The 72,089-nt window shown below is 36.1% G+C and overlaps 1 protein-coding gene across 1 annotated transcript in view; it reads left to right on the top strand.

The window, feature by feature from the left end:
* The first annotated feature begins 71,481 nt into the window (after window positions 1-71,481).
* The window catches only part of LOC149830136 (kinesin-like protein KIN-14J), an 8,909-nt gene continuing 8,301 nt past the window's right edge, over window positions 71,482-72,089 (top strand). Inside the window, exons 1-3 of the mRNA XM_090015389.1 lie at window positions 71,482-71,572; window positions 71,707-71,879; window positions 72,086-72,089. The exon at window positions 72,086-72,089 is cut by the window's right edge and continues 152 nt beyond it. Of these exons, the coding sequence (XP_089871515.1) occupies window positions 71,482-71,572; window positions 71,707-71,879; window positions 72,086-72,089 (268 nt within the window). The remainder of the gene's footprint in view (window positions 71,573-71,706; window positions 71,880-72,085) is intronic.

The following is a 72,089-nucleotide window of genomic DNA, read 5'->3' as shown; positions in this document are numbered from 1 at the left end:
AAATTTTGTCGCTAATCCGTCACTTATTAGCGATGGAATTACGAGAGAGATATTTCCATCACTAATTTTTCAAATATTTTGAATGTTAGCGACGGATAGTTTTCTCTCACTAATCCATCGCACATTTACGATGAAAAATTTTTGTCGCAAATGTCTATTGCTAATCCACGTTTTTCTTGTAGTGTTAGGTCCATTCTCAGGATATTAATGCACTCTTACATTACAAGTTATATAGGGAACATGCCCCAACTCGACCTTCCCCATGTATCATACACAAAAGCACCTTACGTGCATCAAACAAGTCCATGACTTGCATCAACAAGTCAATCATCTGATCATAAACATGTCTTTTTCATTCACATGTATAATTCATATGCAATGATATATGCAAACATTAACAATCTCTATATGTTCACATCTATATGTTTATGCATATGATAACAATGATTCTAAAAAAGTAATACATTGTTTCTCTTGATTATTTAGACCCGTTTGGTACAAAAGAGGGTATAAACTTCAAAAAATAATCATAAGAGTTTTTATTATTTTATATATTGTATTTGCCTTCCTATGACTTAACTGAGTTTTTTTTAGTGATTCAATCTCATAATGCAGTGAATGGGAGAATGGACTCGTGGTTTCAAGTTTTGGCCTACGCCAAACCAATATCGTCGGGTTAAAATGAAACATGCATCCCTAACTCAGCAGAGTTGTGGTACTATCACTTATGACTCATTGGTAAACCTATTTCCTAACCTCCGTGGGACGTGAACAAGAGACGCCTCCAGCCCTCAAAAACTCAATATATCCAACAAGGCTTGTATGACCCTTCCCTCTCCCTAGAATACAAAGAGATCGTGATGGACCCAATCATGTCATGAGATCAGGATGAGTCTGACTTTATCGATGCTTTAAATGGACCTTTGATCCTAGGGTTATCTTTATTATTAATCATAGGTAACCCTCTAGTGCCATTATTTCACAGAATAACCCTCTCATGCTCTCATGTATGATATCAATAGTCCATGCCATCATACATGACTAAACTGTCTATGCCATATGCATGACTTAATCTTATATGCTCTCGTGCATGTTATATGTCATCTTATAATTATGCGCTCATGTATAATACATGACATATTCATTTATTTTTTTATGCATCACCCTACCTGTTATTATTGCAAAATTTTACTTTTGTAAGTCAAACTGACCTTTGAAAAAGATTTTGAAAATAACTCACCTTCATTTTTAAAATGTGGGAAAATTTTGTAGAATGAGACTCGTCTGTCGGTATGAGGTTCAACCGTTCTTGGCGCCATAACCAGGGGTAATTGAACCAAGGATCAATCATGTGCTTTGTTTTGTTCAATTGTCTAAGTCATTACTCTATTCCTAAATGCACAAAGAATCAAGCATGTGCTATGAACTTTAAAAAAATGTAGATTGAAAATATGATGTATGCTTGGAATATTTTGAAAATACTTGGAAAAGAGATGCTTTGAAAATCGTGATTCACACTTGGAAAATACTTTTGAAGAAAGAAAACTTGAAAAAATCATGAATTGGACTTAGGAAATATTTGAAGAAGAGAAAACCTTGAAAATCAATTTTTAAAGAAAACCCGGGTAACTTTTAGAAAATTGATTTTTCTGAATTTAAACTCTGAAATAACTTAAAAGAGATGGGTGTGCGGCCCTATGAACTCTTTCATGATGCAATCTAAACCTAGATGATGCATGGATGCTATTTGTGAAAATATTTTCTAAAAAAATTGAGAAAATCATTTGTAAAAGGATTTATGTGCCTTATAAAATTTAAATAAGATAGATTTGTCACATATTTCTGACTATGACCATGAATATGTATTGAATATATCTCATTTGATTCTAAAAGAAAAATACTTGAAAAAGTTTTTTGAAAATATGTAATGATTTTTGAAGGTAGCCTAAGAGTGTAGGTTGTTTGTAACTTAAAAGAAGATGATAAATCTAAGCATCATTCGTATTATGACTATAGCCACAAATACAAAATCCACCGAGTTTATTAACTCCTTAGAAGCAGGTGCACGTGCCATTTGTGTTGACCATTATGAATTTGAAATATGCATATGAATGATAAACAATAACAGTTATATATCAAAATCAAACTATATGTGAATGCATCCTAAGCTAAGCAGAAAAGTAAAATGTTCTTATTCTGATATTATAATTACAATTTACATCAATAACTGAATAAAGAAAAAAGAAAAAAGAAAAATAAAAAAACTCTATTCTTGAGCTTTTCTGCAAAATTAGAAAATTTGTTAGTAGAAATATGTCAGCTTTTTTGGATTTATCCAACAATATCTGGAAATTGATGGACTTATTCGGATATGTCTTTTTTCATGTTTTCTTAAAATTAAATCAACTAAATAACATAATGGATGATGCATGACTAAATAAATAATAAAAATAAACAACTTAAAAATTCAAAATTGAGAGAAAAAGAACCAAAATACCCTTAAAAATTGTCATTTATTGCAAAATAGGGTTAAAAGCAGTTTTTTTCAAAAAAGATTTTTGTAATACACTTAATTCGGGGATCAAACAGATTCAAAACGATGCCAAATAGGGTGGAGAGAACTCTGATATAATTATAAACATGATCAAATCCTAAAAATATAAAAATAATATATGTAAATAATAAAATATGCAAAAAAGATAAAATTTGCCCGTGTTTCGGTTGAATCAGAACTTCGCGGGCATCCTGTTTTTATGAAATAACTAAATAAGATAGCAAATAAATTCTAAAAAACATAAAAATCAACATGAACACTTCTAATAGCCTTAAAAATAATATTCAATCGAAAAATAATTTTTTAGGATTATTTTGGATATAAATATTAAATAAAAAAGGAGAAAATATGCTATTTTACTTATTGTTTTGTACCTATCATGGTGTTAGACTAGAATCAAATATCAAACAATAATGAAAATTTATAAAATTTAAAAGAGAAAAACTAATAGATCAATTAAGATAACCCTTTTTACAGATCAGGAATACAATCTTTGGTTAGAGAGATATTATTTTGGCAAGTTGCGCTTGATTTTGGCCAACTTATAACGGTTCAAGAAAAGCAAGTTCTGATTTTAGGTTAAAGAAAAATAGCAGACAGACTTCAAAAATCACTAAAATTATACAGGAGAAACTAGACACTAAGATGAACATGACACTTTTTACGAATCAGAGAGATCATCTTCAGTTAGGGAGAAATCACTCTGGTAAAATGACCCAGAGCTTGAACAATGCTTAACGGTTCCAGAGAAACAGATTTTGATTTTAGATAAAGGAAAAATAGTAAACGACTATAAAAAATTCTAAAAATTTCATAGAATAAACTAGACACTCTGAAGAGCATGTCACTTTTTATGAATCTGAAATATAATATCTGATGAGGGAGATATGACCTCGAAAAGATGATCATGGATTTGCACAGTATTTTCCCGGTTCAGAAAACAGGTTCCGACTTTGATCTTTGAAAATAGGGTTACAGATCTCAAAAAAATCTGAGTTTTTTATTAAAAACCATAGACATATGCATGATTCTACAATAAAAAGTTTAGATTTAAATAATGAATATAAACTGGTAAAATAATAGCATAAACAGACGGCTAGAAATCAAGACAGTGAAACTAAAACCCTAGAACAAAAAGAAACCTAATTAAGCATGCTAAAAGTAATAACACGTGTAACTAAGGTTATGAATCATGATTAAATGCATAAAATAACTGAAAATAAACATAAAAATTATGAAATAAAAATAAAAACATAGGGAAGAATGATCAAGAACTTGATTTAACCATTAAAAGAGGGGTTTGATCCATAGAGGGGTCGAATCTCAATCTTTTTTTGGGCATCAATAAAATAAGTGTATCATAAACATTATTAATGGATGAAAAACATGTAAAGGACTTTAAACACTCAGCTGATCATGTTCTTGAATCATGAACATGGTTCTTGAATGAAAAAGAAAAGAAAAAGATTAACAAAAGGGGGGTGGCAATGGTAGGTTTAATAAAAAAAACAAATAAAAGAAAAGAAGAAGACGACCTTACCTTGGAGCTTCAATGGAGGAAGGAGCTGCTGGATTTGAGAAAGGGAGAGAGAAGGCAATGAGAAAGAGATGAGAGGCATGGGTTGGACATCCAGCCCATGTGGGTATTTATTAATTAAGCCCTAATTAAATAGGGTTTTTTTAAGAGGTAAAAAAAAAGAACACAAGGGGCATTTTTTCTTAATTAAGCCCTAATTAAATAGATTTTGACTTTTGGACTTTTTAAAAGCTAATTAGGACTCTAAAACAAAACCTAAATGAATCTGGAAAATTACAAATGTGGCGCCACCTAAGTAGGCCCCACATTTGGTTTTTTAAAGCAAATAAATAAAGGTTTTTTAAAAGAAGTTTAAAACAAAAGATAAAATCAAAGTCCTAATTTAATTCACATTTTTGGCTTTTGACTTTTCAAAACTCCAAACCTAATTAAAACTCTAACTAAACAAACTTGGAAATCCTCAAATGTGGCGCCACCTAAGTGGACCCCATTTGGTTTTCAAAAATGATTTTAAAAGGGTAAAAATAAAAGGGTTAAAAACAAGATTTACAAAAGCTTTTAAAAAAGACACCTAGATTTATAAATTTTTTTGTATTTTTGAAATAAGCAAAACATAGAAATGAGATGAAATTGAATAAAGATAGAAAAATTAGGCTTTGGCGCCCCCTGCAAGGTGGGCCCCACTTGAAGAAAATTGGTAAAAATTGAAAGTTGAATTAAAAATCAAGTTTAAAACGAATCCAGATCATTTTTCTAAGGAAAATACTTTGAAACAAGGAATATAAAGCCCTGGGGGTTGGCCAAATGAAAAAAATATCAATTTAAAACCCAAGTTTTTGAAATTGATTTTGAAAGAAAGGTTTTAAAATCGAGTCTGGATTTAATATTTTGAAAACAAGAGTGCTGGATCTCGAGAATGATATGCAATGACATGGAATGCGATGAAATGACATGCAATGATATGAAATGACATGCGAAATGCAAACCCTAGATGAGGAATTTGAAGTCCCAGACCCCTGACGGAGACAAGGAATTGACAATTCCTATCTGAGGACAAAAATTGATAATTGGATATCATATCCAATATCAAATCTGATCCAAATGTGAATTGGATCTCGGATATAGCTAAAATTTCAGAAAAGGAATTGATCTGAGCCCAGATTGGCAATTGTACCAGCTTAAAAAATGATAGAAATGATGTTTTGAATAAAAATGACCTAAGAAATGATTTTGCCCATGTAGGGCAAAGAGTGACACTAGAAAATGAGTTTTGAACTAGTTTAAACTGAATTGAACTGGATCCTAGGTTTTCTAAACTTAGATAAACTAAAAAGACACTGACTCAACTAAACTCTTAGACTAGATGATCAAGAAATGACATCATTCTCAGTGAAATGGTGAGAAATGAACACTAGAATGAAGTGAATCATGGGAATCTACTGAGTTTGAGCTAGTGTGAGGGTCAATTATACTGAGATGAACTAAATCTAAAGCTCAAACACTAGCTAGAATGACTGGACTTAGCTCAATTTCAGCTAAAATGAGCTGAAATAAACTCCAAGATTGTGGGAAATAAATCTGAACTGGAACTGGACCACTTGAACTCCTAGTGGGCTCAAGTTAGACTCAGGGAAATAGGGTTGACTGGAATTGACTGACTCGAGAACAATTGACTAGGATTTGAGTTGGAAATGAGCTCAATTCTCAAGAAATGAATTAGATTCAGCTGAAATGGTCAGAAATAAACATGATTCGCTTATTGTGAGCTCAGGGGAGCTAGAAATGACAGACATTCTCACTACTTTGAACTTAAAATGAGCTTGACTGGGTCTAACTGACGAGGATCTAGGGTTACCAAGGGGTAAAATAGTAATTTTACTGACAAAAAAAAGGTGAAATGACATCTAAACTGGAATGGACCTAGGGGTAGACTGACCTAAGGGGATTGGCATCTATTGAAAGGAGGCATTTGAAGATGAACGAGAAAAATTTGGGGTGTTTACACTATCATGTCATGATTCATCTATATATGATCTCAAGCATAATTCATTTATAACATGGTTTCATGCACAATTTATTCACACTATATGTTATGCATGATTCAACCATATATACTTCTATGCATAAAACATATCATATATAATTCAATTTTTCATGCATGATACATGTCACGTCATAAGACAACTCACAAACATGATATATGTTAGAACTCATTCATGTTCACATACATGATTCATTCATTTCAAAATATGCATTTATGATACATTTATTGTATACATGACATGCTTTATAAAAATATCATTTCATATGAGCATTCATAATAGTCATGCCATTACATCAATCATGCAATATTTATTTCACACAAATGCATGCTCAAACATATATCTGCAACAAACACACTTCATATTCTACTATCTAAAATCATGACAAGCATGATCTCTTAAACCATAACAAGAAAAGTATTTCTATTCTCAATCATTCAAATCATGCTCAACATGATCTACGAACTACAATCACAACAGTCCTAGATATCTACAACTAAGTGGTATGTGTGAATGAAGGTATTGCATACAATAAAAATAAACTCATTGTGTGATGCATTTGCATCACGTATACTTTCCACAGGTGTTTACCCAATTTGCATTTTCCATTACATTCAATGTGTGTGGTTTTTCTAGCTGTAAGCAATACTTAGCAATTGAATATAATTGTATTTCCTTTTTATATCTACAAATCAATTTGTACATTACAACATATATAATTTTAAGCATTTATGTTATTACAACTAATTGGGTAAGTGCTTCTAAGCACCTTCCATTTTCAAACACAAACTATACACATGCATATGCGAAGACTGCACTAGTGATGTGCGTGTTAACATGGCTAACTACGCACATTCACACACATTCAAGTGCATGTTTATAACACAAAACTATGTAATCAAGAGCATATTCATACAATATATAAAACCCAATTCAAAATGAAGTTTCAAACATGCACATTTGACTTTTGAAACCATTTTTAAAACTTTGTTCAAAACCGCATTCAAACCTGAAATCTAATCTTACTTAGGCATTTACCGAACACTTAGTATGCAGCAAAATGCCCAAAGCATAGTCCAAATTTTGAAATCATAAACCATGTTTAACAATGTTATTAAGCTAAACTAATCATGCTAATAACATAACTAGTATATTAACTAATTTATTTCATGCAAAATCATCGCATTAGGCATTTCTAAACCTAATTCGCTAATTATGATGTTACACTACTATGCTTAAGCAACATAATGTTAAAACACAGTAGGTTAATACCAAACAACAAGAATATATAATCTAAAAATTTAGTTTACGAATTCTACCTTTGTGATTTGATGAAAATAAGTAGCAGAACATGAAAAAACAAGAGTCTGCAAAAACTTTAACAAATTGTTGCTTAGGCAATTCACTGAACACTTGGTGTGTGACACACAACACCTAGAAAAACACAATAATAAGAGTCAGTTGGGTGTCCTCTCATAATAGGAGAGTGCTACAACACTGCACATATTACCATAAATTGGTCAAAATATGCTTTTCAATAAAAACAACAAAATACAACACAAATCGATTATCATAAACAACAAAAATACATATACCTCAATTTTGGAGCAAAGCTAGATGGTTGTGTTGGGCGTCTACCCTTATCTGCACATTATCTAATGCATAACCATGGTGGTTGCATGAAGATCGAGACACTCAAATCCAAAGGAAATATCAAATTTCCTTGGAAATTCGATCCAAAATGAGGAATTTAAAGAAGACAATGGCAAAACAAAATGAGACCCACACTATCATAGCTGACAAAGGTGGCATCAACTGCAAGGCATGATTCCCAGCGAATCAGGCATGCAAAATGAGACAAGCAAAAACCATAAAAATCAGCAAGAAAAACACTAAAGCAATGAAAAATCACTAAATAAAAACAAACAACAAACATTACATACCTTTGCACGCTAATGGGTGTGGAAATGAGTTTGATCTGTTGGGCACGAATCCCAATATAGGAAAAATGCAAAAAAATCAAAGAAACCCTAGTTAGGGTCTATTGGCTAGGGCTAAAACACTGAAAATCAATGAAACTAAGGAGGAGATAAAAAAGGAGGATATACACCTTCACACGAAGTTGAAGCTGGGAAAAGGTTCGATTCGGTTGGGACACAATTCCCAAGGTTGGATGTGGCACACAAATCAAAGAGAAACCTAATTACAGTAATTTGACTAAGTTTTATCCCAACAAAATGAGAAAAAGGGAAAAAAGAGTGATAAAGCGCAATAAACTTATCTTGATGTCAATGGAAGTTGTGGGTGGTGCCAATCCCTAAATACAGCAAGCACAATTCATAGGTGGTCAACTATGGAGAAGAAGAGGGAGAAAAGATGGGGTTTTCCAAAACCCAAAAAGAAAAAAAACGCAGGGAAGAAGAAGAAGAAATGAGGGCGTCAATTATAAACCTTACGAATTTTCAATATTTTTTATGAGGAATAATGATGAATTTAATGTTAAAATATTAATTGAACTTAAGATAAGATTTAATTATAATTTGAGCTTTAATTTAAATTTGGAATGAATCTCAAACTGAGAATTTGATTCGAATTGAGTGTGCATTTAAATTTGGAGTCTCATTGAATTTTGATTTTAATTTTTAGAATTTAAATTCGGATTTAAATTTAATAAATGAATCTCAAATATATTAATTGGATTTGGATTTGATTCAAATTTTTATCTAAACTATAATTAAATTGTATGCCAATTTGATATCTAAATTATATAATAATTTGAATCTTTGCTAAAATTGAATTTGAAATTTAAATTAAATTTGGATGTAACACCTATAAATTTTTAGAGTATTTTAATGAATAAAATAATATTAATAAGGATCTTTATGTGAAAGAAATATAAAAATGCAAATTAGTCTAAGTTGAATTTAAAGAATATTTTATGAAGGATTTAAGTTGATTTTAGTGAAATTCACATTTGAAATTGAACTTATGAAAAAATAAATTTTTTATGGAATAATTGGCAAATCTCATCAAAATAAAGTCAAAAAGGATTTTAGTTGAATTTAGGTTTAATTTGACGCATATGTGATGTAATTTCATCAAATTATTAATGTGTTTATATACATCTAAAATCCATAATCTAAAATAACACAAAATATTAATTATGAATTTTATGCAATAAAAAACTTAAATTAACTAAGTTTAATAAAATGTTAGAGGTCCATAGGGTGGGGCATCCCCCTATGCAGGTCAATCTTATATGGCATCTTATGCTAGAATTTAATTTAAAAGTATAAGTTAAAAACCTTAGCTAAAATATCTTTTGAAAAGTTTCATAAAAAAAACAAAGAGGAAAATAAAGAAAAATAAATTCAAAACTTACCAAATAAGTGGTATAGTAGAAAAAGACTAAGTGGTTTTGGAAGTTGGTAAGTTTGGGATGGAACTTGAGGAATTAGGAAAGGTTTGAAAGAGGGGAGGAACTCTATAAAGAGCCAAGGAGAGTGAATCCATGTCACCACGGGATCACTGAGAAAAATAGTTTGCAAAACTAGACTACTTTTGGCTTCTAAAACAAAAAATAGTTTAGTAAGGCTTAGATCTTAATTATTTTTTAGAACTTGTTTGATTCCAATATGTTTAATGTGATTATTAGATTAGATTGATGCAGTACAAGTTCTAAAAATCATGGAAATTCTATATGTGCCTAGATCCATGTTCATTTATGTAAAACTATTTTAAAGAAAGGATTTAGCAAAATCGATATAAGGGTTTTGTGTTTTATAATTAAGATAGATTAATATGAGCATGATTAGTTTAGTTTGATTCATGTTAGTATGGTTAATCATTATGTTAGTACGTATGTAAACCATGATTTGATGATTGATTAGGTTTTATGTGATTAATGAAAAGATGCAAGTTTATTTGAATAACTTCATGAATGCAATGTGATTTTGGATGATGGATGCAAATGTTTTAATGCATTTTAGCACAAATATGCTTAAATATGTATTGTATGGTGTTGTAAATATGTTTAGAATAGTTGTAATCATGATTTATTAGATTTTAATATCATCCTTAGTCTTGCTTAATAAGTGTTATGAGTTTGAAATCTCTAATATTCTATTTTCATTTTTTACCTAATCAGTTTCAGAAAAAAAATAATATATTTAAAAATACAAATCCAAAAAATAAAAATAAAACTATTAGAGTGTTCTACACATCTGGGGCTTAAATTTAGAGTCTTGGTTTGTCTCCATTGAGTCAATTTTGAGGGTGAAACGTCCACTGCAATAGCGCATAAGCTTTTTGCCCTGCCAGTAGGACTATTTTGACCAGTGGTTTTGAAAGTTCTAGAAACCTAACAAATCTGTGCAAAATAAATTATGAAAAATCTGAGTGAAATCTAATATCTATAAAAAGATTCTGTAAAAAGAATTTTGTCAAAAGAGTTCTCAGTAAATCCCAGGAAATTCTCCAATTCAAAATAAATTTCTGCAGTTGACAGAATTCGTCTTAAAGTTTTCCTGAACAGGGTTTAGTCTCATAATTTTCATAATTTTGTTACCAATGATTTTGACATTCGGTTTCTTGGGTTGTATTTTTGACTTGTTAAGGAAATCCCAGTTAAAGTTTTAGAGCTAAAACCGATTCCTATAATTTTTGGTAGCTTTTCCAAAATTAGGTTAACAAAGACCTGAACTGAACAATTATCATGTGTTAGTGCCAAGTCATTTTCTACATTATTCAACATGAAATATGATACCTAAAACTTAATTGGTGGTCTGATAGGCATGCTAACTTAATGTTATTCATGTTGAATTATTAATGTTAAGAATGTATGTGCCATATACAATGATGTGCATTATGCATCGTGAAACATGATATGTGAGAACAAATAAATGCACATGTTAATTTTGTGAATGAAGCATAGCCAGGACTGAATTATGTATGCAACATTTATATAGGCATGTGGGCATATGATATGGTGCATGCATGATAATAATGAATGTGTGGTATGAGCATAAACATGGCTCATGAGTGAGCCTAGGTTTAGTGAGACCCAGGGGTGCTTGTTAAGCACAAAGGAAAGAAAAGAGTAGACATATATGCACATAATCACATAATTGTCTCAAAGAGGTCATGCTCAAAGTCACCCAGAGATGGGGCTTGAACTGTGAGTAGTTTGAATGAGTTAAAAGCAACCTTGTGTTATAGAATCTTCCCGAGTGGAGATTGGTCTAGTGAGCATGTGTGCTGAGAGAATCCATCAAAATTCTAAATTGGGTCGACCCATTTAGGTCCAAACCCATATGGACTTTGGGTCCATTCTAAAATCCATAATCTTTTCTAAAATTCATTTTTCTTATCTTATTATCACCAAAATAACGATATTAATTCAAAATATCTATAATTTTGGTGCTTTCTAAAATACTAATTTATTTGATTAAAATATTTTTTGTATATTATTTTATAACCAAAATACCCTTCATTAGAATTTCTTCTGAAAAGCACCAAAATACATCTAGTTAAGTTCAAAACACCTAGATGAGTTGTGCCTCACTAAAATAGTTAATTATTATGATAATTTAAATATTTTAATAGTAGTTTGTCTGAAATAATTCTTAAAATAACTATTTTACCCTTATTGGCCAGAAATAATAATTGAGCAAGTAAAATACCCATAATTGACATTTAAAAGATATAAACACATTTCTAACTTGAGAATAAAATAAATCTTTTTATTTATTTATAATATCAAAATTTTATAGGTATTACAGAATGTTACTGGATTATACTCATGCATAAAACTCTGATATGCTTGTCATGCACTGTGATAATGTATGATTTATGCATGACTGCCTAATGGAGGCTAATAACCTATGACTGGTTAATTGAAATCTTACATGCTTGTACCCAAACTGAAGGTCGATGACCTTAATAAAAATGGTTAAATGTGTTTATGCATGTATGGCCATAGAATTAATGAAATAAAGAATGATATGAACATTAATTCTATTGATTGTTACAATGAGAGGGTAAGTGATACTTCTGGTTTCGTGGAATATTATTTAAAACACATAAGGTTATTTTTTTTCAGCCATGGATATAGGGGATCTGGCTACCAATGCAACCGCAGGGTGATATGTATTATAACTCATGAGTGATTAATTACTTGGCATTTTCAACTAAAACTTGTGGCCTAGTCTAGTTTCAAAATTGTTGCATACTTTTTATTCAGTAATGGTTGTAAACATAGTTGGAAAATTTTGCCAAGTTGGCATGGTTTTAAATGAAGTCAAGTTTTTTGTAGCTGTGTTTTGTATGAAGATTTTAAGGAATGGAAAAAGAAATGCATGTCAAGTGCGCATAAATATAATGGTGTTCAATTATGACCAAGCAAAATTTCCTGAAGATAGGTAGACATACAGTGTTCAAATAAAGTTCTTGTTTCCTTTCTCTCTGAAGCCTTGTTGTAGTATAAGCTATGATACCATCATAGGGATCTAAGAGAAAAAAACAAAACCTATATAATTTTTCATAATACAAAATTATTAACTTTTAGCTCACAATTATTGTTACATATTTTGCTACTTTTGATGATTTTCAAAACACACTTAATTGCATGATACTTAAAATATATCGGTAAAAGGTCTATGCTGCTAAGTTTCTAATGCAAATTGAACTCTCGATTCATGAAGAAAAACTATGTTACGCTATTCTTATGCATGAAAATCGAGATAAAGCATAAAAATACAAGAAAATTGCATAAAATTCAAGAAAAATAGCAAGTTTTTTCATCCAACTCTCTGAACTTTGAACTATGATCTACATAGGGCTCCTATCTTTTTATAGGTGGGGTCTTCTAATTCTAATTCAAGTAAACTACCTAATTTGGTAAACTCTTAAAAAAATAAAAGTTATCTTAATTAAGGTATGGATCAAGCATAAAGATTCAATATTCAACACAATCACTCAAAAATAAGAAAATGTCCAAACTAGAATAGTATAGATCACTAGGGATCCAATAAGGATGAGGACATGGATATGTGTCTCTCCACTTCCGCATCAACTCGGTTCTCTAGTTGTCGGCCCCATTGAAGACTCCTCTTCCTCCACTTTCCTTTCGTCCCCTCACTATGACAGGATCCTCTCTCGAACTTTGAATTCACATGATGAATGAGGCAAGCAAACCTTGCTCTAATACCAAATTGATGTAGTGGACATGAGGATCTCTCGTGTTCTCCTCAAGATTTGGCACCCTAGCATAACTACAAAACTAAGAAACTAGTTAAGCAAAAAAATAAGAGAAATTGCAGAAAATTTCTTGTGTGTATAAAAGTATATGTGATGTGTATGTTTAATTACGCATAGCGGGATGTATTGAAAAAGGTGAATAGCGTCTCGGGTCTGGATCCTGTACTAGACCCGAAATCCATTCATGTATAAGTATGTTTTTATTTGTATGTTTTTATTTGTATCTGGGTTCGGATAATACACCAGACCCGACCCGGCCCACTGTATACACTTAAGTGTATTAATATAGGCATTAGGTCACGATTTCTGTTATGAAGAAATCGTGAGCCGCAACCCCTCTTGTAATCCTTTCTTCGTCTCTCTCTCTCTCTCGTTTTCTCAATGCAGGTACCAAGGTGTAATTCTAAGATGGTATCAGAGCAGAGCTCTGTCTAAGGGCCGAAAAAGGTTCTCGTCAGGTGTGACACGCCTTTATCTCCTTCAGCTGAACCCATCAACAGTTCCTTCAGCGAGTCCTCTCCATTTCCTTCAGCCGAACCCATCAATAGCTCCTTCAGTGAGTCTTCTCCATCTCCTTCAGTCGAACCCATCAACAGCCAATCTGAAGCCCTCATCTCTTCTAAACAGGTTCTGACATTCAATCGAAACTTGAAAAAAAAAATCACCTCTTATCTACTCTTCTTCTTTTCTCTTCTTCTTCCCTCATTCTTCTTCTCTTTCCTGAATCATTCTGTGCACCCACATCTCAAGTGGGTTTGTTTCCCTCTTGGATCTGAGGCTCACGTGAATTCTGTTCACACAAACCCAAACAGTAAAAGGAGTGGTTGTGTTTCACGTGAATCGCTGAAATTGACTCACGTGAAACACCAAACCAATCACGATTCTTGCTTCTTTTATTGATATTGCCTATTTGACATTTCTTTATTACTTGTCTGTTCGACTGTCTTGGGTCCACCCTTCTCCTCCTACTTGCACATTCAAATATATGTTTATTGTATAGTTCCCTTCCTGATTCTTATTTCTGCAAATATATTTAACGTGTGAAGGTGTTTTTCACACATCGTTGAATAGCAGTTTTCACAAGTTGAACCTGAGTTCCTGCATCCTTTGATTTTGTCATTTTATGACCCTCTGTTCCAAAAAAAAAGTTAGAATTTTTGTGGATACTTCTGTTGATTCTAATTCTCAATGGATTCTTATCACTCTCAATCAAACCTTTCTTCAAGTTTTCTCAACCAGCTTGTTTCTGAAAAGTTAAACACCTCAAATTTCTTGATTTGGAAGAGACAAATTATCCCTTTCATAAGGAGTCAAGGCCTCTTAGGTCACCTAGATGGAACCACTTTAGTCTCACCAGAATTTATCCCGAGAGAAGAAAAAGATGACCAAGGGGGCGAGTTCAATCGTGTATGTCAAAAATATTGAATTTCTCAATTAGGAAAGGAAAGATCAATCAGTTGTTGCATACATCACATCAACTCTGTCTCAAGAGATTCTCGTTGCCATTCTTGACAACTGTACATCGCTACAACTCTGGGAACGACTGGTTCAAACGTATTCGCAGGTTTCTCAAGCAAGAGTGGTTTTTCTAAAAAGTGAATTTCAGTTGCTAAGAAAAGATTCTATGACCATCATGGAATATTTGAACAAGATAAAGATTATCACAGACCAGCTTGCAGTTATAGGGTGTGTCGTTAGTGATAATGACATGGTGCAACAAACTCTGAGTGGATTGGGATATGACTACAATATGATAGTTACATCACTACTGTGCCTTCCTGTTCTTCCCACCTTTGATGAGTCACGAGCCAAATTGATCCAGTATGAAATGACTTTGAAGGGATTCTCTGAAGAAACTCATAATCATCCAAATACTCAAGAAGTTTTGACCACAAGAGTGACTTATGGTAGAAGACGGGGACGAGGAGGACAGGGGTGAAGTGAACACGGAGGGCGTGGTTTGCTTCCCACTCCAAACATGTCAGCTCATGCGCAGGGACCAAGATCCATTCCTACTTGCTTCCCACTCCAAACACGGAGGGCGTGGTTTGCTTCCCACTCCAAACATTGTCACTGGAGATGGATCCCACCATCCTGTTTCTCATGTTGGAAAGATTGTCATTCTTATGTCGCATTCCACTCTTACTCTTTCTGATGTTCTTCATGCTCCTGACATTAAGAAAAATATTGTCTCTGTCTCTAAACTTATTGATGATAATAATGCTTCAGTTGAATTCACTCCCTTCTCTGTGCAGGTCAAGGACCAACGCACGAGGGAAACATTCACTGAAGGAAAGAGACGAGGCAACATGTATGTCTTTGAAAAAGCTTCATGTCATGATGTTCGCCCTGCTCACCTGATTTTGAAGCCTTCGTTAGAGTCATGTTCATCCTCTTCTTCCAGTGTTTTTAGTATCTCTGAATGTAATAAGCCATTCTTATGTCATAGTCGGTTAGGACATTGTGGGAGTCATTTTATTGAGAAACTTGTTTCTAATAATCTCATTCCAAAAGAAAGTCTTAATGGGGATGAGAGTAGTCATAAATGTTCTAGTTGTCTTTCATGTAAGAGTCATGTATTGTCTTTCCATTCCATTAATAAGAGAGCTTCAAAACCTTTTGAGATTATTTTTTCTGATGTGTGGGGACCTGCCCCAATTGTCTCTGGGTCTGGAAGCAGATACTATCTAATCTTTGTTGATAGTTATTCTTGATACACTTGGATATATTTCATAAAAAATAAGTCAAAAGTCTTCTCTTTGTTTCAAAATTTCCTTTCCTTGGTCAAAAATCATATTTCTGAGTCCATTCAATTTTTTCAATGTGATGGAGGTGGGGAATTCTCATCTTGTGATTTTATTTCTTTTCTTCGAAATAACGGAATAGGAAGAAGGGTGTCCTGCCCTCACACTCCTCAACAAAATGGCATTGCTGAACGAAAACATAGACATAATATTGAAAGTGCCATGAGTATGCTTCATGACAGCAATCTTCCCATCAACCTATAGACAGAAGGTTTTCATTCTGCTGTGCATGTGATAAATAGATTGTGTCATTTTGGAAAATAAGTCTCCTTATCACTGTCTCTTTGGAGCTCATCCTAGTTATCATGATCTGCATGTTTTTGGATGTGTTTGCTATGTGCATATTGATCGGTCCCTGAGAAACAAGTTTCAGGACAAGGCCCAGAAGTGTAGGTTTGTGGGATACACAGATGACTACAAAGGATATCGGTGTTATGATCCCACCAACAAACGTATCAGAACCTCAAGAAATGTTGTATTTGATGGACAAAATTTTGATGACAGAGCTGATGCAACAAATATACCAACTGAAGTTTACTATCCTTGGTTGAGTTCAAAACTTTTTGTTGGCTCCAATGAAGCATGTTCATCAGATTGCGTGCAGCAAGAAGAAGAGATGTCTGAGAACACTAAGACGTCGGGGCCACAGAATTCAGAGAAAGTACCAGGCAGATACAAAAACATTGTCTATTCTAGACAGAGACTGACAACATCAAGCCATTCAAATCATGTCTCAGCCAGCAATCTGACTCCTTCTCACACTCTTGAGATCAGAAAATCAAGCCGCATACGACATCCTATTGACAGGTGGGTTAGCTATAACAACTTCTCTTTGGATCTTCAACTCTTTTTAACTGCTCTCAATAAGGAAGATATGCCCACTATGTACTATCAGGCATCCACTTCTACCAAGTGGGTAGAAGCCATGAATGATGAAATGCAAGCTTTGCATGAATGTGGAACCTAAGAAGTTGTTCCCAAACCACCTGACAAAAATGTTGTCGGATGTAAATGGGTCTACAAGATAAAGTACAAGCCAGATGGAACCATTGAACGATACAAGGCAAGGCTCGTGGCAAAAGGATTCACTCAAGAAGCAGGGCAAGACTATGATGAGACTTTTAGTTCAGTTGTAAGAATGGGAACAATTTGAACTATTATTTCTTTGGCTATTGAACATGGATGGAAGTTGAGTCAGCTTGATGTAAAAAATGCTTTCTTGCATGGGGACTTGAAGGAGAAGTGTACATGGAGCAACCCCCTGGATATCAAGAACAAAATTGTAAAACTCATGTGTGTAGGTTAAAAAGAGCTATCTATGGTCTGAAGCAAGCATCTCGCTCTTGGTTTGACAGCTTCTCACTAGAGATTCAGAAACATGAATTTTCACGTTCCATGCTGGACCACTCATTGTTTATTTTCAGAAGTCAGACGGTGACCACTCTGTTATTAATATATGTTGATGATATTGTTATCACAGGAAACTCAGCAACCCACATCCAAGAAGTAAAAGTCTTACTAGGTCAGAGGTTCAAAATGAAAGATCTTGGAGCTCTACACTATTTTCTTGGTGTAGAAGTTGATAATCAGGCTCATGGCTTGACACTCACTCAACACAAGTACATTGTAGATGTTCTCAGCAAAGCAGGCATGAAAGACTGCAAACCTCTGGGAACTCCAAGCGTGCTTCATAAAAAACTTAGCGCTCATGATGAAAATCTGTGTAATGACCCCACTAGGTATCAAAGCATAATAAGAATGTTACAGTACCTCACATTCACCAGACTTGATATTGTTTATTCAGTCAATCAAGTGTCTTAATTTATGCATGCACAACGTACTGAACATATGGAAGTTGTCAAGAGAATCCTTAGATATCTGAAAGGGACTATTGGGGATGGATTTACATACTCACCATAGTCATATGACAAAGATGATCATAGACTCACTGTATATTGTGATGCAGACTGGGCAGGAGATCCTGATGAACGAAGATCTACATCAGAACATTGTGTCTTTATTGAAAGAAATTTAGTCTCTTGGAGCAGTAGAAAACAAAAGGCTATCGCTAGATCAAGTACTGAGGCTGAGTATAGATCGATGGCTGCTGCTACTGCCGAAGACACATGGATCAGACATCTACTGATTGAAGTAGGAGAAAAGATCTCCCACACTATCTTGCTATGTGACAACCAAAGTGCTATAAACATGTCATTCAATCCAGTACACCATAGTCGTGCTAAGCACATTGAGATTGACCAACACTTTGTGAGACAGAAAGTTGAAAAAAAAGAGATTGAGCCTAAGTTCGTCAATCCAGTACAACCAAAGTATATGTAGATGAGCTTGATTGATTAACTCCATTCCACATTGGTGTTCAGGTTCATTTCATGATCTTTAACCTATGGTTTATGGAGATTTGGAGTTAAAAGTTTTAATATAGAACATTCATCAATTCATTTCAAAACATAGATATGGATGGTTAATAGCATCCCTTGTTTATAAGTTGAGAACTTTCTCATTTTATGTGATTGATTGATATCTCCAAAATATAGTAAGGAACGAGTGCTTACTAGAGCAATGAGATCCTGAAAGGTTTTTAACTGTATGGTCTTTAGAGAGAGAGTATAAATTCATGAGGTTTTGTATCTCTTTCTTTCTATTTTTTGCTCATGTGGAAACTACAGTAGGATGAGTAGGGATGTCAATAAACTATATTTGTATATGATATCCAACCAAATTCGATTCTGTTTAGTTGCATTTGGTAAGCCAAAACAATATCCAACTATAATTGGATGCAAATGTGGTTTTGATTTTTTGCTACCAAATGAAAGAAATATCTGAATTTGATAGATATCTGAATTTGATAGATATCTGAATTCGATAGATATTAGAATCCATTTATATTTAAAAAAGCAAATATGGTATGAGCTTGTCACTATTAAAAATTTGAATTTGAATTTGTTTACCTAATATCTGATTAGTCGAATATGGTATTGGCAACATCAATCTGAATATGAACCATTTACATCTCTAAAGATGAGAGACTCGGTGTGTTGAAAATTCCTGTCAAGCTATGATTCTTGCTCAGTGTCATAAAATCCTAAGGCCCTCTTCTGCCCTTCGGAGAGCCTACTTCTTCGGCTTGCACAACAACAGTTCCCCTTTTGGGGTTCAAACTCATGATGCAATGTTTGCCTCGCCCATGAAGTTGGGTCATCTAGTCTGTAATGTACAAAGTTGAGTTAAACAAGTGAGAGTCACTTTCTCGTTTCTCACTCTACTCCCTCTCCTCTCTCACGACCTCTCTAGTTCTTAGTGGACCAGACCTCTTAGGGTTGGAAGTTTAGTCCCCTTAGGGGCCCAAGCTCCCTCAATGTCTCGAATTGTACATTTTTGCTATCTCAACGAGTCGAGTGGCATTTCTATGTTGCAAATCGTGTGTCCGAGTTTCAGACTGTGAGAAACTCCACCCCTACCTAATACAAACCTCCAAAGTACCCCTACAACCCTTACTTAGCCTTATAATAACTTTCATTGATTTTTTAGTTTCCAAAACTCAAAATCGCGTCCGGTTGAGTACTCGAAATACCTGAATTCTCTAAACCGATAACCCATGACCATCAACAGCCTTTTCTTGTATTTAAAACATATCTTAGACCCTTACACATGTTCCTAGGTGTCCCTAGAACCCCTGAATTAGGTCCTTTCAATTGTAGACCGAAACCACATCTAAAACACTTACATAATCCAAATCGCATCTACCCGATTTAGTCGTTTAACCATGTTTTTACTGTTTTACCCTAATTGCAATCACGAAAAACCTCAAACCACTTTTTTACTATGTCCAACAAGATTTTGCACCCCCGACACATGTACCATAGGTCCCACGATCCAAGAATCTTAAGTTTGATTCTCTTGAGTGTGTTAGGCTCGAATTGCAATACCCGTCTGTCAAAAATCTAAACCTACCTTTTGGGCCTTCCTCTAAACCACCAACTTCAAAATTTTTGGAGGGTCTAACACAAGACTGTGGTGAATTTATAGAATTTTCAATGTTGATTCTATCAAGAGCTTTTGGAATTTGTTGGGAGTAATAACAATTGCTGAACTTTCTTGCATCCATTGAGAGCCTTTCTTTGATGTGTATTCCTTTAGTAAAAAAGGGCATGTTTTTTCAGAGGGTAACATGTTCATGGTATTTGAGAAATGGTGAACGACTTTTTTTATCTATGCATTCTGTTGGCAGGTTTAAATAGATCATATTTGCCATAATCACGACTGTAGTAACTTTTTTCTTTTGAATACTATGTTATTATGCTGTTAGTTTGTTGCATAAATAGGTCACTGGATTTGTGATATTGTTGGTTGCAAGTTTCTGTGTAGCTGAAGAATGTAATTCGTGAAATGTTAATAAGGAAAAAGTTCTTTTTCTTTTTTGGTCTCCGGGGAAATCAGTTTCCAAATAGTTGTAGGTTAAACTTTTAGAAGCAAACAATATGGGATGTTGGGGAATTGGGATTTTTGAGAATTGTTGTGAAGATTTGGAATGTGATATAGGTATATCGGTGCCATTCTATATGTTTTTTCTGTTGTGGTACTTATTCATGTATGTGATGACAATTCCAAAGGCTTGTTTCTTAAAACATTCCCAGTGGCCGCCTAAGAGCTTTAGGCTTTGCCAGGCTCGAGAGCTAGTGCTGCTAATTCTTCCTTGGATATCTAAGACTATAACTGTAAATTTTTTTACTATGGCTCTAGGTGTTGTATGCAATCATAATAGCTAATAGTTTTAATAGTTTTCTATTTCATGATCTTTTGAAGTTAGACACTTCCCAAGTTGATTGGTTATCATGTTGCTTTAGTATGGTGTATGTGGTGACTGTTTTCTTTTCTTTTTTTTATTTTAGAAGGGTTTAATTGATTATAGTTTTGTAATTTAACAGTCTTCTTGCAATTTTCTATGTTGGTATATCTTATTATGCATCAATATGCTTGACTTTTGAATACCATGATGTTATGAAATGAGTTTGCTGCTAGATAGTTTATTGGATTTTGTGATATTGTGGGTTGCAAGTTTTTATGTAGCTGAAGAATGTAATTTGTGAAAATGTTGCAAATTCTTTGTTTTTTTGGCTGGAAATTAAGTTTCAAATAGTTTAAGTGGTTAAACTTTTGAAAGCAAGCAATATGGAGTGTTGAGGGATTGTGATATTTGAGAATTCCATTGAACATTTGGAATGTGATCGAGGTTTGTTGATGTTACTGTAGTTGTGTCGGTTTCTATTGTGTTAGTACTTATTTCTGTCTATGATGCAATTTCAATGGCTTGTTTATTAAAACATTCGCAGTGGTTGTCTAAGAGCTCTCGCCTTCGCCAAGCTTTAGAGCTGGTGCTGCTAATTCTTCCTTGGACAATTTGTTGCTATTATATGTGATTGTACAAGGTTACTTTTTGTGAAAATTTTATCTTTTATTATCATTGATATAGTTTGTATATATTTTTTTTGTATAAACACTTGTACATATGTTGTTGGTGATAATTCATGACTATAATATTTGTATGAACAAGTTTATTTTTTAATGAATGAATGAATATATATATATATATATATATATGAGCAGTTTTATTTTTTAATGAATGAATAAATATATATAAGCAGGTTTATTTCTAATGAATGAATGAGTGTATGACACATTCATTTTTTGAATGAGTGAATGAATATATGCATGAGCTTATTTATTTTTTGAATGAATGAATAATTGTATAGATGTGCAAGTTTATTTTGAATAAATGATTGTTTGGATGAGCAAGTTCATTTTGAATAAATGAATGAATGATTGAGAGAGAGATTGTCTCTCCTGAAATGAAAGATCGATTGAGAAAGATGTAGAGAAAGAGGCAGAGAGAGGGAAAAGTGTACATTGACCACTCTGTGCAACACTTCGAAGATGGGTCAGTCCTTCAACGGTTGCAGGGAAATCGAGCTGGAGAGAGACATTGGTCCGGTGGTGCAGAGATGCCTGGTCGGACGGAGAGGGAGATTGAGTTGGATGTACGGACGTGAGTCCCTCGGCGGTGCAGACATGTTGGTCTAGTCGGCATCCTACAACTGCAGGGAAGGATAAGGGAAGGAAAGGGAGAGGGAGAGAGAAATGGGGAGCGTGAGGGTTATGGGTGAAAAAAAAAGGCTTTTAAGTACCTTGTTTTTCATCTGTTGGATCTAAATCCGATCAAACGTCTGGAAATATTAGGTTATGTTTAGGCACCAACCCATCTCTCTCTCTCTCTCTCTCTCTCTCTCTCTATATATATATATATATATATATATATATATATATATATATATATATATATATATATATATATACACACGTACAAAACTCATGCATTTGCAGAGAAAAATAAAGAAAATACAAGAGATGTAATAATATGAAGATAGGGAAAAAATATGCATGCCAGGTCTTTTTCTTAAGCCACTTAAAAAATAATTTTTAAACCATGCATGACGTTATTAACTATTACTTATTCATATTAACTTGAGTTTATAGCTAGACACATGAAAATAATGGGGTGAAACAATAAATCATACAGTGAAGATATTGAAATAATTTTATTTAGATGATCAATAAGTTTCGGACAAAAAGAAAGACCACTCGCTGCTAGTCGATGCAACGAATCAGTTTTTTTCTAACAAAATCAATGAGGCCTTTTTGCCCTAGCAACTTAGCAGCAAACATTTGCAGGGGAGCTATTGCTCACCTCTCGTTGCTTTGAAACGCCAGTCAACAACTGCATATATATGCCTAAGGGTGGGCAACCCCGAGGCCTGACACACTAATGGATAGGGCCAACCCGGACCCTTCAATGAAAGTCCAGTCCAAAAGCTCATTTCGAGCTTGCTCATTGGAAAAATCCCGGCCAAATGGCCTACTGTTGATAAAAATTTGTGAGAGAATATTTGATTTACCTGGATTTCGTAAAATCCTTTTCAAAGCCTTTAAAAGATGTGGGGGACACCCGTCTCAAGCTCTGGCCGTCATTTTTTTAAGAAAAAAGTAAAGCAAAGACAGGTTTTTAGATTTTCACAGTTCACCATCGATTCATATATGTAAATAGATTAAATGTGTATGAGTATCGATGAACAAATTATATAAAATTGAAAAAGTAGACAATTTGATTTGAAAAGTATTTTTTTTGGACTTTTGGAGTTTTTTTGGTTGGCTGGGACTCTTCCTCGGTTCAGTAGCCCTCCATGTAGGTACAATGATTGCGACAATGACTTCGGCAATACCGCCGCATAGGTATGACAGTTTAGGACTCAGGCCGAGAGAGGGTCAGATTGTAGGCAGAGCTTGGGTAGGCTTCTTCTCTAGGGCCAGTACTCAGGTATATGATTTTCATATTTTTGATCTCCCTAACTCTAGGGGTCAACTGTTATTTATAAAAATCCCGGATGAAATATGAACTTAGGGTTTTTTTAGATTTGAATAAACCTAAATGGATCCAAACTTATCTTTAATGGAGAAGGCTCATTCAAGAAGAGTCCCACACAAAATGCACAATGAGAAGTTGAGTGCAAGTGGGATAGGTCTCTTCAGAGACTTATCTACACATTTGACGGGACCAGACGACATAGTAAAGTATCGTCGAATAATGGTTGTCATTTAGTAGATGTGACCGCATAGTTGGATTGCAGTCCCATACCGAAATGGGTTTTTCAGGCCTCTTTTTGGTTGGTTATTTCTCATAGGTTTGTCATTGTTAGGTATTTGTAAAGAAAATTATGGTGTACACCCGCCAGTTAGGCCCATTAGCTTTATCAAGTCGGGTCGCCGGACCTATTATATTATATAAATTATGTAGTCTCTTTGTATATATATACATAGATGGGCCCTCATAGGAGACGTGCATAGGAAAATATATTATTACATTACCATATGCATGTGTGTGCTTGCATGAGAAAAGACTTGTTAAATATTCTGCCTTCGAAGCATAAGTGGGAAAATCTGCAATTCAATGATTTTATATGGAAAACTCCTTTGATGGCATTGTTTTCATTTTATATTAGATAGTTACTTGGTCCTGTTTGGGAGAGGTTGGCATTATATGAACCACCAAGTTCATGAACTACTGCAATTATGGTTCAAGTTCATCAACTTGGTCTTGTTTTGTGTGATGCCCAAACTCCCTTTCAGTCCCACAGACAAGCGGAATATAGACATTGATAATGACAACCTTGAAAAGGGAAATGTTATGTATCAATCAGGAAGTTGGAGAAATTTATGTATAGGCGCCTAACTTATGGTAAAATTACTTATGACGGTTTTACCTTTTAAAACTCTTTAGATAGCTGCCTATTTTTCCAAGAAATTGCTCATATGTCTGCTTAAATTACTTTTGCTATCACTTCACTATGTTGATTCTTGAAAATGACATTTTAGCAATTTCTTTTTTCCTTAAATGATTGAATTCATACAGTTAAAGTCAAACAAGTATGACTCTTTACAACGATACTTTAACAAGTTCTTTTCTTTAAACGACCGTATCAAGTAATAAAGCTAAGCGCAAACAAGTTAATTAAACAAGAAAAGTGACATAGGTGGCCATTTGAGCAATTTGTTGAAAACATAGGTGCTTTCTGAAAATTTGTAAAAAAGTAGGCAGTTAAACCTAATGTTTTCCATAAGTTAGGAGACTAAATGTAAAATCTCTTAACAATATCTCATTGCTCATATTTCAGCACTTATAATGATGCCAAGACATGTGGTGATGTTGTCTAATGTGTTTAATCCTAAGAAACTTCGTATGAAACCTCTTGTTTTTTCCTAAAAATCCCAATGTTGGAAATATTAGGAAGTCGCCCACCAGGGTTCTGCCCATCTGCCTAGATCGGGTAGATCTCATAAACATCACCAAGTTGAAAGAAAGTCAAGAATATTAAACCAGTGATGTACTCCATAGTAGGCAGGAAGAACAACTACCATGCCCTTTTTACCAACCAAGTGCTCAACTATCACCATGGCCTGGGACATGATGCAGGAGGCTGGTCAAGATTGAAGGCTATCTATTGTTAAAGGTAAAGGGAAGAAGAAAAGGGGAAGGTAGAAAAGGACATTAATAATTATGGGGTACCAGAGCAGCTGGGAATAATTGAAGGGTCTCTCTCATGCAATTAAGTTTGTTGATAACATTCAACACGCTCGCTTTGCCAGTTCGAATGCAAAAATTTCGTTCCCATCTCCTGACCACGTCTACCATTCGTTTCATATATTGATTAGGGATAATGTTTAAAAAAGGAAGAATGTTGTTAGGAAAAGGTAAAGGGGGGCGGCTTGTGAATGTCACAAAGTTGAGGAGACATCACGAGTTCAAAATTCACGGAGTGCATCCCTTGCTACAAGGTCAAATCTAAGTGTACTCCCTGGTGTTCAAGAGGGACCTCAATGGTTTTATCTAGAGGTGTCAACAGGTCTGGTTTGGTTCGGACCCAGGTGAAATCAGACGTGGCGCCGTTTTTTGGGTATGATATCAGGTTCGAGCCCGAGTCTAATCGGACCCAGCATAAGAGCAACCATACCCAGATTCGATAAGTACATGAACCAGACCCGGACCATACCCAGTAAAATATTATTTTTTACCATTTTTACATTGAAAAATTGAGTGTCGAAATAGAAACTCGAGTTGTTGGGCCCAGGTCTAGTATAAAATTTCACAAACTATACCCGGATCCATGTATTAATCGAACAACCTTCGGGTCTTAATTGGGTCTTCTTATTTATCACCATAGATGGACCCTATAGAGTTTGGTATGGGTCCAGTCTGGGTAAACCCAACCCATTGACACCCCTAGTTTTATCAACTGATGGCCTGTCAATGTGAGGTCAGTGAAGGAGGCACTTTCCTCTTGTCCTAGACAACAAAAAAAAAGGCTACAGGAAAGGATTGATTCAAGTTAGATATCTGACGGAATCTGAATTCTTTTAGTAGAATTCGGTAACAAAAGTATGATCCCACTAGTAATCAGATATGGATCCGACATAGAGTGTTGGGATAAGCCACACATAGCGGTTGTTACCCACATATGGTAATTTTCCCCTTATAGTGTCCCTTTCGAATAAGGAAATTTAGGGAGGGAATGGTTATGCTAACCAACCCCCCTGCTATAGGCTATATAAACGGGTGTTAATGAGAAACCCGTATGCAGAGAAAAACTTAGATAAGGGTTAAGGAAACATACCTTCTCTGAGCTTTTTCAACTAAAGATGGAAGAGGGATCCTGCTCACCGATTGCTGAAGGAGTCTGCGCTCATTGGAGGGCTGCAATCCGGCTGAGGAGCGAAGCTCACCCTATTCCAGCCACCAGCGCCACCGCCATCGATTCGGTTCTTCAATGGCTGCCTCAGGTACGCTCTCCACGTTTCCTTTTGTTTGTGCACAGGTCCCAGGTTTTCCCAAAATTATCCACCGGCGATGTTACAGGCAGTCGACAACAGGTCGTTGTTGGGCGACATGGTGTCATCGGTAGATGGTGACTGTCGTCGTGGGGCGACAGAGTAAAAAAAAAACTGATTTGGTTGTTTAGCTGTGGCCGTCGGGCTGCATGAGTTTTCGTCGTCGCCGGGTGCAGCCGCGGACTGTCGACAAAAGGGGGGGATGTTTTCGTCGGATCGTCAGTATTCTGACCGGCGACATGCAACATAAGGGTTTTAAAACCCCCTTCTCCCTGTTTTCGTCTGCCATCGGGCAGCGGGGGTTTCTTCTCGCCATTGTCTGCAGGACGTCGTGTATGTGTCGGCGGGAAGAGGCAGCCTTCATTGTCTTCTTCACTATCGCAGCCGTCCGTTTGGCGTCACGCGACATCCAGGGCGACGAAACATCTTTCTAGCTTCCCTTTTTTTTTCGTCGGGCGAGGTGAGAGAATATGTCACTGGAGGCCATCGGGGCCGGTGACTTTTCTTTGTCGTGAGCCGGCCAGCAACGTGGGTCACTGGGCAGGCGACATTGGTCGTCGACAAGTCAAAAGGGTGAAACCACGCTTTTCGGTTTCACCTATTTTTGTAAACAGAAACCTTCGGGTTTCTGTTTTTTATTTTTATCGGTGGAACCGGGTCTAGGTCCGGGTATGGGTTTGATCCGGTTAATACCGGGTTTGATCCGGATCTAGTTAATACTGGGTCTGACCCGGATCCGATCGATACCGGGTCTGACCCGATCTGGTCGATACCGAGTCTGACCCGGATCCGGTAAGTACTGGGTCAGACCGGATCTAGTTATAACCGGGTCAGACCCGAATCCGGTTGGTAACCGGGTTAAACTCAAATCCAGTTATAACTGGATCAAACCCAGATTCAGTTAGGGTCCAGGTACTATTTGGCCTGAACCGGATTAGGAACTGATTTGGCCCCTTTCGGGACCGGTTCAGAGTCGTTTTTGACCGGTTCCTTCCCGTTTCTCATGGGTTCCGAGATGCTAAGACCTTGTTTTCATAAATATAAGAAAATACGGGGGTTTTGGCATACGGTTATAGGGTTTTTAAGAACTTTTGTTCATATTTGACACTGGTTCATAATGTTCAGAACTGGCTCAGACCCTTGGATGACCGGTTCGGGGCTGTTTCAGACCGGTTCAGAGTGCTTTCAGACCGGTTCCTGCTTGAGGACTCAAGGTTTTACCCATTTAAGCTTGAATTTTGTTATTATTCATGCATTTTATTTGTAATTATGCATGCATAAATGAATATATAACATTGGCATCAAAGATAGCTAGATGACTTAGTGAATTCATGTCATCAAAGTGACTGAATATACATATGTTGTCAAAATTTTGTACTATCATATGAATTTAGTCAATATTACTATTGTACTTAGATTCATGAAACGATAAATGACCCAAAGGTAGTTTTATCGTATTTAGAATTTAAGTAGGGTAAAATGAGGCAAATGTGTTAAGATACATTACACATGTGTATCCAAAGGTATCATGTGTTGATGGTCTAGCTTCACATGAGCCTCAGTTTTACCAACTATAGTCGGTAGGTATAGTGATTACGCGTGTCGGAGCTCTTACCAAAGTAGGACTCTGATGACCCCCTACACTCGCTTGGAAATAAGCATATTCAGGGCCTTTTATTTATTACTTTTTTCATCTGGTTTTGTCTCGTATATGCTTTCTTTTGATACATGTCTTTTTTCATGCAGTTTCTAGTTCTATGATTTTAGATGGCTCAAGTTCAATACCTTTTCTTGATAGATCTAACTTTAGTGATTGGAAAGAAACTGTTCTTTTTACATTAGGATATATGGATTTAGATCTGGCCTTAAGGATAGATAAACCCACTGCCCTCACTGATCAAAGCATTGCTGATCAAAAGATTGCTTTTGAGAAGTGAGAGCGCTCAAATAGGCTTAGCCTATTGCTTTTGCAATCTAAAGTGGCTAAGAATATTCACAGTGCTATCCCACAATGCACAATGCAGGACAGTAAGGAAATTTTTTAGTGCTATTGAAGCACAATTTGTGAGTTCAAATAAGGCCAGAGCCAGTACCCCAATGTCAACGCTTATAACTATAAAATATTTTGGAAGGAGTAATATTTGCGAGCACATTTTGGAAATGAGAAACATAGCGTCTCAGCTGAATGACATGAAGCTGGCAATTTCTGATTCTTTCCTAATGCATTTAATTCTAGCGTCCTTACCTTTTGAGTATGGACCTTTTAAAATCTCTTACAACACACATAATGATGAATGAACATTCAATGAACCTATGTCCAAGTGTGTTGAAGAAAAAGAGAGATTGAAAGGAGAGAAAGTGCACATATGGCTTCTCATGGCTCTAAAGTAGGACCAAAGAAGAATGCGTTCAAGAAAAATGCTAGGAAGAAGTCAGCAGGGGATAAGACATCCCAAGGCAAGCAATCCGACTCTGCTCCCATAAAGTGCTTCTTTTGTAAGAAGAAGGGACACAAGAAGGCAGATTGCATAAAGTACAAGAAGTGGTTGGAAAAGAAAGGTAATTTGTCATTTGTTTCTCATGAATATAATTTATTACAAATTTCTGAAAATAGTTGATGGGTTGACTCTGGTGCTACTATTCATATTTTCAACTATCTACAGTCATTCCTGAATAGAAGGGAACCAACAATGCATGAGAAGAGCATCTATTCGAGGAACAAGATGCATTCGCATGTGAAGGGTGTTGGGACCTGCAGGATCACTTTAGATACAGGCGTAGATTTGGATCTTCATGATGTCTTTTATGTTCCATCATATAGTAGAAACTTAATTTCAATTTCAATTTCAAGATTGGATAAATGTGGATATTGTTTTAAATTTGAAAATTCCAAGTTATTCATATACAAAAATTCTATTGAAATTGGTTTTGCATCAGTTTATGATAGTTTGTATAAATTGAATGTGAAGATCCAAACCCAGGAGTCTTTGACTTCTGAATACGCATTGGTTGGAAATAAATGTAGCATGATTAACGATTAATCCTACATGCTTTGGCATCGAAGGTTGGGTCATATCTCGGAAAAGAGAATAAAGAGACTCGTAAATGAAAGGATCTTGAAATCTCTGGATTTTACCGACAATGACCTGTGTGTTGATTGCATAAAGGCTAAGCATACAAATACATATAAAGAGGGTGTCAAACGCAGTAGTGAGATATTGAAGATAGTCCATACAGATGTATGTGGACCGTTTACCCCCTGTTACACAGGCAAAAAATATTTTATCACCTTTATTGATGACTATTCACGGTATATGTATCTCTACCTAATCTTTGAAAAATCAGATATTTTTCAGATGTTCAAGGAATTTAAGAAAGAAGTAGATAAATAAACCGATAAAGTTATTAAGATAGTCAGGTCTGATAGATGTGGTGAATATTATGGTAGGTTTACTAAGATGGGGCAAAGGGAAGGACCATTAGCGTAATTTCTAAAATAGGAAAGCATTATGCCTCAGTATATCATGACTAGTAGTGCCTACCAGAATAGTGTAGCTGAAAGGAGAAATTATATGTTTAAAGAAATGGTTAGGACCATGTTGAATTATTCAATACTTCCCATGAAGTTGTTGGGTGAAGCCTTAAGGACTGCCGTGCATATTTTGAATAAAGTTTCTATGAAATATGTGCCTAAAACTCCTTACCAGTTATGGACAGGTAGGAAACCATCACTGTCTTATATGCACATATGAGGATGTCTTACAGAGGCTAAGTTGTATAACCCCTACATTAAAGTCTTTGATCCAAGAACAAATAGTGGATATTTCATTGGTTATCTAGAGAGATCAAAAGGATACAGGTTTTATTGCCCATCTCATTCACCACAGATTGTTGAAACGGATAAGGCAAAATTCCTTGAAGATGATTCAGTAGGATTAAGTGCACTTCAAAACCTTGGTTTTGAGGAAATACATGATCCAGTTTCATTACCTGTTAAGGAAAACACTGAGAGATACCACATTATTATCCCTAATGATGATGTGGTTGATCACTCGGTTGTTGATGCACAAATCCAAAGTGAACCTATTATGGATAATGCAGAAGAGTACGAACAGGATGAACATGTTCAATCTGAGCCTGAAGAATGACCATTTTGAAGATCCACAAGAGTTAGGAAATCTGTCATACATCCTGATTATGTAGTGTACCTTCAAGAGCCTGATGATTTCATAGATATAGATGATGACCCATTGACTTTTATGAAAGCTGTTAAGAGCAAACAATCTTTGTACTGGATAAAAGCCATGAAAGAAGAGTTAGACTCTATGGCTAAGAATCAAGTGTAAAATCTTGTCGAGTTACCTAAGAGAGTAAAACTCGTAGGGTGTAAATGGGTCTTTAAGACAAAAAAGGACTCCAAAGTTAACATTGAGAGACATAAGGCAAGATTGGTTGCTAAAGAATTCACCCAGATGGAGGGCATTGACTATAATGAGACATTTTCTCCAGTCTCAACTAACGAGTCAATGAGGATAATTTTGGCCCTCGTAGCTCATTATGACTTAGAGCTACATCAGATGGATGTGAAAACAGTGTTCCTCAACGGGGATCTGAATTAAGAGGTATACATGAAACAACCTCTTGGTTTCTCTGAAGATGATTGTTTAGTTTGCAAGCTTAACAAATCAATATATGGACTTAAACAGGCCTCCCGACAGTGGTATATTAAATTTTTCCAAGTCATTATGACTTTCAGGTTTACAGAAAACATTATTGATCAATGTATATACCTTAAGGCAAGTGGAAGTAAGTTCATTATATTGATGATGTATGTAGATGACATTTTGCTGGCAACCAATAATATAAACTTACTTCTAGAGACAAAACAGTTTCTTGCATCATATTTTGATATGAAAGATATGGGTGAGGCTGCTTATGTACTTGGCATTGAGATTTGTCGAAACAGAGCAAAAGGCTTTCTAGGCCTCTCCCAAAGATCCTACATAAATAGGGTATTAAAGCGATATGGGATAGAGAATTATTCTCCTGACACAACACCCATATCAAAAGGTGACAAATTGAGCCTAAAGGATTGTCCACAGAACGAAATTGACAAAGCACAGATGAGTGTTTATCCATATGCATCAGTTGTTGGCAGCTTGCAATATGCGCAGACTTGTTCACATCCAGATATTTCCTTCACAGTAGGGATGCTTCATAGATTTCAGTCTAATCCAGGTATATCCTATTGGAAGGCTGCTAAAAAAGTCTTGTGATATTTGCAAGAGACAAAAGACTATATATTGACGTATCATAAAGTTGATCACCTCGAGGTCGTTGGCTACTTAGATGCGGACTTAGGAGGATGCCTTGATAGTAGAAAGTCTACTATTGAGTATGTCTTCTTACTTGCTGGGGGAGTGATCTCTTGGAGGAGTGGGAAGCAGACGACCACTGCTACTCACACCATGGACGCAAAATTCATAGCATTGTATGAGACTACTTTGCAGGCCATATGGTTGAAGAACTTCATATCATAGTTAAAGGTGGTCGATTCCATCGAGAAGCCACCAAAGGTCTACTGTGATAATGAAGTTGTAGTGTCCTTTTTGAACAATAATAAAAGTACTACATCATACAAGCATATGGAGCTAAAGTATTTTATTGTTAAAGAAAGGACAGAGAATCATCTAGTGCATATTGTTAATATTAGTACCAAAGAGATGATTGTTGATCTTCTTACTAAAGGACTAGCACCGGGATTATATTCCGAACATGTATTAAGGATGGGCTTGTTAAACTCTTTATTTTGACATATGCATATGAATAAAGTGATCATATATAGTTTATTGATTCTCATTATGGTTGTTGTTAATCTCATAAGGATTAGAGATTTAACTAAGGATCTGTAGAATAGATTTTTAAAGGTCGATTTATTCATCAAGCAATTCCCATAAAGTTTACTAGTTTATCATCGAAACAAGTGGGAGAATGTTGGGATAAGCCACGCATAGTAGCAGTTACCCACAAATGGTAACTTTCCCCTTATAGTGTCCCTTCCGATAAACATAAGGAAATTTAGGGAGGGAACAGTTATGCTAACCGACCCCCCTGCTACAGGGTATATAAATGGGTGTCAATGAGAAACCCGTATGCAGAGAAAAACTTAGATAAGGGTTAAGGAAACATACCTTCTCTGAGCTTTTTCAACTAAAGAGGGAAGAGAGATCCTGCTCACCAATTGTTGAAGGAGCCTGCGCTCATTGGAGGGCTACAATCCGGCTGAGGAGCAAAGTTCACCCTATTCTAGCCACCAGCACCACTGCCATCGATCAGATTCTCTGATGGCCGCCTCAGGTACGCTCTCCATGTTTCCTCTTGTTTGTGCACAGGTCCTAGGTTTTCCCAACATAGAGTACTATATTTGAATCTGATATGGAGTGAAATTTGAATATTGTTAGATATCAGATCCAATTAGTTATTTAAGCTAGTCGGATCCACGTTCAGTTTTTGCTTTTCCAATATAATTCTGAATACCATTAGGTAAGGTAAGATTCAATAATGTTTAGATTCGAACTGAATCTCATGAAGCCTGTTCACATCACTAAGGACACTACAACTCAACTAGGACAAGGCTAAGGCTAGTCTTAGACCTTTCTTTGTTCAGTCAAACTGGATGTTGCTCTATCGGTTAGAAAACTTAGGAGAGAGAGAGAGTCCAACTTTCTTATTCGAGCATTGCTTCATTTGATCTAATATCATAAGTCCCAGTGTAGGGATTTTCATGGCAATAAAAAAATTTGCAATAAATTAAAAAAAATTATTCTGTGGGAAAATCTGCAAAAATTGTTCACGTATATAAAAATTAAAACATAGATAAAAATGTATCAGAATTAAAACAATGAAATTGCAAGAGATTTAAATTTTGATAATATCATTGTATTTTCAAAATAGGCAAAAAATTAAAAATATGGTGATTTTTGAGAAATTATATCAGCTTTTGAAAATATATATCTTGATAAAATCACAATATTTTTTGAAAAGGTCACATTATTTTCAAAGTATCACCAATATTTGTGACTATGGTTAGGCCCTTAGTGTTCGACTGCTCCAGTGTGGTCACTATGGTGTGCTAACTCATGGAGTTGAACACATACAGTGTGCGTGAGATCTCATGAAGTTGAACGCATAGACTCAGATTTGGTTGGTCTATATAGAATAGGATTTGTGAAAGCAGTACAATTTGACTAAGTAGCCAATCTAAACCAAGATGTGAGCGAGCCAAGGGGTGTCAATGGGTCGGGTTTGACTCAGACCCAACCCGTACCAAATCCTATAGGGCCAGGGTTTGTGATAAATGTGGTCTGATAATAATCTGGGTCAGAATGGAAGGGTGCGATTAATATATGGAGCCAGGTATGGTTTGTGAAATTTCATTCCAGAACCGGTTGGCTCGACCCGAGTTCCGACTAAGATCCAAAATTTTATGTGCCACTCAACATTGGCAAGAGAGGAAGATCATTTTGTGCCACTCCACATTGGCACCCCCTGAAGCTTGTCCCTTTTTTTTCTAAGGAGAAACCACCATTATGGTTTGGACATCCCGCTACAGGCGAAGAGGAGCCACATTCAGCATAACTCTATTTTAGTATTTACAATTTAAAACTTCATGAGTACTCTTCCTTGTCCACAGGGATAGTTTCCTATTGGCTCAGATATTGCAGCAAGGAAAGCACAACCTTAGCATCAAACTTATGACATCCTTCAACTTAAACTCCTTAAGTCTACCCAACTAATCAGGTGTAAAGAGCCCTTATAGGACCACCTAACCAGCTGGTCCCTTGACCAGTTGTTTTTAATCTGACTTCTTGCATATTAGATGATAGTGGGGTCATTTTGGGAACCCACATATTTAAGGGCATGTTGGAGATATCTATATTCAATACCCCATGAGTCTTTATCATCTTGAATGGCATGTAGAACACTTTTTGAGAGAAAAGGGTATAAAGAATGAAAAGAGCAAGAAGTATAAAGAAAGAGAGCAGCTTGGGGTTTTAGAAAATTGTAGTCGGCAATGCTTTTTATGTGATTGAAGTTTCTTTTGGTTTTAAAACTACAAAAAATGCATGCATTGTCCTGCCACACAACTCTTTCTTCAATGACAGCATGAGCCACCATTGTGATTTGGACCTCCCATTATGGGCTGAAGGCTACCAAATTGACCATGGCCTTGCTTCAGTGTAACAATCTATTCAGTATTCTTCTCCTGCCCATTAGAGATAATTTTGCACTGGCTTCAAATCAACCTTACCGTAAGGGATGCACATCTTGGGTATTTTACTCAGGATGTTCTTCAACTTAAATGCTTTGAATCAAGCCACCTAACCTTGGGCATACCCTTGCACCCATGAGTCTCCTGCTGAACTCATGACTTGGTGCATTGCATTCATGTTGGGAATTATGTTCATGTTTATATACATCCAATGCACTATGTAGGGGAGGATCAGGCTGAGTCCAGGGTGAAACCTGTCGTTGGCTCCTTGATGATGGCATCTCATACCTTTCTTAATGCAGTCGCATCAATCCCAGTTCAATATGCCCATGGTGTTGGCATAAACCGGAATGAAAAACAAAATACATCGGAAGCTGTCATAATTGATTCAGACGAAGGGAGTGTAACACCTCCAAAATTTTAACCTTAATTATTGTTGAAATATTGAAATTTTGAGACCAATATTTTTTTTCATAAGTATAAGTAAATAAGGTCTTATAATGCGAAAGCGGTTTCAAAAGCGGTTAAGGCTTTAGGCGAGGTTACACTAAAGATAACAATCAAATCAAAATGTACGAGATATACATATTTCAAACCACGTACAATATAAGACTGAAATATGAATAATTTTAATTTCATTTCAAATCAGAGTATAAAAATAATAGTTCAGTCTCTATATGATTAAGTACTTAAAACGAAAAGATCATGTCTACCAAGATCATAAGGTAAGAGTGGACCATCGAAGATGTAGCTCGACGAGTCCTTCGCTCCAACTACTCACCATACTTTACTTGTATCTTTTATTACTTGTCCCCCATAAAACAGGGTCAGACTCGTTAAAGTGTGATAAAGCAACTCAAACTTAAAGAAAACATATCAAGCATTTAAAGGTAAAGACATGATATATTATTCATCAATTGTCAAGCGATAGACAAGGAAACAATGTCCTATGAGTTATTCATTTCAAGCATTCGAACATAAAGCATTTAAAAGTATTTCATCACTTAATATTTTATTCAACCTTAACTCACATAATAAAGCATAATCTATCTGCATTAAAGGCATACAAGTCATCGCATAAATATGCATATATATATAAGACATTCGGATCATTGCATCATTTTCATATGCATTCATAATTCTTATAAACAATAAGTCAAATCACATTTGACCATTCCAACGTAAAATAAGCGTACATACCTTCTAAATAATTTAGTTAGATATTCATGATACATAGGTGTGATATATTCACTCAGACAATCATAATACAATCATTTGCAATAAAACTATGTAGGCATGATGTATCATTCACCTAATAAGTCAAAACTAGTCATTTGTAGGTATGAATTATCATTCACCTATACGCTAACATAAGCATCACAATCATAGCCTCATATCAAGATCCAAATTAAATAAGGATTTGATTCTCATATCTGAGTTCAGTATATAATCATGCTACAACAGAAAAGCCAAATTTATAGATTCATAATTAGCTATCTCAATCAACTCAGAAGATCATCACAATTCATCATAACATTTTATTTAATCATATAAATATTCACAAAATCCATGTTGGATCGCTTGGTTTGGAAAATGTACAACCTCACAAGGAGTTACCGCCCTAGACGGATGTTTTTCCTGGTCTTGGACAATGCACTTCTTTACAAGAATATACCGTCTTCGCAGGCTACCTACTCTTAGACAATGCACTTTCTCACAGAGACTTACCGCTCTAGCCGGATTATCTGATCTGGTTATGCACACCCTCACAAAGAATCCTTTGGGAATAGTTCCTCAATGGGTACCATATCCAGTGAAAACTATTGTTATATATGCATCGATACAATTGACCACTCTTAGAGTCTATAGCCACCAACATAGGCACAAGCATGTATACAATCAAAACGCATTGCATCGCACATCACTTCATATGGTATCTAAAACATAAAATCACAAATTTAATTAATAAGGTTTCATGAACCATAGTTCACTATTGAACTTTAATATTTATCGCATGCATTCATAATTTCACATCATATGGCATTTAAATCATATCATACAGAAGAATATTATCCTGCGCATCATATCATCGCCACAAGGAACATTGTATTTCATAAATTGAAGTATGCATAAACAAACATGAGTTTTAGGCATGCATATGTGAACATGCACATTTCATAATACGAAGCAACTAAACCTCAACATACATAGCTCCTACGTAGTTTGAGTTATGTACACAGGATTCAAGTCATATATACATTTTTTACCACATGAATCGATATATCACCTTAGATATAATTGGGTAAGAAAGGTAGGTCAAAATCCTACCGCACATCATACGCACATGTTTCTCAAGCAAACAAGACATACAAGTTCAAAATAATTTATAACATTCACATGCATTCTTCCATACAAGAATAAATGAGTTCATTATATGACAAGACAATATATATAACATTCACAGTATGCATCAAACACGATTTACACATATTCATAGTAGCTATATGTGCATCATGTATCAAATTCAAACACACAAAGCAACATAGTATGCGCAAACCAAAGTATGATGTCACACATTGTGTACATATTATACATTCATAAGTGCATGGGCATTCAAACCCACAGACAGGTGTACCTACAGCAAACACACTCCATATTTTGCTAACTACAATCATGACAAGCATGATCTCTGAACTACAATCACAAGAGTCCTTGATATTCACAACTAAGTGAAGTGTGTGAGAATGAAGGTGTTGCATACTATAAAATAAATTTATTGGGGTGATGCATTTGCACCATGTACTTACCATGGGCATTTACCCAATTTGCATTTCGTATTGCATTGCATTCAATGCACATTGGCTTATAGCCATTTTGATACTTAGCATAAGTATCACATTTTTGGTATATCCTGCATTCAAATTAGTTAAACAGATAGGGCAACTTATGCATACATAACAACCCTAGATATTCACAACTAAGTACGGTGTGTGTGCATAGCTTGTATTTGTAATTCGTTTAAATATTTAGCGTAACATCATCATGCTTACACAATTAGTGCCTAAACAAGCTCTCTACAAGTTCAGTTAAGGTATCTTACCTAGGAGTGGCAAAACCTGACACGACCCGCCAACCCGCCTCTTAGGCGGGTTCGGGTTTGGAAAAAACGAACTCGTTTAATAAACGGGTCGACCCACCTAACCCGTTTATTAAATGGGTCGGGTTCGTGTTAGGGGTATGCCAACCCGCCAACCCGCCTGACACGTTTAATAAACGGGTTAGGCGGGTGGGTCAACCCGCCAACCCATCTGCCAACCTGACCCGCCAACCCGTCAACCCGCCAACCCGACCCGTCAACCCGCCAACCTGACCCGCAAACCTGAGAACTCGTTTACCCGACCCAACCCATTTATTAAATGGGTTGGCGGGTCATGTTGGGTTACCCGTTTATTAAACGAGATGGGTTCGTGTTTGCCACGGCCGACCTGTTTAATAAACGGGTTGAGTTGAGGTATGCTGACCCGCCAACCCGACATGATTGCCACCCCTAATCTTACCTTAATAATGTGAAGAACAATTAATCGAAACCCAAAAGATTGAGGGGTTTTGAAGTCCGCAAATACTGCTACCCAATCAATACAACGAACCCTTCATATGTAATCGCAAATAGCAAAAACTTCAAAAATATCAATTATACCAAGATTAGCCAAAAATAAAAAATTACCCTATAAACCATTACCAAGAGCGACATAATACACAAATACACTACTAATTTACAAACTCCATCAAAAATATATTTAAATATAATATATATAAAAATAGTGATTTATAGCCCAAAATAGTTCTATAAATGCAAATTATGCCCTGATTGGTCAGAAATAAACAAATGAACATGTAATATATCAATAAATGAAATTCAAAAGCTAGAAATACATTTCTAATTTGGAGATAAAAAATGAGTTCTTTATTTATTAATAATCCTGAAAAATTACAGGTTTTACAAGGAGCATTGGCATGGGTTTTCGGCGTTCTCCTTAGCCTATTGATGCCCACGATGATCTAGGTTGTCAAGTCTATGACTCTTGAACCCAAATGAGAGAGATAAACAACACCTTGGTTGCCCTCGTCAAGCAACCATGTCTCTCTTTATATAGTGGGAGGATAGTGGAAGTTGGATGCATGACATTCATGTATGTGAACCCTTCACATGCCATATTGATTGTGAACCTTTCATATTTACGTAACCCCCTCCCACTTAATGCCTTTTATTAAGTGTGCCTTGTGTCAAACTGGGTCACTCACGGTTGGACCCGATCCAAAATATCTAACATTCTCCCACTTGACCAATTGACACAGAAAGACACATAATCAAGGTTTTTTACCGTTATCTCGATTCAATTTTCATGTAGGTTCACATGTTATCCGGTATCACAAGAATGAATCATATGAGTCATGAAGATTAACACCTCAGTATGAAATGTCATATTTTTATGCACTATAATATTATTCATTTTTAGTGTTTTAGCATGTTAATATTACCTTTATGAATAGGTTGGTCTCTAATGCATTCTATTGGTCCTTAAATATTGTTATTCTGCTATTCTCTCTACCCAAATGAAAGATTCTTTATACAGAATCAACAATACAGAAAACCATAAGGAATCAATTTAGCTTCATAAATGTGATCACATATAACCATAATGTATTGTCATACAGTAGAAGGAATCAAACCGACTCATCCCCATTACATGTTGGGAATATAATCTTGGTGCTATCCCTTTAGTAAGGGGATCCATAGTCATTTCCTTCGTACCAATTGTATCAATACACACTAAATGATTCTCAATCATTTCTTTAACAACAAAGTACTTTAACTTCATATGTTGACACGAGGTTGAGCTCTTATTGTTATTCGAGAATAACATAATTGTTTCATTATTACAAAAGATCTTTAGTAGTCTTTCAAAAAAGTCCACATTCTCAAGACCCATAATGAAGTTTCTTATCCAAATGGCCTGAAATGAAGTCTCGTATAGAACAATAAATTCTACTTCTATAGTATGAGCTGCAATTATAGATTGTTTTTTACTTCTCCATGAGATGACACCACCTACCAATAGGAAGATATATCCAGTAGTGGATTTTCTATTATCGAAACATCCTTCTAAGTCCGCATCAGAGTATCCAATGACCTCTAGGTGATCACCCTTTCTGTAGGCCAACATATAGTTTTTCGTTCCTTGCAAATAGTGCATGACCTTCTTCACTGTCTTCCAGTGTACAATGCTTGGATTAGACTGATATCTACCAAGTATTCTCATAGCAAATGCAATATCTAGTCATGTGCAAGTCTGTGTGTATTGCAAACTCTCAACCGTCGAAGCATACAGGACAGTTGTCATCTGAGCTTTTTCATTAGCATCCAAGACAGTCCTTTAGGATACATTTATCCCTTTTCACTATGGATGCCGGTCCATGTGAACAATTTTTCATCTCATATATTTTAAGAACCTTAAAGATATAGGATTTCTGAGAGAGGCCAAGGACACTGTAACACCTGCGATTTTGATTTAGTTTAACTTTTAAATTTAAGCAAAATTTAAGTTAAAATCAGGTTAAATTCATGCAAAATTCAACAGTTTAAGTTGAACTAGGACTCTAGTTAGATCTGCTTTGAGACATAGATCTCGTAGGAGATCCGATTTGGTGATTTTGGATTTTGGCTGGTTTAGAAAATGTAATTTTTAAAATTGACCAGCTTCCATTTTGGGTTTTCTAACTTGGATCAAATTCAAAATTTGATTTTTCAAAATTGACTAGGCAATATTTTGGACTCAAACTAGGTTCCATGTGAGACATAGGGGGACATGCTTAGCTCAATGGGGTGCCATGTACTAAGATGGTGGCCCACAGGGGTCTAGGGGTGACTGAGGGTTTTTATATATCCTGGATGAGTCATATTCAGATCCAAACCTAAGTTTTGAATCCAATATTGATTTGGATTTTATAAATAGATATAGATCTTGAATTTAAGTATTGGATTTGAATTCTTATTTTGTTTCTGGATCCAACCCAATTGAGATTGGATATAAATCGAGGCTTTTGGATCTAAATTATTTGGACTTGGACCCAAGTGGTATGCCACCTAAATGTGACCCACTTCATGTTCTAGAGACCTCATGAGGAAGTTCTCTAAATCTTGAGAGGGTTCTAGAGAGGGTGGGACCCCTCCCTAGTGGACCCCGTAGTTAGTTATTTAGTTAGTGTTTTATTTTAAAAAGACTCTTAAGAGAACTTATGGAGTGGAAGTTTTTTAGAAGAGGTGTTTGTTGGGAGTTAGAAATCTCATAGAAGAACCTTCTAGGTGGGACGTCCCACCTAGAAGTTGTTAGAGATAGAGTTCTATCTCTAAAAGGACTTAAGAGATCCAATAGGAGGGCACACCCCCTATTATGGCTATTTAAGCTCTCTCTCCCAATTATGCTACGCCTCTTGCATCTTCTTCTTCCTTCTTCTTGAAGCTTTTTCAGCAACCATTGAAGCTACTCCAAGGTTTGAAGATGGGAGACAAAAGTTATAGTTCGTTTGAGAACTCAATTAAGGTAAGTACATCAATCGCGTAGACATAGATCTATCCAAACATATGAGATATGCGTATGATCAATTTTTAAATATGAACCATTAGAGATCGGACCTAGAAACACCTTTCTAGTACTTGTTTTTAATTTAAAAAACTCATTTTTTGTGGATCCCGGTTACTACGGAATCAAAGAGAAAAATGGTTTTCAAAACAGGACTAGTTTTGGCTTCTAATATGAAAAACGATTTGGGAATGCTTGTCTTTCTTGTTATTTGTTAGATCTTGTTTGTTTTCAGCATAATTAGATATTAACATTAGATTATATTGATGAAATACAAGTTCTAAAAGTTTTAAAAATTCAATATATGCTTAAATCCATGTTCTTGTATACAAAATCATTTTTTAAGAAGAGTTTGGCAAAAAACATTTTAGGGTTTTGATGTTTTATCATAAAGAATGGTTAATCTAAGCATGCATAGTAGTTTAGTTCATGTTTATTTTGATTAATTTGCATGTTATTACATAAATAAACCATGATTTGATGTTGTTTAAGGTTTCATGTGATTCTTGAATAGATGAAATTTTATTTGAGATATTCAATAAAGGTAATATGATCCTTTGATGATGGGTGTTAATGTTTTAATAAAGCTTAGCATAAATATGTTTAAAGATGTGTTGTATGATGCTGTAAATATGTTTAGAGCAGTAAAAATCATGATTGAATAGATTTTAACATGATTCTTAATCTTTCTTAATGGATATTTCATGAGTTTGAAATCTTGGATATTTTGTCTTCATTTTTTTGTTTCGACCAGTTTCAAAAATAAATCGATAGCTTTAAGAAAATGAAGTCAATAAAAACAAAATACTAGAATATTCTACACATCTAGAGCTTGAATTTAGAATCTTGTTTTGCTTTATTTTGTTTGAGTCAATTTTGAGGCTGAAACAACCATTGTTATAGAGCAAAGGTTTTCTGCCATGTCAGTAGGATTGTTCCAACTAGAGATTTTGAAAGTTCTAAAAACTTAACCAAACTGATCAAAATAAATTGTAAAAAAATTGGGTGAAAGATAACACGCATAAGAAGATTTTGTAAAAAGAATTTTATCAAAAGATTTCTGAGTAAATCTCGATAATTTTCCAATCCGAGATGAATTTCTACAGTTGACAAGATCTGTCTTATATTTTTCTTGAATAGGGTTCAGTCTCAAAATTGTCATAATTTTATTACAACTGTTTTTGTGGTTCTATTTTTTGGACTGTGTTCCTGAGATGTTAGGGCAGTCCCAATGAAATTTTGAGAGCAAAATCCAGTTCTTGTGATTTTTGGTAGGTTTTCTAAAATCAAGTTAACAGAGATTTAAACTGCACAATATGGCATGTGTTGGTGCATAGTTGTTTTTTACTTTGGGCAACATGATTATTGATACTTAAATTAGAATTTTAGTCGGACAAACATGTTAAATGAATGCATTTCATGATCATTCTTTATTGTTAACCATTCATATTGTTCTGGACCGCCATGTTTTTCACATTTTTGCTCTGATGTATATAGCTCTTTGGCACTCTAGAGTGCCCCACAAGGCCTTACGGCCTAAGAACTTCGTGTATTCGGACCCTCTCTCCCCCTCTTGATGTACTTTGCTTTCAAGTATTTATAAAGAAGCTTGTTGTATCCTTGTCTCTTTGCTCTCTTTGTGTTTGGGCATACGCGTACTCTTGCTTCCGCTCGTGCGCGTGTGTTATGTGTTCTTGTGCGCTCAAAAGGCCTACCTTCGGTGTTTGTGATTGCTCGAAGCTGCGTCACGGGGGCCTTCGCTTCTAAGCCCGTGACACATATGATAGGTATGTTAATGAGCATTATGCATCATAAGGCATGATCAATGGAAAAATAAATGGTTATACATGTTTTGCTTATTGAAGCATGATCATGATCTCATCGTGTGTGCAGCCTTTATGTATGCATGTGGGCATATGATATTGTGTATGTATGATGATAAGGAATGTGTGATATGAGCGTGAATGCGGCTCATGAGTGAGTCTGGGTTCAGTAGAACCTATGAGTGCCTATGGAGCAACAATAAAAGAAAAGACCGAATATCCATGCACATAATCATATAATTGCCTTGAAAATTTTGTGCTCAAGGTCACCTAATGACAGGGTGTGAACTGTGAATTGTTTGAATGGGTTAGAACAACCTTGTATTTTATAATCTCCTCGTGTGGTGATTAGGCTAGTGAGCCCATGTGTGCGTGCTGAGAGCAGATGAAATTAATTCATGAGCTTAAAAATTAAATAACACCTATGACCCATTTGGAGAGAGTGGTGGTACACAAGATCGGTTGACCGTTATTGCTTTTGGAGAGCAAGGCATCTTTGTTGGTCCCTAGTCTCCGATCGTAGGGGGCGAACTACCACTACAAGAAATTTGTGGATTAGCGATGGTCGCAATCTGTCGTTAACTCGTCGCCAATCCTTCGTTGTAGAGTTTAGCGACGATAAACTTTCATTGAAAATTTCTAGTCGCTAATTAGCGACAGAACATATATGTCGCTACTTTCGTCGTTAAATTGCGATGAAGTAGTGAATTTTATGATTCGTCACAAGGTCATCGTTAATCTGCAGAGATTTGGGTTTGCGACAGATATGAAGCCTTCGCTAACTCTGTCGCTATTGTAGCGGCAAATTACAACAGATTAAAATTTGTTGCACAACATCAACTGAGTCAGTTTTGCGATGGTTAAATATCCATCCCTGATCCATCACTAAATTAGAGGTTGATACCAATTAGTGACGGATAAAATCTATCGCTAATCCGTCGCAAAAAATAAAAAAAAATTGTTTAAAATATAAATATCGAGAAAAAAATGCTTGTGATACAATTTGTATATCCTGTGAATAAAAAACAAAGTACACATAAAAAATACATATACAAAGCAACTACAAATAATTTAGCGATCCACATAATCCTCGCCATGTTCTAATTATTTACAAGTGAACATTTACAAAGAGTTTCTTTTTAAACAACAAGAAGGTACAACAAATTCAACATATGAATCTAATCATCGTCAAGATTCTGTGTGTCATCTTCTTCATTATCTCGATCTGCTCCTTCAGCTCCTCGACGCTAATTATCTCCAGCATCCTACAAGAGAAAAGAAAGGTTAGTATTGATAAACAAAATATAATGAAATAAATTATATGCAATGCACCTAAGCTAAGACAATCAAAGTAAAATGAGTGAATTACACATAGTCTAGCTAGCAATAAAGTGAAGGATATTAACATAATTCAGATGTGTTCTAAGGCTGACAGAAAAAAATTTATAATGATTCAATCATGCAAATATGTGTTCTAAGGTTGTCAAAAAACTCTTATAGTGATTCAATCATGCATATATGTGTTCTAAGGTAGTGAAAAAACTTTTATAGTGATGGAATCATGCTTATATGTGTTCTAATGTAGTCAAAAAACTTTAATAGTAATGAAATCATGCATATATGTGTTATAAGGCAGGCAAAAACTTTCATAGTGATGAAATTATGCTCATATGTGATAAAATCATGCATATATTAGCTTGAAATCTAATGACATGAAACTTTTATACCTGACAGGCACCTGCAGACGAAGTTCCTCTTTCACGAAAAAAGTAGCATAACTCATTACGGACAACATCAGAAATTGCTTCATGTAAATAGTCATGCATTGTGTCCTTAACAAGCTGGCGGACACCATCCCAAGAATTATGCTGGTCAGTCGGATGCTTAGAGTTGATGCTAGCGGGAAAACTCTGAGAGCTGTGACTGGAGGAGGCAACGACTGGTGAGGTATTCATATTACTCTCAAACCCAAACACACGACCCTTTTTGGGTTCACCTGTTGCAGTCACCCATGTTGTAGGATCAAAAGTCAGATGCTGAGTGGAGTCATTGTCATATCGCTCTACCATCTGTTACTCGTATAACTCTTACAAAGTAATGATTACAATGTGGATTAATAATTAAGAATTATGATGTTTATGATAATTTATATATTACAATATTTATTAATACAATAAATACATACCATTATCATTCTCGCCTTCTCTGATACGAACTCTCTCGTGGTCTTACGTTTATCTGTTTCAACAAACATATCCTTGTATGGCACAATGCCTCCTTTTTTGCTTCCTGCGAAGTTAAATGATAAAAAATTTATTTAACAGAAATACAACAATACTTATAAATTTGATAATATATATATATTGATGAGTTACCATTTTCTTCAGGTGGCTCCCAAAAGTCCAAGATCCACCTATGTGTAGATGGGCATCGGGCATCTTCACTTAGTTTTATGTAGCCTTCGCTGAGCCGTTTCAAAATTTATCCCCGCCCACTTGTCGCACATTGCATCCCAAACATCTAACTTGATAGTAGGAGGGCCATGGCCCTTCCACTGCATTGGATCATCTATCCCGCCAGATGTTTTTTTTTTTTTGCAGTCTTCATATTATACAGCATGTCTGCAAATCGGCTGGCAGTCACCTTTTGTCACACCTTCCTCGCGTCCTGCTCCTCCATCGTAGTCGCGAAGCGATTCAAAGCCTACAATAATTTCAGAAAGTTAGTAGATATGACTATAACAAAAAATTAAATATGAAACACATTAACTATGAGAAACGATTATATACCATGAATGAGGACCACAATTTGTCTAATACCTTCTTCGGGTACTCTTTCCATTAAGCGACCGGTCCTGGTATATGTTGAACTAGTAAATGTCTAATCTCTCATATTACTTCTTGTGGCTCGAATCTCGCACTGCACATGAATTGGTACACATTAACTATCAATATGCAATATTTATAAGATAAGTATAGAATAAGTGAAAATAAAATATTTACGGTCGATTATCGATATACACTATTTGAATGAGTCATTGTGTGTCAGACTGAGAAGACCCTACATCTGGCGTTGTCTCGAGACGTATATGAATAGCTGGTGTAGGTGGGTTATGTGCAGACGAAACATCATCTATAGAAAAATGAGTTAGAAATTCATACAATACGCATTTAAACTAATCAAGTATACAATTAGTTAAATGATATACCTATCGAAGCAGCCCGTGAAGATAAAGGCTGAGACTAGCTACCACTGGGTGCTCGACCACTGTGACCTACACGAACCATATTCTAACAAATAAAAAATGTCATGCAATACATTCAAACATTGCAATACCTTCAAATCATTCAAATCAATGTAATACATTTTAATACATTCAAATCATTCACATCAAATATTGCAATACATTAAAACATAAGATATGACATCACTTGCTAATCATGGATAACTTATCTTTAACTTGCAATACAATTGAATCAGTTACACAACTCTATATCTTCATGGATACATAATCAAATTGAAAATAATTTCATGCAAGATATTCAAATATTGCAATACATTCAAATCATAACTCTATACCTATCGAAGATACATAATCAAAGAATAAAAAATGTCATGCAATACATTCAAACATTATAATACCTTCAAATCATTCAAATCATTGCAATACATTTTAATACATTCAAATCATTCACATAAAATATTGCAATACATTAAAACATAAGATATGACATCACTTGCTAATCATGGATAACTTATCCTTAACTTGCAATACAAGATATTTTTCACTAGTTGTATACATTCAAATCATTCACATCAAATAGAGGTATGTATTACAAGATGTATTTCACTAGCTCAAGAATGCTTCCTCATCACTTGTTTGACTTTCATATTTTTTTTTCTCCTCCTCCTCTTCGTCATCTTCTTCTTCTTCATTGTTGCCCATTCACTTGGTATATCATTTAGATCACATTCTTTCATGCATGTGTCATCTGACAATGGAGATATAACATGCATACCATGTGCGACATCGTGACCATAAGGGAAGTCATACATATCATCTGATTGATAGTAATCACTTTCTTCAGTTAACTTGTCTTCCTATAACTGATCATACTCGGGGTATAGTTTAGACTTCACATTGCAAACTGTCCACCATTTATTTCTATTTGACTTCCTTGTACTCGGATATGAAGTATAGTAAACTTGTTGAGCTTGCGAGGCTAATATGAATGGTTCATATGTTTCAAACCTTGATTTATGATTCACCTCCACAATGCCTGAGGCTTTGTCGACTCTTGTTGCTATGAGATCAAACCAATGACACTTGAATAAAGTTACCCTATTATGTATGCCTAAGTAAGTCAACTCCATTATTTCTTCTATAACACCGTAGTAGTCATGTTTATTTTCATCGTAGCTGCTACCCTTGATACACACGCCACTATTCATCGTTGACTTGTTTACGTTGTAGTCTTTTGTATGGAATTGATAATCATTTATGATGTACCCGTTGTAACATTACACAACTTTGGTCAGACCATTTTGTAAATCACATATTCTTTGATCTTTAACATCACCATGGCGGACCTATAAGCATAAACAATTATTGTGATCATGACCAATTAAGTAACTTATTGTTGTTTACATGGAAAGAATGTATGTCATCGTCCTTACCAACTCTTTCAACCATGCCACAAACTTATTTTCACGTTCTTTTTGTACTTCTGCATCAATGAGATATGAAAGTTCTCTTCGCAACTCTAGATCAAATCGTCTACACTTAACAAATACTTATATTACCGAACCATGTACGCACGTATAAAACTTAGTGTTACATATCAAGTATACTTACTCGATGTATGGGTCGATCGCTGAGCAATTAAAAAGGATATAGATTTATGTTGTATCTTGCTCTCAATCTTCCAAGAGTCCTGATCGGCAACTGCCAAAAGCATGCCCAAGTGGTTGAAATATCGACAGTTTGTCAGCTATAGTAAATTATTCTCCATCTTCATTATGAGGTGGGCATGTGTAACATGTTGAAATGTGAGGTTCAAAGTACATAGATGAAAAATTTTGAAATCTCTTCTAAAGTGTACGCCTCATAAATAGAACCCTCTACTCTTGTTTTATTTCGAACATTTTTTTTTAGGTCAAACATGCATCTGTCAACAATATACATCTCGAATTATAATAAATTTCTCAATAGCATTGAAGAGAAAAATATAAAAATATATATACCTTTCAAATGGGTACATCTACCGATATTGCACAGGACCACCAATCCTTAGTTCATATGGAAAATGTATGATCACATGTTCCATAACATTGAAAAATGTTGGCTGAAATATCTTCTCTAGCTGACAAATAGTAGTGATGACAGAATCCTCGAGATTCTTTACCTCAGATACTATGACTTTCGATGCGCACAATGTTCTAAAAAATCTACTCAACTCAAATAATACCTTCCACATAGGTTTGTCTAACATATCATGGAATGCTAGGTGTATCAATCGTTGCATAATGACATGACAATCATGGCTCTTCAACCCATATAATTGTCCCTCGTCTATCTTCACAGCCCGAGCAATATTAGAGATGTATTCATCTGAAAATCTCAATTGTCTCAACCATTGACATACCTGCTTTATTTGATCTGGTTCAAGCACGTACCTTGCCTTTGGTCTTAGTACTTTGCCATTGTACTCTTTGAGTTCCAATTCTGATATTTTATATATTACTTTTAAATCCATACGAGCCTTTGGATTATCCTTCATTTTCTCTTTGACATTCATTACCGTATTGAACACATTATCAAACACATTTTTCTTCATATGCATCACATCCAAATTATGTCGTATCAATAAGGTCGGCCAATACGGTAGTTCCCAAAATATAGATTTTTTTGTCCAATTGTGATCCTTCCCAAATCCAAGGAAGGGCGTCGGGTTACGGGCATCTCTCAGTTCATATAGAAAGTATCATAATTTTCTTAAAATCTCTATGCCAAACAACCTTGTAGGTGGACCTTCTATTTTAGTTGTGCTTGCTCGAAACACATTCCTTTGTCATCGGAACGGATGATCGCTGGGTAGAAATCGACAGTGACAATCAAACCAGTATGGCTTTCTTCCATGCTTTAATTTAAAAGATTTTTTATCCTCCATGCAGTACGGACATGCCAACTTCTCATGTGTGCTCCAACCAGATAACATACCATATGCAGGAAAGTCACTGATTGTCCATAGAACATCAGCATTCATATTGAAGTTTTGTTTTTTGTGGACATCGTACGTGAGAACACTGTCATCCCATAGTATTTTCAGTTCATCAATCAATGGCCTTAAATATACATCAAGATTTTAGCCTGGAAAGGTCAGACCAGGGATCAATAGAGATAAGAAAAGATTTTGATGCTTCATACACAAGCTTGGAGGAAGGTTGTATGGGGTGACAAATACTGGCCAACACGAGTATGGAGTTGATCTACCCCCAAATGAATTAAATCCATTTGTACATAAACCGAGCCTAACATTTCATACTTCCATTGCGAAGGTCTGATGAGTACAATCAAAGTGCTTTTAAGCTTCTACATCAATAGGATGCGTGATCTTGTCTTCATCATGTCGAACTTTATTTGCTTGTCATTTCATATGTTTAGTTGTCCTCGAAGACATATACAATCGTTGCAATCTATGGGTTAGAGGGAAGTAGTGGAGTGACTTGTATGACACTTCTTTTGACCTCGTGCTACCATTGCCTATTGTCTTTGGCTTAAACCGAGAATGCCCACATGACAGGTATGATCTACTATTTTCCTGATCTTTGAAATACAACATGCAGTGATTTGGACAAGCATCTATCTTTTGATACCCCATACCTAAAACATCGATCATAACCTTCGCACGATAGAAATTTTGTGGCAATTTCTCATCTTTAGGCAACATACTCTTCACAATAGAGCACAGACGATCAAAACATGATTGACTCAAATTAAACTCAGACTTTAGATTCAGTAGTTGAAGAACTGCAGGCAAGATAGTGTGACTCTCGCAACCATTCTAAAGTGGCTCACTCATTAGCATCTCTAAGTAAATCATAAAATCTACTAGCTGCATCGTTTATTGCTTCTTCCTCTACCCCAGTTGGTACATTACTAGGACCCATAGCAGAACCCAGTTCTGGTTCTGCAACATCAAATATCAAATCCACATATGGATTATCGTGCACTATATTCACCCGTGCATCAAAATTATTCCTAAATTCTTCACCATGAAACATTCAATTATGATAATCACTCACAAAACCCTTCCTGTATAGGTAATGTCTAACGCCATGAAGTTCTACAAATCGATTGTTCTTACACATCGTGCAGAGGCACCTAATCTGACCTGTGGGATCCACTGTACTGACACTTGCCATTGCAAATTCAATAAAACTGTCAACACCATCCATATATTTAAGCGATACATCATTGTCAACTATCCTATGGTACATCCATTCACGGTTTACAGTCATTTTGTCCTATGATATTACGGATATTATCCTGACCAGTTAAAAGAGAATCATTAGAATGCTATGATGAAGAAAATATCAAATTTATCATGTATTTGTGGTAGATGTAATGATTTGATATCACACACACACACACACATACACACACACACACACACACACACATATATATATATATATATATATATATATATATATATATATATATATATATATATATATATATATATATATATATATATATATATATAATGTCATTCAATCACAAAAACTATGATGCATGCATTGATAACTTAATATTTTCATGTGCAAAACCATTCATTTGAAGCATGTTTGAAGCATTTATAACTTATCATTCATTCTCATGTGCAAACTTATTCATAATACAATACATTCATTTGAAGCATATTTTCATGATACAATTTCACATGGAAGTCATAATCAAATTGAAAGTAACTTCATACAAGCATGGATACAATCACATCAAACATTGCAATATATTTAAATCATTCATATCAAAACAATGTCAAACATGTACCTGCAGCAAACACACTCCAATATCCCGCTAACTACTAACATGACTAGCATGGAATTTGAACTCCAAAAATAAGAACACTTCTATTTTCATACATTAAAATCATGCTCAGCATGATCTCCGAACTCCATCAAAGCAGTCCTAGATATCCACAACTAAGTGAGTGTGTGAACAAAAAAGTATTGCATCCAAGAAATGAAATAACCTGTGATGCACATGCATCACTTACTCACCACAGGTATTTACCCTATTTGTATTACTTTTGTCAATTACTTACCACGGGTCGCAGAGCACAAGCGGGATCCATTGTGAAATCTGCAGGAGACAATGTGTTAAAATAAAGTTTATTACCCGATGACAAGGAGGGTGACGCCCCTGTCGGAAACGAGCCCGAACAGGGAGACGCAGCCCTCTGCTGAAAGCGAGACAGGCAAGGGCGCTGCCCCTACCGACAGTAAGGTCAAGGCAGGGAGCGAAACCCCCTACCGAAACATTCACAGAAGGCAGGGGATGGGACCCCCCCGAAGGGAAGCATCAAAAGGCAGGGGTTGAGCCCCTTGCCGGGAATCAAAAAGGAGGTAGGGGAGTCTCGCCTCCTACCGAGGCGAAATTTCCTGACAGGGGGATCCGCCCCCTACCAGGAAAAAAGACAAGGGGCATTGGGGCTTCGCCCTCTATCAAAATTATCGAGGACATGGGGAGGGAAGACACCCTCTGCCAGGGAAAACAAAAGAGCAGGGGGCTTCTCCCACTGCCAATCATTCTCCGGCAGTGGGGCGGAGCCCCACTGCAGGAGAAGTCAAGAGGACAGAGGGCCCTCTGTCGACATTTGAAAGGACAGGGGCAAAGCCCCCTATCCTTCCGGAGATCGGGGCAAGGGGAGGGCCTGGCAGAGGCGATCGGGGCCTTTGTCAGCCCCCGCCAACTACAGAGGGGTGGGGAGGGCCCAGCAGAGGTTGTCGGGCCTCTGCTGGCCCTCCGACAACCATAGGGGGAAGGGAGAGGCTCCAGCATAGGAGAAGGGGGAGGGTTACCTGCGGGCGGGCTAGGGTCATCGGCCCTCCGACAACCAGAGGGGGAGCAACGAGAGAGAGAATGGTAGAGGGAACGAGAGGAGAACAAAAGAGGAGGTCGCTGGACGGGGCTCGCTGGAAAAAATAGAGGAAAGTAATAAGAGAGGGAACGAGAGGGGAATGAGAGAGGAGGTCGTCGGTCGGTGGGCGGGCGATGGGAGGTCAATGGGCGGCGAGCGGGCGATGGAGGGTCGACGGGGGGTGGGCGACAGATAAAACAAAAAGGGAAAAGGGGCTTGCATTAGGGATTTATGGGAAAAATTAGCGACGAAACAATTTCATCGCTACTCCGTCTCTACTTGGTGATGGAGTAGCGACGAAAAAATTTTGTCGATGATCCATCGCTAAAGTGCGACAGAACATGAGACAAAAATTTTTCATCACCAAGTAGCGATGGAGTAGCGACAGAAGTTTTTTGTCGCTAATTACGCAAATGTTAGCGATGGATAATTTTCTCTAGCTAATCCATCATAAATTGGCGACGGATTATTTCCATCGCAAACGTCCATCACTAATTAAAGTTTTTCTTGTAGTGTATCGCATGACCTAGGTGGTATGTCCTAAATTTTTGCAGAATAAGAATTGATTCTGTATAGACCACTGAAAGATTCTCTCGGTCGCGGGCCACTCTAGTGAAAACTTTATGGGAGTTCAAAGATTCTTCCAATTGATGTTGTTAATAAAATACATGGCATAACACACACCTCATTGGATTAGTTGAATCAGAGTTAGGAACCTGAGAGTTTACCTTTAAGGCAAGAAAAGAGAAACGAAAGATTAAGAATAAAATTATTGCTTTATTTCAGTTTGTGCATGAGTTGTTATTACTTTGGAATGATGCATTGTAACATATATGTTCTGAAAATTTGAATACAAACATGATCGATTATGTAATTGTAAATTATGTTTATTTTGATATGTTATATTGCATGATTTAGTCATTTATCGGAAAATGTGTCAAAGTTTATCTTCTGTGAATGGATTATATCTGTGTTTATATGTTTTGATGCTACCTACTGAGGTTGTGGATTAATGTCTCTACTTTAATATTTTACATATAATGCATAAGCTGGAGTGATGACGGGTTGCTCAACGGCGTCAGATCATCATCTTTCTTCTTTCCCCAGAAAATTCAGTTTTCTTTTAGAATGTTTTGCTTAAGTTGAATTTTGATATGTAATGTGAAATCTAATCTTAATTAAGGGTTGAATTGTGTTAATTCCTTTAATTAAGTGATTTAAACTCAATGTGTGTGTTTGTGTCACTGTAACCTGCCCAAAGATGTATTGGTTTTTACTTATGTTATTTCGTTGTGTTTTAAAAAAAAAATCTTAAAATTTTTTGATATAAAATTTGGCCGTTACAGCTTTTGGTATCAGAGCAAAGATAAGATTTTCTGGAGATACCAATCTATCTTTGTGTAAAGACAACTTTTGGTATCAGAGCATAGGAAATAACTTGATGATACCTAACACATCAAGCTATCCAACATCATTGTAAGTATGTTCCAACCCTATATTAATAAATTTTGAATTGTTGATATAGGGTGTAGAGAAACTTTTATTTAACCAAGAACCTAGAAACTTGCTAGGGGCACTGCTCAATGGTTTGGTTAGAAATTTACCTAGTTTTTCTTGTTTTGTTTAGATGGCGTGGGCAAATAGATGTGACGATAACATAAACACTCTGAACAACCTCGTTGGGGTTGTAGGCCAGCAGGCTATGGGAGCTAACCTGTAGAAGGTGACTCATGACAGGCAGGTCACTATGGGTGACAACATGTCTTACAAGAAATTTATGGACATGGCCCCACCTACGTTCGCAAGAAAGATAGACCCTAAGGCGGTTGAGAATTGGATCATGAAGATTGAGCAAATCTTTCGTGTTCTTGAGGTTTTAGAAGGCCAAAAAGTGAACTTTGGGACCTACCGACTTATAGATGACGCGGGAAGGTGGTGGGAGAGCACCCATTTTGTCTGATTCCCTAACAGACCAGTGACTTGGGCACATTTCTGTGAGTTTTTTAATGATGCATACTTCCCAAAGCATGTGAGGGGCAAAAAGATGTAAGAGTTCTTTGACCTAAAGCAAACTGGTACTCTTGCAGAGTACATCATGAGGTTCCACAATTTGGAGTGATTTTGCCCCATTCTGTACACCGAGGATCAGGATTAGGACATGAAGTTTGTCCGTGGTCTAAAACCAACTTTGAAGACCAAGGTCTATACATGTGGACCGAGGTCACTAGATAAGGCCATTGAGGTGGCCACCTTGTTAGAAGATGACTAGTTGGAGTGACAGAAGTCCCAAGGGAAGCACTTTGGGCAGCACGCTGGTGGCCAGAAGAACTGATTCAGCAAGAAGAGATTTATACCACCTGCCAAGAATGGTAAGCAACAACGTCAAGACTAGGGAGCAGTATGCCCTAAATATCGATGTCACCATCAAAGGAAACCATGTCTCTTGACACGGGTACTTGCCTACAGTGTGAGCAGATGGGTCACTTTGCTAAAAAGTATCCCCAATGAAAGAACAATGGCGAGCGATGGGCAACGGGAGGCCAGCCTCAGTAGCAACAACAGTAGTAGAGGCAGAAGAAGGCTACTGGTTGAGTATATGCTACCTCAGCAGTTGAGTTGGAGTAGGATGTCGATGTCATCGAAGGTACCATTCCTATTGTCTGCTTTAGTGCTAGATTGTTGTTCGATATAGTTGCAACACATTGTCACACATTTTGCTTTTTTGTTAAATCTAATATCTATTACTTTAAGCTACACCTTAGAGATAGTTACACCTTCGAGTGACAGGACCATCACTCATGAGTACCTATCAGAGATAGAGGTTTTGATTGTGGGGCATAATCTATCTATCAACCTGATCATTCTAGATATGATCAGTTACGATGTGATTTTGGGGATAAATTGTTTACATGAGCATCACACTTGTATAGAGTGTCATGGGAGGCAGATATGTTTTTTTTATTGCAACCAACCTATCTTCGAATACAAAGTGGGTAAACTGATGGAGAAGGTGAAGTTGCTTTCAGCAATAAAGGCCCAACATCTGGTTGGATATGGTTGTGAGGCCTTCCTTGCTACAGTATCTTTGGTTGAGCCCAAACTGACCTCGATAGAGGAGCTGAATGTCATAAGAGAGTTTGCAGGTATTTTTTCTGAGGAGCTACCTAGATTACACCCTAGACGGAAAATGAACTTTTCTATTGAGTTGGTACTTGGACTGACCTGAATCAAAAGCTCCATTTAGGATGGCGCCCGCTGAGCTCGAGGATCTCAAGAAACTATTACAGAAATTGACAGACAATGGTTTTATTCGATTGAGTGTGTCACCATGGGGAGCATCGGTGTTGTATGCCAAAAAGAAGGATGGTTCCATGCGGTTATGCATTGATTACAGGATACTGAACTAAGTCACGATAAAAAACAAATACCATTAGTCGCGGATCGAAGACTTATTTGATCAACTATAAAAGGCTAAGGTAAATCCTGACTTATAATTTGGGGATTTAATCTTCTGAACTTATACCTTAGAGGAGAGAAGGATCGCGAGGATGAAGTTTTTAACATGATTTGCTAATTGATTCCGATATTTTCTAAGATTGACCTGAGATCAGGTTATCACCAGCTCAAGATTAGGGATGAGGACATCCCTAAGATGGTGTTCAGGATCCGTTATGAGCACTACGAGTTTGTGGTTATGCCCTTTGGACTCACAAATTTCCCAGCAACATTCATGGACCTCATGAATAGAATATTCAGATTGTACTTGAACATGTTTGTGATTGTTTTTATAGATGATATCCTTATATATTTTGAGTGTGAGGAAGAATATGAGGAGCACCTGAGGATCATTTTGAGAATCCTTAGAGAACATTAGCTATATGTGAAATTCTCTAAGTGTGAGTTTTGGCTCAATCAGGTGATATTTTTGGGCCATATCATCTCTAAGGATGGAGTTTCGGTGGATCCTTTTAAGGTGAGTGATTTTTCCTATGAGTCATAGTATGAAATTTTTGAAGTTCTTGAACCCTAATAGACAAACTCTTAGTATTCTAATAGGTGGAGGCAGTGTTGAAGTGAGAGCAACCCAAGAATGTCAGTGACATTAGGAGTTTTCTTGAATTGGCAGGATACTACAAACGCTTTATATAAGATTTCTCACAGATTGCTCTTCTAATGATGAAGCTTCTCCGTAATGGAGTGAAGTTTGTATGGGATACAAGTGCAAGGGGAGTTTTTGAACCTTGAAAGAGAAGCTTACGACTGCACCAGTGCTGACTTTATCATCAGGGCAAGGTGGCTTCGTCGTGTACACATATACCTTAGGCACTGGTCTGAGGTGTGTTCTGATGCATCACGGGAAAGTCATTGCTTATGCATATCATCAGTTGAAAGTTCATGAGAGAAATTACCCTACTCATGACCTAGAATTGGTAGCAGTGGCCTTTGCTTTGAAGATTTGAAGGCATTATCTATATAGTGAGAAATTTAAGATTTTCACAAACCATAAGAGCATCAAGTACTTATTTGTACAGAAAGAGTTGAACATGAGACAAAGGAGGTGACTTGAATTCATAAAGAATTATGAGTTCATGATCGCTTACCACTCAGGGAAGGTGAACGTCATAGAAAATGCTCTTAGCCACAAGGCAGGAGGAGTTTTAGCAGACCTATGGAGTTTGAAACAAGATCTCATTAAGTGGAAACCTTTTGGGGCTAAGGATGACAAGATCAGCATCACCAGTATGGTTGTGATGACAGAGATCATGGAGCGGATCATAGAAAAGCAGAAGAATGATCCCAAGTCCATCTAGATAATAGTTGCATGCTAGGACGACGAGTCAGCTCTATACCTTTATGAGGATGGAAGCATATGGTATGGGCAGAGGTTATGGGTACCTAGTGACCCTCAGATCAGGGAAGAAGTGCTTGGTGATGCACATAAGAGCAAGTTTACCATACACCTTGGTAGTACTAAAATGTTTAAATACTTGCAAAGGAGTTACTGGTAGAGCGGAATGAAGCGAGGCATAGCAAAATATGTTTCAAAATACTTAACTTGCCAGCAGGTGAAGATAGAACATCAGAGGCCTAGAGGATTACTGTAGCAGATTGAGATTCCGTAGTGGAAACAGGAAGGAATCACAATGGATTCTATGGTCGGCTTACATAAGACTTGCAAAGCTAATGATGCCATATGGATGATTGTCGATAGGCTTACTAAATCGGCATATTTTTTGCTAATCAGATTCAGTCGATCATCGAAAAATTGATCTTTGGAAAGTCTAATGGATTTATCCATCAAGGATATCATGTGACTACATGGAGTACCTCTATCAATCATCTTTGATCAAGATCCACGTTTTACATTGAAGTTTTGGGGACAATTATAGAAGGATTTGGGGACTCAATTGAAGTTTAGTATGACCTTTCATCCTCAAACAGATGGTCAGTCTGAGAGGACGATTCAGACTCTAAAGGATATGCTTAGAACATGTATATTGGATTGGAAGGATGAGTGGGGTAAGCATGTTGTGTTGACAAAGTTTGCCTACAATAATAGCTACCATATGAGTATTGGCATGGCACCCTATGAGGCCATGTATGGACGTCTGTGCAGATCACCCGTATATTGGGATGAGGTTGGTGCACGGACTTTAGATACAGTAGTAGTGATAGAGCACTACACTGAGCAGGTGTGCAGGATTCAAGATAGACTACGGATGACTTAGAGTAGACAAAAGAGTTAGGACCGACGACATCGAGAGCTCACATTCGAGGTTGGAGATTTCATTTTTTTGCGAATTTCTCCTACAAAGAGTGTGTTTAAATTTGGCAAGAAAGGAAAACTCAGTCCTAGACTCATAGGACCATTCAAGGTTCTGGAAAAAGTAGGTGCAATGACATATAGAGTGGAGTTACCACCCTAGTATATGAAAATCCATGACGTGTTTCATGTGTCAATGTTAAGAAAGTATGTACCTGACCTATCACACGTGATTCAATATGAAGATATTGAGGGGCGAGAAGATTTGACCATGAAGTAGCACCTAGTTGAGATCATAGACCGTAAGAAAAAAGTATAGAGGTCAAAGACCGTTCCCTTGGTGAAGGTGCATTGGCAACACCACAGAATTGAGGAGTGTACATGGGAGCCTGAGACCAGCATGAAGGATAAATACCCTTACCTATTCGAGTAAGTAGTAAATTTTGCGGATGAAATTTCTTTAAGGGAGGTAGAATATAACGCTTCGATGTTGATTTAGTTTAACTTTTAAATTCAAGCAAAATTTAAGTTAAATTAAGGTTAAAATCAGGATAAATTCAGGCAAATTTCAAGAGTTTAAGTTAAACTAGGACTCTAGTTAGATCTGTTTTGAGCTGTAGATCTCGTAGGAGATCAATTTTGGTTGGTTCAGAAAATGCAATTTTTAAAATTGACCACCATCTATTTTGGGTTTTTCAACTTGGATTGGATTCATAATTTCATTTTTCAAAATTGACCAGGATATGTTTTGGACTCAAAGTGGATTTCATATGAGACATAGGGGGTCACGCTCAGCCCAATGGGGTGCCTTGTGCTGATATGGTGGCCCACAGGGGTCCAGGGGTGACTCAGGGTTTTTATGGATCTTGGATGAGTCATATTCAGATCCAAGCCTAAGTTTTGGATCCAATGTTGATTTGGATTTTATAAATAGATATAGATCTTTAATTTAAGTATTGAATTTGAATTTTTATTTGGTTCCTGGATCTAACCTAACTGGTATTGGATATAGATTAAGGTTTTTGGATCCAAATTATTTGGACTTGGACTCAAGTGAGACGCCACCTAGGTGGGACTCACTTCATGTTCTAGAGACCTCATTAGGAGGTTCTCTAAATCTTGAGAGGGTGGGATGCCCCCCCCCCCCCCCCAGTGGACCTCATAGTTAGTTATTTGGTTAATGTTTTATTTTAGAAGGACTCTTAAGAGACCTTAGGTATTTGTTGGGAGTTAGATGTCTCATAGGAGAACCTTTTAGGTGGGACGTTCCACCTACTGGGGCCCACCTAGGGGTTGTAAGAGATAGAGTTCTATCTCTAGGAGGACTTAGGAGATCCAGTAGGAGGGGACGCCCCCTCCCCTCCCCTCCCCCCCCCCCCCCCCCCGCTATTGTGGCTATTTAAGCCCTCTCTCCCAATTCCACTACACCTCTTGCATCTTCTTCTTCTTCTTTCTTTCTTTTTATTCGAGCTTTTCCAGTAGCCATTGAAGCTACTCCAAGGATTGAAGATGGGAGACGAAGGTCATACTTTATTTGAGAACTTGGTTAAGGTAGGTACAACAATCGCGTAGACATAGATCTATCCAAACACATGAGATATATGCAGGATAAATTTTCAAATATGAACCATTAGGGATCAGACCTAGTAACACCTTTCTAATACTAGTTTTCAATTTAGAAAACTCATTTTGGTGGAGCCATGTCACCACGGAATCAAAGAGAAAATTGGTTTTCAAAATAGGACTAGTTTTGGCTTCTAATATGAAAAACGGTTTGGAAAGGATTATTTTTCTTGTTATTTGTTAGATCTTGTTTGTTTTCAACATGATTAGATATTAATATTAGATTATATTGATGAAATACAAGTTCTAAAAATTTGATATATGCTTAAATCAATGTTCTTGTATACAAAATCATTTTTGAAGAAGTGTTTGGCAAAAAATATTTTAGGGTTTTGATGTTTTATCATAAAGAAAGGTTAATCTGGGCATGCATGATAGTTTAGTTCATATTTAGTATGATTAATCAGCATGTTATTACATAAATAAACCATGATTTGATGTTGTTTAAGGTTTCATGTGATTCTTAAATAGATAAAATTTTATTTGAGATATTTTATAAAGGTAATATGATTCTTGGACGATGGGTGTTAATGTTTTAATAAAGTTTAGCACAAATATTTTTAAAGATGTATTGTATGATGTTGTAAATATGTTTGAGTAGTAAAAATCGTGATTGAATGAATTTTAACATGATTCTTAATCTTGCTTAATGGATATTTCATGAGTTTGAAATCTTGGATATTCTGTCTTCATTTTTAATCCGACCAGTTTTAGAAAAAAATTGATATCTTTTAGAAAACAAAGTTAATAAATAAAAAGAAAGATACTGGAGTGTTTTACATATCCGGGGCTTAAATTTAAAATCATGTTTGTTTTGTTTAAGTTAGTTTTGAGGTTGAAACGTTTGTTGCTACAGAGCATAGGTTTTCTACTTTGTCAGCAGGACTGTTCTGACAAGAGATTTGAAAGTTCTAAAAATCTAAGCCAAACTGATCAAAATAAATTATGAAAAATTTGGGTGAAAGCTAGCATGTATAAGAATATTTTATAAAAAGGATTTTATCAAAAGATTTCTGAGTAAATCTCGAAAAATTTCCCAATCCATGATGAATTTTTGCAGATGACTGGATCTGTCTTATATTTTTCCTGAACAGGGTTCAGTCTTAGAATTTTTATAATTTTATTATAACTGTTTTTTGCAGTTCTTTTTCTTGGACTGTGTTTCTAAAATGTTGGGGCAGTCCCAGTGAAATTTTGAGAGCAAAATCAGGTTCCTATGATTTTTTATGGGTTTTCCAATTGGGTTAACAAGGATCTAAATTGTACAGTATGGCATGTGTTGGTGCATAGTTGTTTTCTACTTTGGGCAACATGATTATTGATGCTTAAATTGAAATTTTGGTCTGATAAACATGTTAAATGAATGCATTCCATAATAATTCTTGATTGATAACCATTCATATTGTAAAACCCATGAATTTTTTATATTTTATAATAAATAAAGGCAAATCTTAAAATATTATTTGAAATTAAAATGAGAATTAAATTATAATTCGAGCTTTAATTTGGATTTAGAATAAATTTCAAATTTATAAATTTATTCTAAATTAGGATTTTTTATTTTTAATCAGATTTAATCTAGATTTAGGTTAAATTCAATTGAAATTTTAATTAAAGTTTTATTTGGTCAGGATTCGTATTGAGTGTGCATTTGAAATTGGAGTTTTATCGAATTTGGATTTCAAGTTGGGAATTTGAATTCAAATAAGATTTGATTTAATTCAGATTTTATAAATATATGTCAAATATTATAATTGGATTTGGGTTTGATTCAAATCTAAATTAAGACTTAATTGAATGTCAATTCAAAATTTAAATTATACAATAAATTTGAATCTTTGTTGAAATTAAATTTAGAATTTGAATTTGAATTTTAATATAATAATTATGATATTTTGGTAATTAATAAATGCTAAAAAATAAATTTATATTTAAATAAGGTAAAAAATTAGGAATTTAATTAATGTTAACTTGGGAGTTAATTTATATGTTAAAAAGAATCAAAACTTAGTTAAGGTTTAGAAGTAAATTTAAATTCAAGGTTAAATTGGAATTTAATTATAATTGGAATATAATACGAGCAAATTTTTATTAAGAATTTAATATGAATGAATTCTGGTAATTGAATTTGGATTTAAAATATGAGTTTGAAATTGGATCCAATCAAACGTAAATTTGGATTTGAAAGGGTTGTGGATTCTGATTTAGATCCATTGTTAAATTTGATATGGTACCTTGGATTGGATTTCAATTAAAATTGAATTAGAAATCTATTTAGTGAAAAGTAGGCTCATGGTGTAGAATGTCTCCTACCTTGCCATATTTGAAATTTAATAAACTTAACATAGATAAAAAATAAAAAAAAGAAAGAAAGAAGAATTAAAAAAAAGGAAATTGTAGAGACCAATGACGATCATCTTGTTTACCAAATTAGGAAGAGATTATTGAGTCCAAGTCAAGCAAGAAAATGACTCTATCAAAAGAAGCTAATAAAGGATTTTTAAAAGAGAAGGTAATGTAACACGTCCAAGGAGAGTTTCCAATTATTGTTAAATGTGAAAATAGTAAGGAGAGATGATAAATGAATTTACTTGCTAAGAAAGGGCATGTATTCAAAGCATATAATTTCTTTTAAGATAACATAGATATATATATAACCTCTCATCTATCTTATATGATTCAAAGGAGAGAGAGTTCTACCCGTGGACTTAGGTTCTTCATGATCTGAACCACGTAAATATTGCTTATCCTTTATCACGTGAGAAGAGAACTCCATTGGTGGTGGAGGTGTTGTGGTAGAAGGACCTACGAATGAACCATCCAGCCACCCCGATCCTCGTACCCCGCATCAGTCGAATCCTGACATCCATCTGGATTTTTCTAAGGTAAGGTGTTCTAATACGATGCATACAAACTAGAACTTGTATAATTGAGCGTACTTTGTTTCGCGGTATTGATCCACATGTGGATCATTGCTGGTCAAAATATGGACAAACCGAGATAAGTCCCTACCAGGTTTTCAAAAAAAATATGTGTAATGCTTGAATCCATGAGTCTGATCTGCCTGTACCCAAATACAAAAAGGGGTCTGATCAGTCCCCATTGGGAGGTCTGATTGTTTTAGTTAAACATGGTTTAAGTATAAAAAAAAAGGGGTATAATTTACACAAACGTTAAGGGCTGGAAATTGTTGTCAATGTTTATTTAAGATTTTTGAGAAAGGTTCTGTGTAACACCCCAATTTTTATAACCTGAAAATTGGTGATTTTTTTTTTTAAATACTTTTAAATATTTTAACAAATAACAGTAGAAAAACTCATCAGGGCCTAAAAGTTGGCGTGCTACTTCCCGTATTCATGCATAACCATACGATTGTGAAAATTTAAAAGAAATGAGTTTCAACATGCATAAAATAAATCAATGTTCACAACCATTCATAATTAATTATATTTGTCTTTTAAAATAAAAATTAATTAAATAATTAGAGTCCAAAATCTTTGAAGATATAGAAAAGGTAGGCTCGGTCCCCATCGCAACCACCCACCTTCACATGCAAGCATCTACTCGCTGCCTGAAAAATATTAAGTCATATAGGGTCAGACATAACATGTCTCAATAGGGTGAAATATACTAAACTCGTGAAAGAAATTTCATATATTTACAAGGTTTCTCTAAATCAAGCATCCATTTAACTACAAATAATTAAATATACATGAATAATTAAAATGCATGCACTTACCATTGCAGAAGTTGAATGTATGCATGAGTCACTTATTATCTTTAATTAGGTTTTCTTCTTTAGATAATGCATGTCATGGCTATCTAAATGCATAATCATTTTAGGTTTCAGTTCTTAGCTCTGTGGGTAATAACACAGGCTTAAACTTGGATTGAGGCCATGGCGTAGGCAATGTTTTCATACAATTATGGCTTTGGCCTAGTCGAGCACCTTTCACCAGTCCTGTGGGTAAGGGACGAGCGTATCAAGAGAGCGCTCCCAACACCGTCATCCCAATGCATCAATTTTCCACTCATGAGTTTCTATCTTCTACACTGCAGTCTATTGTAAAGGTTTCTCCTATCTCCGTGGTTGGGGAGGAGCAACCTTTTATACTTAAAACATTTTTCGTGAAGCCAAAAGTACTGATTGTCCTCTCCTTGCAAGCATCGATCTTTAGTGTTACATGTTTAAACTTTTTTTAAATTAATTACTTTTCATGCAACACTCACATATGAATCCACTTAAGGAATTCAGCCTCTTCAGGGCCCATAGATGCACATTTTGAAACATATGGTTTCAGTATGATTGCACATGCCATTCTTTTATTTCAAACTTAAACATATATATAACATAAAGCATTAAGTTTCTTAACATCTAAATGCATCCAATCATTCACATCATCATATATACATGCCATTCATATTAAAACAGCATGCACAAATCATTAACAATCGCATTTGATTCAAAGCAGACTCTATTCGTCTCATTTATTAGTGAAAGGCCACGAAAGCAAGCTAGTGCATCAGCACATTAATCAATGCATGCCTCATAATTGGCATATAGTTCCCTGTTAAAAACTAATTTTTAATAGTCCATAACTTTATGGTGTTCATTTGCAAAAGCACACACGAAAATACATAGGATTCACAAGTATATGCTAACCGGGTCTTGAACCGGTTTAAAACTTGTAAAAACTCAATTATGTCCTACTGTTATAGAGGTTAAAAAAAACTTTCATTTATTTGATAAAGCTAAAATTTTTACAGATGACAGGTAATTTTATCAGCTTTTTGATGCCACAAACCGTTCGCAAAAATTCCTTCAGACGAGAGAGATACAACTGGTTTAGTGCACGCCTACACTTTTCTGTTCCGACTATTACAATCGGTCAGAAATAAAGTGTTTGCCAAGGTATTCCCAACCAAAAGTATTTTTTGATTCGGAAAGAAATGAAAGCTAAATCCCATATTCGTCGAACTTTTTGAGATCCTGGATCAGATCGATGAGACAACCTACTATGTGGTGCTACCTCCATAATACGTGCAAATCTACAACATATTTCACATATCCATGTTAACGAAATACATTCATGAATTGTCGCACGTCATTCAATACGAGGACGTTCGAGAGGACCTAACTATTAAAGAAAGACTGGTGGAGATCATTGACCAATGAGAACAAGTGTTGAGGACAAAAGTCATTCCTCTAGTCAAAGTTCGATGGCAACACCATGGGATCGAGGAATATACTTGAGAACCAGAATCAAGTATATAGGAAAAATACCCTGACCTGTTTGAATAGTTCTAGTCATTGTATTTTCGAGGACAAAACCCTTTTAAGAAGGGTAAGATGTAAAATTCACGAATTTTCTGGATTTTTCAAAAGTGATACGAGATTATTCCTGGTATTTTTATGAGAAATTCATCAACCGTGAATAAATCGATGAACTTTTGGATGTTAAAAAGAGGTATCTAGTTTATACTAACTCTTTATGGATATGGATCTCGGTAGGGGATCCACAAAGATCATCCCTCCATCTTAAACCCAGTTCCAACTATACATTTAAAAATACGAAACACCTGCTGAATTTTCTCAGTTTGATATATTTGGATTCAGTGTATGCTCCAAATCTGAAGTAACCTCACAACAAGGACTAAATCCATTTAATGGACCCAGTTTGGATACAAAATAATTTAGAAACGGATCTCTAGAGAGATTCGAATCACTCAAAACCTGATAGACATAAGATTGGATCTGTTAGAGTGATCCAACCTCAAACCTGAATTTGGATCCAAATGAGAACCATATTAAACATTATGAGTCCTATAATCGGTTCAGAAAGTTGAATGGTTTATCAAATACGAAAACATAGTTATATATATATATATATATATATATATATATATATATATATATATATATATATATATATATATATATATATATATATATATATATATATATAACTATGCATACATATATATCAAACTACGTTGATACTCATATTTGGATCCAGGATCCAAACAAGACCCAAAATGGGTCTTGCATAAGATAATGTAGGGTCTGGGTCCATTAGGATGCAGACCAATGAAGAACAAGCCCATATATATATATATATATATATATTGGATCAAGTTGGGTCCAATTGGACCCAACCCCCTTAAACCAACCCCTTAAAGGTGGTTTGGACTTGGGTTGGACTCAATCGGATCCAACCTAGGTCCACACCCTGACCCGTCCCCTACTTACCAAGGGATGGACTGGGGTTGGATCCAGGATCCAAATGGATCCAACCCAGATCCAGCACCCACCAACCCCCAAATTTTTTTATATAAAACCCCCTTACGGGTTCTTTCTCATCGCCTCCCTCACTCTCAGATCTCTCTCTCTCTCAAATTTCTCTCTCCCTCTCCGTCTCCCTCCTGACCTCCTCTCCTTCATGTGCTGCCAGCGGGGAGCACTGCTGCCACCCACCGGACTCCGATGAGTCCTCCTCCTTTCCCCTTCTTCTTCTTCTACTTTTCTCAGAGACATGCTGCTGCTACTACCTTTGGGTGGCCGGCTAGTGGGGGGCTGACACCACCCCCCTCTTTCTCTCCTTCGCCTTATTGTTGCCGACGACAGTTGGGGCAGAAGTGGCTACCGCTGCTGCTGTCAGCCACTGTCGCCGACAGTGGCCTATCCCCTGGGGTTCTGCCCTTATCGAAGAAGGGCCATGGTGGCGCCGCTTGCGCTGCCGTCGCCCCTGAAGCCAAGCTCAGCTCGATCTCCTTTTGACTGAGGACTGAGCCTAGCTCGGTCCGTACATCGTGCCCTTTCCCCTCTCTAATTTTTTCTTTCGACAACAACAGCAGTTGTTGCCTCTCGACCTTTTCAACTGAGCTGAGCTCGGTTCTTTTGAATTCAGGACTAAGACTGGCTCGTCCGGGGCTGCCCACAGTAGCCATGGCTGGCTACTGCTTCCGGCAGTGGCCCAGCCACCCCCCATACCTTCCTGGCCCACTGCTGCCTAAGCAATGCAAAAAGTCGACCAAGAAGTAAAGAAAGATTCCCTTAGCTCCAGTGTTGAAGATGCTAGCCAAGAATGAATTCCCACTCCTTAGCTCCAACAGCTCGTGGATGGACCAACCAAGGTCGATGTCTGGCCGTTTTCAAGGGAAGTTCACACATGATCTAAGACTCCGATGAGGTGAATTGAAAGGGGTGACACACCACACGTTCAAATTCAAGGGTGATTTCAGCTCAGCATCAAAGTAGAAGATAGATCCCTCCTTTCTTCATGTCTAAGGGAAGAGGAGCCAACGTCCTCCTTTTTGGGGCTTAGGGTTGCTGCCCCCTGGACCTAATAAGAGGGATCTAGGGTCTAATAGCTAGTTGGAGGCCCAATTAGCTTTCCTGGTTCCCAGCAGCTATTTTCAGGAACCCAAGTAGATTTAAACAACAAAATTCATAGACATCCAAATCCAAAATAAAAATCTACCCAAATAAACCATTATAGCCTCTAGTAGCCTAAATGGATCCTAACATACTATTGGAACTCGACCAGGTTATATGGAGGAAATCTAGAAAAACAAAAATGTTAGAATTTTAAACTACAAAATTACCATAAATCCTAAATATTTTTTCAAATGCTAAAAAAAAATTAAACAAAAATAATATCTAAAAATGCTAAAATAAATTCTAAAAGCTTCAAAATACTAAAAATGATGTTTTTGTCCTGCAGTGTTGATTTAAACTTGGTGTGTGCTTCGCTTGTGTGTCCAGTTTGATGGTACTTCTTTCCCGAATATGTCTTAATCATGTCCTCCTCAAGATCTCCAAGATGGGTTGCATCACTGGCTCTAGACTGACCCAATTTTTTATTTTTTTCAATTCAACGTCATTAAAGTTGTTGCTTTTTAACAACAGGAAAGTTCATCAATCTTCATCTTCAATATAGTGATAGTAAACCCTTACATTTTCTAGATTCATATAACTTAACCTAATGACTCAAACCAATTTTTATGAAGTACTTAACATTAAAATCTTAAGCAATGAGTACACTTATAATACAAAACAAACATATACTGGAAGCATGACAAAAACAATCAATAATACAATATTAAACGGGAAAATGCACAATCATATGGCCATCAAATACAAAAAAATTATAGAATACAAATGCAAACATGACAATGTTAGGCAATTGTTTCCGTGATTGCATTGAACAATCCACACACACATGCAAATGGTGATGTTATTGCATTATGAATAGTACATCACATTCAAAAGTTACAAGTGTTTCAACTTCATAGTTTTCAAAACATCAACAACATGTACAAATGAAATAATGAATTATCAATAAATTCTACAAAATAAAGCCAACAACAAAAAAAAAATATTTATAAGAAATGATACAGCCATGAAAAGCTCATCAAAATCTCATAGGGATAGGCCAAAACATTCTATAAGAAAATTTAGATGCATATCTTACAAGAAAAACCCATAAAAAAACTCACAAAAGTAGGTTGACAATATTTCACAAAAAAAAAAAGTTAGACAATGATGGGATGAAACAATGTACAATAACTTCAAACAAAAACATCAAAATCCATTGGGCAAAAGTGCAAAACACCGACCAAAGGGGAACAGTGGTCAGAAAAACACACTGGAACAATTGATGTCACCATGGCCGAAAAACTTATCTGGAAAAATGCCAAGGGGTGCAGTGACACGGAACCACCAGAGAGCTCTTCCTCGGGAACTCTTGTGTAACCGATCAAAAAATGACTTTTTAAATTATGCTTTTATACAAAAAGGAGTTTCTACAAAAGCAAAGTTTCATGGGAAATGAGTTCAGCTTGAATTATAAAGACATGCAAGTTGTGAGTGAATTATAAAGGCATGTGAGTATATTGTTGGTGGCCTGAGTGTTTTACTCGCAAAAGAGTTGTGCTGAAAACTTGATTTTAGTTGAGAAATTAACACATTAGAGAGTTCCGCTAAGAGCAAATGAGTGACTCGCTGTTTAGATTTAAAAGGTGAAACTCATATCCGTATAAAAGTAGAGTTTTGTTTTTCTGTGTAATCAAAACCATATGGATATGTTATCATGACTCTCAATCCAGACTTTCACTGTTTAGATGCCAAGGCGTATCTCAGTTACGGTTTTAGTTGAACTTTCACAAGAAAAGAGTTTTGCAAAAGGGTAATGAAAGGGAAAGCTGTTTTCTTATGTTTAGACGGAATGGTAAAATCTTCATAAATATTCCTATATTCAGCAGAAATCCAATGAGTTTGTATTCGGGAAATATTACGATATCTGGCAGCTATGTTGTAAATTAACATTATTATTAGATTTTTCATAAATTAAAAAAAAATCTAAAGAAAACAAAATGAGGGAAATATTTTGATATCTGACAGCTATGTTGTAAATTAACATTATTATTAGATTTTTCATAAATTAAAAAAAAAATCTAAAGAAAACAAAATAAGCCCTTTATTGAATTCTGAACCCATGTACCCTGCGTCAAACCTCAAATATATTTTGCCCGAGTTCGAGTTATGGCTCAACTCAAAGGAGCCGAGCTGGGTGGCTCGTTCGGCTCGTTTAGCTACAAGCGAGCCTCCAACGGCTATGCGTGTGCCGGGGGTCGGGAACTCGGCGATCCGAACGGTGTACTACGGCGAGGAATCGTCTCCCTAAACGCGGGATGTCTGAAAATTCCCGTTTTGGCGAACACGTCGCCCATCACCCACAGGAAGAGAGAGAGAGAGAGTAACGGTCTCTCTCTCTGGCGTATGTGCGGCCGTTGGTGGGAGGGGCGAATTTAACGGCGTTATTTTCTTCGGTTGGGGGGTTGGGGCTGCAGGTCTCTCCCCACCTCTCCCCTGTCCTCGCGATGGTCTGGACACCGCTCGACGATGCAGCTTCTTCCCCACCGAATCCGCCGGGGCCGCTCCTGTTAATACAACCACACCACCCTGCGATGCTCCAGTTTTGACCGTCCCTCTCCCTCTCTCTAACTCTCCTCTCTCGCCTTCCTTGCTCTCGTCTTTCCCATCCCGGTGACCTCTCTCTCTCTCTCTCTCTCTCTCTCTCTCTCTGAGATTTTTTGAAAGTTTTGATCTTTTTGGTTTCGAATTGAGCTGCATTTCGATCGGAAATGGTGGAATTGAGGGGTTTATTTTATATTCTGTTATCTGATTGTTTGTGTTTCTTTTGAAAATGAAGTGTCTGCGTTGGTTCCATGCAGCATTACGGTTGGAAATGGCGGGATTTTAGGGTTTCTTTTATATTTTTCTTCTTTATTCTGTAAGCTGCTTTTGTAAGGCAACTAATTTTCTAGTATGGCTTGCGGATTGATCCGAGCGGCATTTTACGTTGAACTAGGCTTTTTTATTTTATTTTTTTCCTTTACCTTTTGCCTTCTGTTTTTGGTTTCGTGATGTTTTGAAAGTGAAAGGTGTGGAAGGTTTGATTTTCTAGATTTTTTTATGGTTGACTTTTAGGTTAAATTTAGTCCCAATTGGATCAGAAATGGATGAATTGGGGCCTTCTTTCTTTCTTCCTTTTCAAACTTTTTTTTAATTTGAAAAAAATAAGAGGAATGCTTGATGTAGTCTTCGTCTGAATTGTGATTCTTCTCTTTTTCTCTATACAAAATGATGAAATTTCTTTAAGAGACAAAAATATAGAGGATTTGAGATATTTTCAATTGACTTTTGATTTTTGTTTTCCTTAAGCCAAGCTAATTTCTGCACATCTTGATTGGATATGGTGGATTTATCATTTTTTTCATTCGTTTAATCTGTTTTTTACACTACTATTATTTATAATAAGCAAGGATGCGATGCGTTCTTTATATGGATTAATATTTTTCAATTTTATCTTTCGTTTTTCAAATTCAGGTTCTTTTTTTGCTTTTCTCAAATTGTTCTCTCATATAAAGGCTTGGTTTCTCTCACATCATTACATGGAAGTCATTGAGATCGACCTTTTCTTTTTTCTTTGGATTTTCCTTGGTTATTGTTTGATTTATGAGTTCTTTAGTTAATGACACCGAAAATTTGAATGTAATTGCATCATTGTTCATTGATTGCCAATGTAGTGAAAGTTGGGTGGGAAGCGACAGCTTAGAAAGGCGGGGACTTCAATTATCGGGCGCAGACTTTTTATTCTTCTTCTTCTTTCATACTTCCTAATCAGAAGATTGAGGGTGGTGTCATAAATATTGGAGGCCTCATTTCTGGTTCTAATCATGGAGGTGTTCACTTGTTTCTTCTCGTGGAATGCCACTACTTTTTCTGCATAATGCCTGATAACTTTGTTGGATCATGTGCCAGTAGAATCCTTCTCTGCTGGGGTTGTCAATCAGCATCCTTGCAATTCCTGGATCAGCTGCATTTCTTTGAAGTGAAATTATTTTGAGGAGGAATCCTCCCTCTTTTGAGAACACTATGAATCCCCAAGTAGCTAATCCCTCCTTTCCCAATCATCTTAACATTTCGCTGGAAGATGGGGAAACTGGAAGCCCAAAGGTTGGTGTGCCTAGAGTTTGTAGCCCCAGAGTTGTCAGCCCAATGGCTGCTAGTCCGAGAATCGGTAGCCCCAGAATGGTTGCTAACGGCAACATTTTTGAACCAACTGCTTCAAGAAGATATGCCAATGCAGGTTTTCATTTTTATTATTTGCTATATATATAAAAAAAAATTCTTACTTCTTTTCTCTTGTTGGCCAGCCGAAGGTCAGTTCCCAATGCCATGATATCCATTCTAATTTCATACAGAAATTTTCTTAATTCACAGTGATGGGGACCAATGCTAAGCAGAGGGCAGAAGTAGTGGAATGGTTGAATGGAATGTTTCATGCATTGAGAATTCCAGCAGATGCTTCTGAAGAAGATTTGAGAAGACGCTTGGTTGATGGGACAGTCTTATGTGGCATTATGAAGAAACTGAATCCTGGCTTTGTCTTGGAGGTTGAATTTGTGCTTATATTTGGTTTTAGTTTATTTACAGACCACGATTTCCGTGCTTTCCATTTGAACTTGTATGAGTTTTGGTATCTGTCCACCATTTTAAACTTATCACTCTTCAAAAGTTTCCCCTTATTGTTATTCCTAGTTGAAAACATCTCCTTGGTTGAACATGACATGTCTGCTTGTTAATGTATTTGGTAATGCAGGGGA

This window comes from Nuphar pumila, chromosome 8, assembly GCF_984573655.1.
Source record: "Nuphar pumila chromosome 8, dmNupPumi1.hap1.1, whole genome shotgun sequence".
Classification (NCBI taxonomy): Eukaryota; Viridiplantae; Streptophyta; class Magnoliopsida; order Nymphaeales; family Nymphaeaceae; genus Nuphar; species Nuphar pumila.
The sequence above is the reverse complement of the archived record's forward strand: the minus strand, read 5'-3'. Positions and strand labels throughout refer to the sequence as shown.